General features: G+C 41.1%; 2 protein-coding genes across 2 annotated transcripts; both read left to right on the top strand.

Annotated features, from left to right (window-relative positions):
* The first annotated feature begins 3,809 nt into the window (after positions 1 to 3,809).
* Positions 3,810 to 11,504, top strand: STRAP (serine/threonine kinase receptor associated protein). Its single transcript, XM_017823989.1, has 10 exons — positions 3,810 to 4,000; positions 5,064 to 5,199; positions 5,940 to 6,021; positions 6,282 to 6,354; positions 7,037 to 7,133; positions 8,077 to 8,214; positions 8,746 to 8,882; positions 9,595 to 9,744; positions 10,263 to 10,328; positions 10,660 to 11,504. Exons 1-10 carry the CDS (start codon positions 3,889 to 3,891, stop codon positions 10,725 to 10,727), a joined length of 1,059 nt encoding a protein of 352 aa, XP_017679478.1. The 5' UTR covers positions 3,810 to 3,888; the 3' UTR covers positions 10,728 to 11,504.
* Positions 11,505 to 13,923: 2,419 nt separating this feature from the next.
* Positions 13,924 to 67,207, top strand: DERA (deoxyribose-phosphate aldolase). The gene is made up of 9 exons (XM_017823983.1): positions 13,924 to 14,011; positions 23,538 to 23,635; positions 27,050 to 27,197; positions 27,874 to 27,969; positions 29,842 to 29,976; positions 37,241 to 37,369; positions 59,635 to 59,747; positions 63,268 to 63,417; positions 64,814 to 67,207. Exons 1-9 carry the CDS (start codon positions 13,981 to 13,983, stop codon positions 64,868 to 64,870), a joined length of 957 nt encoding a protein of 318 aa, XP_017679472.1. The 5' UTR covers positions 13,924 to 13,980; the 3' UTR covers positions 64,871 to 67,207.
* Positions 67,208 to 71,471: the final 4,264 nt, after the last annotated feature.

The following is a 71,471-nucleotide window of genomic DNA, read 5'->3' as shown; positions in this document are numbered from 1 at the left end:
ACAAACTTCTCATTCCACTTGCAGTGGAATTGCTATGTCCTGTCTCTGTATTAAAGATGCAAGAAAAAACATAGATAGGTTTATTTTCAGTATTATATCTGTATGCCCTTAGTTATATTTCCCAAAGAATAATAAAGGTCTTCTCTGCTTTGCAGAATTTCAGTTTAAGAAGTTGTATCCTCTGTATCACTCACTGCTAAGTTCAGACTCTTAAGTGCCTGATGCCTACTCTTCTGGACCAGCCACGTCCACGTAGGAATGGAAACACCTCCAGTGCTGTGCTGGTTTAAAGGTAAACCAGCAGGGGAAATGAACCCAACTCCAAAGAGAGATTATAAGTCAGAATAACAATTTAATAAAATAGTACAATAAATACGATTATACAGACAAACAATTGGTTTTAACCCACAAGACCCAAATGTATAACCCAGTACCCTGGGGCATGAACAGAATGGTGTTTGTTGGGCCCCCTGAGTCCAAAGGAAAAGGAGAGGGAATAAACCTGTTGGTGAGAGTGCTGTTGCAGTCTGGTTGAGAGTTGTGGTTGCAGTCTGGTTGAAAAAGTGGTGGTTGCAATCTGGTTGAGAGTGGTGGTCACAGTCCTTCTCTGGATCCCAGGAGTGGCTAAAAAAGTTCCAAGACTCCAAGTTTATATATATCCTCCAGTTCAGGCAGGAATGCCCAGTACCTCCCTCAGGGCGGGGAGTTCCACAATGGGTGTGAGGAGCATCCTCCTGTCTCTTAACACCCAGTTTATAGCCTGAGGAGTCAGGCTGCTCTGGGCAGATGGTGTAAATGCTCTCTGATAACAGTTTCTGGGAAATGGCATGGAAGGCTATAGAATACACAGTTTTGGGTTACACCCATCCAGTGATGAACTGGTCCCAGCTGTTCTAACTAGGACAAGTGCAGAAGGCAAAAATCAGTTTCTGGAAGCTGCTGCAGGGGAGCTGGTGGATGGGAAATGAGGCCTGAGAGGCTGTGTGGCTGGGGCTGGTGGGCAAGTATCAGGATTTAACTGGGAATCAATCAAGTACCTACTGCTGGAAGCAGATACAGTCACTGTGTGGGATTGGTGCTCACACAATCATCTACGTGCTTGCACTGAGCCCATCTACCAGCAGAATTATAACTTTTATAAAACTGGGCAGTGGCTGATAACAATCAATACACAGGTTTCTACCCAGTACAGTTATTGTCCTCAGCAGGATGAGGCCCAAAGTCTGCCTTGGTCCCACAGTAGATATCAAAAGCCCATTTTAAGGATCTGTCTTTAGTGACACCTGTCATGTTCCTTACTAGAATTTTCATGTTCCTGCAACATGTGAAAAACTTAATACATAATAGTACCCAACAGTTCTGCTTGGCCTAGTGGGATTTCTAATGTCTATATTTTATAGGTTTCATATCTCCATGATTTTTCTCCTTTTTTGATTTTCAGTTTACTGTCAAATTGGAAATATTTTTGCCTTTCTCTGCCTGTTATAGATTTTGTGTCTTCCTAAGTGGATGTCATGTTGTTGCTTTGTGCAGGTGAAAAATCATGCTCCATTTAATAGAGGACAAAATCAATCAAAGCTACGAAATCATTACAAATAAACCTCCCTAAACACAATATTCCTCTTCTTTCCATTCCTCAACCTTGAATTTTAAGCAGGTAATTTAAATTGACTGTTTTTATCTGTCCTGACCACAGGATCTCTTTTTTCTCACTCAAAAAGTTAATAAGATCATTTACCAGAGGAGTTTTTTTAAAGTGTAAACCCAAACAGCATTTCTAACAAGGAGACATAACCCCATGTTTAGATAAGGTTTTGAAAAATGTAAATGTAAAAGTAATAAATCTTGGTTTAGTCCTATTTCAAATACAATTTGGATCTCTACTTATCTTTCTCCCCAGTTGCTGCCCCATTCCTATAAATGTACTTTTTGCTGTGCAATGACTCTACTCACAATCAAAACAGATCTACAGGTAGGAACGAAGGAAAAAATATGGAGACTAGAACAAATAGAGAACATACAGGTAAGGTTTAGTACACTAAGACTAATATACCATGACATTTTGGAAACGCTGCTATAATATAAAGTATAAAAAATGCACTGAAGAAAAATATTTTATACATTAAGCTCTCAAAGTATTCACAAGGGTGGGATAAAATACAATAAAAAAATTCCTCAGTCACAGTTTTGTCACGAGAAACACACATTTCGGGAATTCTATTTAAATATAACTTTTAATGTTAAAAGCTTTTGGAGATGCATCTGAATTTCCCATGATTTTAATCTGTGGTCTGAGACTTAAGAGATTCAGCTACAGGCCCGTGTCAAAGTACAGTAAGAGACTGGTATCACTGTTAGGAAAAAATTCAGAAAATCTTAAAGACACTGTAAAGGTCTATGTGGTAATCTGGCTCTGTGTGGAAAAACTGGAAATGTCAGTTACAGCATTAGTACAAGAAATTACACAATCGTGAGGAGTTACTTTTGAGAACTCTTGGGTGGTAAATGAAATACTAGAAGAAAGTGAAAAGTGGTGCCTATTTAAATAGAGAAGCTGTGAAAGATAACTGTGAAGTTATCCTAAACTTCAATTATCCGTTAATGATTTAAATGCTTTTCCTAATTGTAACACTTAAAAGGAGATGAGTAACTGTCAGTAAAATTCTGGTTTTAGCCTGTTTTAACAGAAACACCACTCGCCTCGTCTTTATGGCTGGTGACACATCTTCAAATGCCATCCTTCAGACGCTTCTGAGGGCAAGTTCAGACACCACCATCAGCTTGCCTCCCTTCTCTTTTATGCCAACCCAGCTGGGTGCTGCAATGTGTCCCCAAAATCCTTACATCCCTTCAGTGTTTTCCCATCACCTTCCTGGCTGAAAAGGCCTATCGGACCCCGCAGTGAGCCGGGAGAGGAGCCGGCCCTACAGAAAGAGCCGGGCTGCTTAGAACAAGCAGCAGTCACAAGTATTGAAGCCATGTTGCTGAGAACACAGCTGTGATGGGCAGGGCACGTCTCCAGGATGAAGGACCAACCACCGCCTCCCTAAGATCCTGCTCTATGGTGAACCTGCCACTGGCTGCCGCAAGAGAGGAGCCCCGAAGAGAAGATACAAGGACTCCCTGAAACAACATCTCAGCCTTGGCCATACTGATCAACATAACTGGTCTACTCTGGCCTCCAGTTGGGAGGTCTGGAGACACACCATCTATAGCGCTGCTGATGCCTTTGAGAACGCCCGCAGGGTCACTCTTGAGGAGAAAAGACAACGCAGAAAGAATCGTGTCTTGCAGAATATACCATCTAAGGAGTCTTTCTGCTGTGCCTTTTGCAGTCGGATATGTCTATCTCCTATTGGCCTCATAAGCCACCAGCGTGCTTGTAATAAGTGTGGATAGAGCCTTCCTTAATCTTCGTTCGCAAAGCCCAGCCATGATGATCATTTGCTGCCCGTTTGGGAAGCGAGCGGAGGAGCACCACGGGGGCACAAAGAACTCATTGGGACAGAGCTGGACACGGGGAGGTGGGCAGGGCAGGGCAGGAACTGGAACCGATTTACGCGTAACATCAACGACTGAAAAGCCAGTGCGAGGCTTCTAGTCACAACAGAGGAGCACTGAGGCGCCCCGCACTCAGCCCTAGGGTGGGCTGCCAATGAACGGGACGGCAAACACGCTGTTTTTCCCGCAGGAAGCGGGACGACGGAAGGAATTACGGCTCGCCCACAGGCGGGATTTCCCATCCCTCTCGGCGAGGCCGCGCCCCGGCCGTGACGCGCGTCCGCCTGGAAGCGCTTCCTGCCCGTCACTTCCCGCGCCGCCGCCGCCGCTCCCGCCGGGCCGGACCCGACCCGTGTCCCTGCCCAGCCCCGCACCCCCGGCCCCGCCATGGCCATGAGGCAGACCCCGCTCACCTGCTCCGGGCACACCCGGCCCGTGGTGGACCTGGCCTTTAGCGGCGTCACCCCCTACGGATATTTCCTGATCAGCGCCTGCAAGGGTGAGGCGGGACGGGCCGCTTTGTCCGGCGGGGCCCGGCGGGCAGGGGGGAGAGCCCCGGGGTGGGTTCGGGGGAGCCCCGGGGTGGGTTCGGGGGAGCCCCGGGGTGGGTTCGGGAGAGCCCCGGGGTGGGTTCGGGGGAGCCCCGCTGCTCGCAGGCCGCGCATCGCCGGCCCGGGGGGCTGTGCCTGGGGGGGGCCCTGTCCATGACACAGGTCGGGAGCTGTGGAATGACGGCGGGAGCGCGCGGCTGGTGTTCGTGCTGCTTCCATGGCCGGGTTATCCCGGGGGGTGTCGGAGCCCCGCGTGCGGGAGCCCGGCCGGGATCCGAGCTGCTGAGGGGGTGGGAAGCGTCCACAGGGGTTTATTGGTTAAACTTCCCGTTTCTACCGTCTGTGCCCACGGGCTGTGGGTCCAAAGTGAGCTCCCGTGTGGCCAGGGCAGCTGCCTTGCTGCGCTCAGAGTGATGAGAACTCTCTTAGTGTGTGAATAGCACTGCCTCTTCATACATATATTTATTAATCTTATGTATGCACGAATTTTAAAGGACATTCCTTTCTGCCTTGAAGTGCTTCCAGCTGATCCTGCACTCTTTGATAGCCCCCAGAAAAAAAAATGATAGGAAATGCTTTCTATTACTTCATTTTTATCTCTCTGTTTAAATATATCTCATTGCAAACATGAGGCTGTGCCTGCATACAGGCAGCCTGATAATATTGTTCCAAAGTAAAAAAAACAAATCTGTCCTGACTGAAGAAAACTTTAGTAAAAATAAAACTCGAACATTCCCTTCTATCTTAACACAAACCCAAAGAAAACTTTAGTCAGAAAACTTTTATTTCATTTGCATAAGTATTTGAATGTGTATACTGTTCAGATGCATGCAGCAAGTACAGCTGCACAGCTAAGCTATTTAGCTGAGCTCTTTTACAAGGAATGGCTTCATAAAATAATGAGGTATTTCCACGTGCTGGTGCAAGGGAATATTAAAAAAAAAAAACCAAAACCACCCCAGTTTTCTTCTTTTACCACGTTACCTGAATGTTGGTTTTGTTTCTGTGAAGATGGCAAGCCTATGCTGCGTCAGGGAGACACAGGGGACTGGATTGGCACGTTTCTAGGCCATAAAGGTGCTGTTTGGGGTGCCACTTTGAACACAGATGCCACTAAAGCAGCAACAGCAGCAGCTGATTTTACAGCGTGAGTGATTAACTGTCTTTGTGGTCTGTATTTTGATTTTAGTCTGTAGTGCTCTTTGGTGACATGATGTAGCTGTACCTAATTACTGGTTCATTTTTTTCCTTTAGTAATTATTAGCTTATTTTTGGCTAGCCAAATTAAAATCTAGACTTTTAGCATCTTGAAAGCAGCTACAGTTAATTCCAACATGATGAACAACTGTGATTGCTTCTTGATATGCTTAATTACTGTACTGCTTTGCTAGAATAACTTTTCTATGCAGCTCTAATTTCTGGCACTGTAGTTAGAGTAGAGTTGAAAGAGTGATTTTACTTTGTTTCTAGCAGTTAGCCTCTTTTTATTATAAGAAAATTCTAGTGAATAATTTCTTTGATGTTTATAGTGGTGTTTGTGCTGTTTGCAGTATAAATTAATATTTGGCAAGTTGGGTCTTGCTAGTAAAAGGCAATCTCTATTATTAGAGTTGCAGAGAAGAACTACTCTTAAAACTAAAATGCTCATTAGTCTTCATGGTCCTGAAGAAGAGGATAAAGGAAAGTTATGGGTTAGTCCAAAAAAAGCTTTAGTAAAAACATATAATGTATTCTTGTTGAATAACTGAGTTATAACTTATAAGAATGTAACACTTGTGATAAAATGTTATAACGGCATCAGGAAATATTGCTTACAAACTCATGTGACTGTCCAAGTTCATTTGTCCTGGTGCTTCTAAAATATGAATGTTTCCTCTTGCTGTTTAGCAAAGTGTGGGATGCTGTGTCAGGCGATGAACTCATCACATTGGCTCACAAACACATTGTCAAAAGTGTGGATTTTACACAGGTATGAGAAACCTTTATACCTTTATACACCAGGAAAGTAAGCCTTTGAGTATGTTCTGCTGTTAGTAACTTTTCTGCTTTTTACATGTGTATCTCAACAGGCAGATAATTAACATACCACTGCTCGTTTTTAAGATTGTAGATTAAATGCAGTAAGGGTATTAGAAGCTGTCTGAGAGAAAGAACTGTTATTTTAACTCACAGATGAAGGCTGGTATTTTGAATCAAAATAGAGTTGACTCTCTGTAACTTCTGTTTCAGGATAGCAATTATCTGTTAACAGGTGGACAAGATAAGCTCTTGCGTATCTATGACCTGAGCAAGCCAGAAGCAGGTGAGTCTGCTTTCAGAACTGATTCTTGTTTCTTTGGAGTTGAATACAAGTTCTGAAATTAAAAGAGTTATTTTCTGTTATGAGTCACAAAAGACAAAGTTGAGGATTGTTTTACAAGTGTAGTGTCTGTACCTTTTGCTACAGTAAGGTCATAGAATTATAGAATGGTTTGGGTTGGAGGGGTCCTTAAGATCATCTTGTCTCCAGCCCCCCTAGACCAGGTGGCTTAAAGCCCCATCCAGCCTGGCCTTGAACACTTCCAGGGATGGGTCATCCATAACTTAAAGTTTATCTATAATGGACTTCAAGCATAGCATGTTTCAATTCAATGCAGACTAATTAAAAATAAGTCTAAATAATTAAATTTCAGTCATCTGAAAGAAAAAAAAGACTCCACATATTTGTTTAAATTTGTGTTGATACTGAACTACTTAGGGTTGATATGAAGCTAGAGAACCTTGATGTTAACCTAGTGAAGTTTTTTAAAATTAGGCAATCAGATATCCAGTTTACAATTTATCCTTTTTCTGGAATAAGATCTACAGATAAAGTCACAAATGTTTGAAATAATTCTACAGTTTCTAGTAAATGGAAATCCATATAGTTTAAGAAAGCTCCCAAACTGCTGCATGACATTATTTCATCTTCTTATATTTATTCAAATATTTGGCTTTATTTTAAGAACCTGACGTTGTCAGTGGACATACTTCTGGCATTAAAAAGGCTTTATGGAGCAGTGATGACAAACAGATTCTTTCAGCTGATGATAAAACTGTCCGGTAAGAAGTTAACTTTCAGTTTTCTAAGAAGCTCAGTTTTATTTATTGTCATAACCTATGTGAGAATATAGTTACTTTTTTTTGTTGTTGCTTTAAGGATAATCCCAGATTATTATAGTTGCATGCAATGGGATAAAAGCCTCGGAAGAGTAACTGGAAACAGTGCACAGCTGACAGAAAAAGCCCTCTTTCTTTGCCATGCTGGTAAATTGAGTAGGCCTTAGTGTTTTTATAAGATGTCTCATCCAGTGATGGTTAAGTTTACTCTGTCTCCCGTTGGTAGGAGATGTGTTGAAACCAGATAAAACTGGGCCGCTGGGGAGATGAATTGACAAAGACCCTTCCTCAGACCGTGCTCTCCAGAAAGGGTGGAAGATGTGCCTAATGGCTTCCTCAGCTTTCTGGCTGATATGACCAGTGTCATCTCATGCCTAGCAGAGCCAGCTAATGAACAAAGATTCTTACTTACAGTAGAACAATTTAATTTCTGTTTAGGTAGCTCTTGGGCCACTAGATAGAAAACTATATTATCTTAAATGAATCTCTATACAGGTTGGCATTAGTACCTCTTGGTCTCGTGAGGTAAAAAGGCAGAATGGAATTTTCAAGCTTTGCTCCTAGAAAGATGTATTGCTTAGGAGATTTAAACCAAGATTTTTAATCTCCAAGAGAATCCTTGAGTAGTTAACTGGTGTGTGTACCATTGAATGTTGTTCATTAAACTGCAAATGTAAAATTATTTTAAAAAGGAGGTTTGTCTTAAGCTTGGCCTAGGTGACAATGCAGATAATGCCACTGAAAATCTGAAAGTACCTGTGGAATCAAATCCCCTTCTTCAGATGCCTTTTTTGATCCAGATCTTGCCATGGATGGGAGATGAAAATTGCTTGACTTGCTGAAGTAATCTGAGAGTCTTCTTTTTCCTTTTTGTTTCCCTTTAAAGCCTTTGGGACCGGAGTACCATGACTGAAGTGAAGTCACTAAATGTTGCCATGTCAGTGAGCAGCATGGAGTATGTTCCAGAAGGACAGATACTTGTGATAACCTATGGGAAGACTATTGCTTTTCATAGTGCAGAAACGTGAGTGCACAACACAGAGTTTTCACAGGTTGTGTAATGGGCTTGGTAACGGGGATGAAAACCGACAGTACAAGGCTAAAATCACCAAGCTGTCAGAACTGGCATCAGTGGACATCTTTTCTTGAATGCTTCTGCCTTAAAATAGTGAAACCTAACTGTCTGTAAGGTGCTAGGCTGTAAGGGTTTGGTGCCATTTTTTGTTTCACACTAGCTGTAATTGTGGTTAAATATGTTTAAGCCAGATTTCAATGCATTGCTTTTCAGAGAACTTATTTATACATCTTTATGATATCTTAAGAAAGAAGTTATATGCTTAAACATATTCCAGAAAGTAGTTCTGAATGTGTGAGCTTTTGTTTTGTTTATTCTAACTGGATGAGCATGGTTTTCGAGTATTAAAACTTGCTTCAGAAACTCTGGGGGGTTGTATTCTATTCTTCTGAAAAGCAGCTGAGATTAGTAAAATCACAGTTTCTTTGCTCTCAGGATTTCTTTTTAAATGAACTTTATTAACAAACTTTTCTCCCTCAGTCTAGAGCAGATTAAATCATTTGAAGCACCTGCTACAATCAATTCTGCATCACTTCATCCTGCAAAAGAATGTTTGGTTGCAGGCGGCGAAGATTTTAAACTCTATAAATATGACTATAATACAGGAGAAGAATTAGGTATGTTTGTCTTCTACAATCAAAAAGGAGTTATGAAATGGGTATCCATTAAATAATGACTAGTAAATGAAGCTGCTGTGCTCAGATAAGGTCTTAGCATAGCATGCTCTGCAAGAGGGTGAAAAGGTATATTACCAGTTTAAGCTTTTTTTCCTATCTCAGTATACCCAACATTATTCTTCTAGAACTAATTAAAACCTACATTCAGCAGCTCTTTGCACCTATTTAAAAAAAATACATGTTCAGTATTGCTTCTGTGTGTTAACTTGAGCATCATACTATAGCATTCATTAGATATGTCAGCTACCTTTATGAAAAATGTGGTACCTGTTGGCCAAATTTACTTGAAACAAAAAGCACGTTTCCAAGCTTTTTCATTGATCCTGTCCTTGTTTAAAATTATACGTGTGTGGAGTGAGTGGTTGAAGGAACAGAGCATGTGTATTTTGTGCTGCTGGCTTGCTTTGTAGTTTTGTCTAGAATAAACAAGCACCTTTTTCCTTGCAGTTAATGAAACATTCATATTTTACCTAAATTAGACATTGCTGAGATACCAATTCGTGGAAGCTTTGTTTTGTATCAGAAGCTAGTTACTGAGAAAGTGCCCTCTCATCAGTGGTTTTTTTCCCTCCTCTTCTGATCGGTTTGTACTTCATAATTTCAGTTGTTGGCTGAAATCTGAAATTTATGGTCTTGGTATGTTCTGTTATAGAATCTTACAAAGGGCACTTTGGTCCAATTCACTGTGTGAGATTTAGCCCTGACGGAGAGTTATATGCAAGTGGCTCTGAGGATGGTACACTAAGGCTGTGGCAGACAACAGTAGGAAAAACCTATGGTCTTTGGAAATGTGTAGTTCCTGGTAAGTGTGGGCTTGTTCCTGGTGAAACTTGGCTGCTCCATGGGTGCTTTTTAAATATCTATTATTAATGGTAAACAATTAATTTCTTGCAGCAACTGCTGTCTTCTGAGGGTTTCTATATCCACTCATATCTGATAGATTTAAGGATGTACCTTTGTAGCTGTAATGTAAGCAATTAACCCTGTAAGCTTTTTGTATATAGACACTTTGTGGATATTTAAGGAAATAGTCTGATGTATTTTTATGTGAATGAGCAAGAAACATGCAATACCACCTTCATAATTCTGAAAGGGATAATCTCTAGAAAGAAGTATGGGTGGTAGTTTTGTATTGTACTTTGGTTCTCTCAGCTTGGGGGGAGGGAAGCAATAACTGCAAGTGAGTTTCATTAATGGAATTGCTTCATTAATGGATGTCTCTTCTCAGCACTAAATTAAGTAGAAATTACTTTTTTATTATTATTAAGGTGAATGGGTGGAACTGAAGGTACTGACTATTTTTTTTCTTCTCCTCTACAGAAGAGGAGAATGCAGAAGCAGCAAAAGCAAGGGCCACCCTTCCAGGAACTGCAGAGGAGGAAATAGGTAATGCATTGAACTGTCAGCTTCCACTCAGCTAAGTGTTAAAAGATCAGTCAGGATGATAGCATACTTTGGTGTGGAAGAGGTAGTTTCCCTCGAGTATCTTCTGGCATTTTTCACTCTTTTCAAAAGGTGTTTCAATGCATTTTCCTGAAAATCACCACGTGGTAAGTGTCAGACTGGTGCCTGGAGCTGTGCAGGCTGAACAGATGGGGTTGAATAGCTGGATCAGCCTGAACGGGAAAACAAACTGAACTGGTCTTTAAGCCACCCATGCAACATTTCTTTGGTTTATATATCTAAGGTGAAGTTAAATAAAGTTCTTTTTATTTAGTTGCAGAAGAGATTGCCTCTGAAAACTCAGATACAGTGTACAGCTCAACTCCTGAAGTTAAGGCCTGATTACTGCAACTGTTACATGACACATGGACCTACAAGACTAAATCAAGTGAGCAGTGACAAACAGCAGCCTTCCAGAGTGAGCTCTCTACGTAAGGCAAAGATGGGCAGTAATTGATGAGAATGCGGTGGAACTGGCTAGGTGTTGTCTGTATGAGAACTGAGTATCCAAATAAAAACCCAAAAGACAAGCAGTAGAGTTTTGCTGTCTTTTTGGCATGACTGCCTACTGTCTTTTCAAAGAAGTGTGCAAGCCAAGATCCAATCTCTCCAATTTCAATTAGACTCATTGTAGTGTGCTTTCTTTATTATGGAGAAGAGATACAATGGCTTTTACCCCTTTTTTTTTTTTTTTTTTTAATTTCCTTGAAAGTTGGAAGAGTTGGCTGTAGTTGAAAAGAAGGGATTATGTACTTAAAAGTATTTGGTTCGGGTTTTGTTTCATTGTATGCTGCTTCTGAATGTTTAACTGTTTTCAGTTGTCTAAATAAAATGCCTCTCAAAACCCGTACGTCACTGTTGAGCATTGGGTTCGTGAAATGGAAAAGCAACCAAATTAATCACGTAATCCTTTCTAGCAGCTTGGTTTTGTACTATACAGAGGGAAAGCAAAAGAATGTTTTAGTGTTGGTACAGAGGGTGGCAAGTTCTTTGATCTGTAAGCTTTGTGTCTTTTTTTATTCTTTAAAGTTTGAATGTAAACGTGAGTCTCTAAAATGAAAAACAGCGAAAACTCCTAAATTAAATGTGCTGCCTGAAATATTTGGTTGTACATGAAAATCTCAGAAGTTGGCTGCGAATCTGTATAAAGCTTGGGTTTAGTCATCCAGACTGGATAAAAAAAGTTACTCTTTCAAGGTTACAAATCATATTTTCTTCATTAAAGAAAATAATTGCTGTTCTTCCACTTGTCATTTCCTTTAATGTTATGCTGAAAGTTTTACATAATGCACTCTGTATGGAAAGAAGAAAGTTATACAGAGGTATATTTATTCACACGCCTTTTTACATTTTAATATTCATACTTGTCCTTACTGTCCTTTTGGATTTTTTTTCCCAAGAGTACAGTAGTGCTGTCATCTTAGAAAACTGAAGCTTAACCTTTGAACATAAATTGAAACATAGGCAGTTCTACCTGAACATAAGAAAATACTTGTGAGGGCCAGTCAAACACTGGCAGAGGTTGTGAAGTCTCCATTCTTGAAGATACTGAAAACACAACTGGACATGGCCCTTGGGAGCCTCCTGCACCTGAACCTGCTTGGAGGGGTAGTTGACAGAGGTCCCTTCCAGCTTCACCTGTTGGGTGGGGAGGAAATAAGAACAAAGCACAAAGTGATACTGTAAATTATGATTTCTTAGTGCATCAGAGGTGTTAAGGTGCATTATTTTACAGACTCTGTTCCAAAATTAGTTTTGTAATTATCTGGATTTTATTTTAAAAACTAGCAACTTCCAACCCTCTGATTTACAGCTAATTGTCTCTGCCTTATTAATTCCACTAAGGCTTTTGAGGGCTCCCAGTCTAGTACTTCAGCCTAGAAACTTCCTTCTACAAGTTGAAGGATGTGTTTAAAACAAGAAATCAAAATGAAACAGAGCTATACTGAGACAGACCTAATATCTAATAATTGCTACCAAAACACTGCAAGAAATTAAAAAAACCCCAAAACAACCAAAGTACATGAAAGCTTGTAACTTCTGCACTGCTTTAATGTATTCTAAAGTACACAGTGCAAATGGTATATATTCCTTGTAGAGTGACTACTGTCTTTGAAGAGTTGCTTCTCAAAGCACACATGTAGTTTTGGTAGGGGAAACGCAAAAAAAGTGTCCTCGGTTTTCAGAGCTGTGACTCTGCTGCTTTACCTGATCCTGTTGTTTGTGGTTTCTTTGTTAGCACCGAGCAAGTAGGGCTGAAGCTGGAAGAAGTTTCATGTAAATGAGAGTATTAGGGCATGGTCTTAAGCTCTGCCAGGGGAGGTTTAGGTTGGATATTAGGAAGAAATTCTTTACAGAGAGGGTAATCAGGCACTGGAACGGGCTGCCCAGGGAAGGGGTGGATTCTCTGTCCCTGGAGGCTTTTAAGATCAGCCTGGATGTGCCACTTAGTGCCATGGTAACCACGGTGGTAGTGGATCTCGGAGGTCCTTTCCAACCTGGCTGCTTCTATGATTCTATGATTAACAATGTTTAATACTTCTTTTTCGTGCTAGTTTGTGTCCTTATAGCTCTGGGGAAAAAAAAAAAAAATTAAAGCCAAGAAGTTGTCAGTGGCTTTGTCATCGGACTTCTATTTTTGCAGGTGTCACTACAGGTGAGTAGTGACAGTACCTGAGTTTTACAGGTCAAGTTCATATGTGTGCATACATATGCATATGTGTGGCACTAGCTCTTCCCTGAAGATTCCACATGAAGGAACTGGAAAGTGGCTTGACTCGTGGCCACCGAAACGGGCAGGTTCGGCGTCATGTCATGTCATGGCTGGGCTTCATGAACGAAGATTAAGGAAGGCTCTATCCACATTTATTACAAGCACGCTGGTGGCTAATGAGGCCAATACGAGATAGACATATCCGACTGCAAAAGGCACAGCAGAAAGACTCCTTAGATGGTGTATTCTGCAAGACATGATTCTTTCTGCGTTGTCTTTTCTCCTCAAGAGTGACCCTGCGGGCATTCTCAAAGGAAACAGCAGCGCTATAGATGGTGTGTCTCCAGACCTCCCAACTGGAGGCCAGAGTAGACCAGTTATGTTGATCAATATGGCCAAGGCTGAGATGTTGTTTCAGGGAGTCCTTGTATCTTTTCTTCGGGGCTCCTCTTTTGTGGCAGCCGGTGGCAAGTTCACCATAAAGCAGGATCTTAGGGAGGCGGTGGTCCTTCATCCTGGAGACGTGCCCTGCCCAGCTCAGCTGTGTTCTCATGAGCATGGCCTCAATGCTTGTGACTGCTGCTTGTTCTAGAACAGACGTATTGGTCACATAACCTGGCCAGTGGATGTTCGGCGTTATGTATCACTAAGGGAATGGCATATCCATGTATCCATAAAGGAATGTCCCCGGAGCTCCCGCTGCCGAAGGGCCGTGCTGTCGCCCTGGGGAGGATGCTCGCTGGGTGAGCCCAGAGCTCCGGGCTCGGCGCCCACGTGGCGGTGGCGGAGAACACCCAAGGCCGGGCCGGACCCGCCGCCGCTTCCTGCCCGCGGGGCGGGGCCGAGCTCTGCCCGCCCCGCCCGGGTCGGCGGCGGAGAACCATGGCGGGGCGAAACCCGGGCACCGAGCTGGGTAAGGGTTCCCCGGGGGGACCTGCGGGGCTCTCGGGAGGGGCTCCCGGCGGCAGCCGCGGGGCGCGGGCGGGCGGGCGAGGGGGTGGCTGGAGGCGCCGGCCCACCTCGGTGTGTAGGAGCCGGGCTGCTGCACAGCCTTGTCTGTCCGAAAAAAACAAAACAGACCTACGAGTCCTGTAGGTCTTCTAAGGTATTCCAGTGGCGTGTAACCGGGAGGCCGGCAGGAGGCTGGTTTTCCCTTTGTTACTGGAGGTTGAACACAAGTTGAGGTCTCCCTGTGTCACACGGGACTTTGGCTGGAAGGGTTCCGAGCAGGGTGACAGGTTGTAGGGGCGGCCGGGGCTGCGGGGCTCCACAGCCCCCAGTCCTGTCACAAAGCTGGGCTTGGTCCTCTCTCACACACCTTGCTGGTTCTCACGGAGTAATCCTCCCTACTCTCCTTCTTCCCAAGGGATTCAAAACACTTGATGAGTTGGATTCATATTTGCAAATCTGAGACTTCACCTCTTCTTATCATTCCCCTTGTTGCTTGCTCTCTGAGGAGTGACAGGGATTTTCCAGGTGGTCTCCAAGCCCGAAAGTTGGCTCTGCCTCGGGTGAAGCAGAGAGCAGCCAAAAAAGGGTTTCTCTGGAGCAATTAGGAGAATTTCTCTTCTGCTCGTTTCTGGGAAAAGAAAAAGGGCTACAGCTTTCTCACTTCTCCACCCAGCAAAACACAGCTGCAGCAGTGGAATGAATTGAAGGGATGAGCCTTCCTACAGTCTGCCTTTAAGGTGTGATAATTTGGTCAGCGTGAGTAAGTGGACAGTTAAGTGGAGGAGATACAGGGGTGGCATCACGGAAGATGGGAAGCAAAGCTGGTGTGGGACAGGGATATCTGTAAGTGCGAGCAGAGTTCAGGAGGCACGTGGTGTCATGTGGCTGCACTCCTATCACGAGAACAAGCACAGGCGCGTTTTACGGAATTAACATGCAGTTTAAATTATTAACTTGTGGACAAGTGAGAGTCGACTGCGTTTTCATTCACTGAAATCATGGACGTGTTGCAACTCCTAAAAGTGAGCTGTCTGATTGCTCTCTGATGTGCTTGTTTGTGGGCTCTTTGTAGGGGGGGGGTGAGTTTCAGCCGTAGCCACCTGAACAGCATCTTTTTGCTGAAACAAACACGTTAATGACATAGTGACAAAACTTCTGTGTCTCTTAGGAAAACAAGCTAGCACTGAAGTTTGCAAATACACTCCAGTTATTTTAAACTAGGTGTGTTGCATGCTTTTTCTTACTGTAAACTCAGTCTTACAGTTAATTGTTGGTATGTGTGGGGAGTTCAGAAACTTGAATGTGAAGCCAGTTCAGTTCTTATCAAGCAGTCATCCTCCAAGAGGCATACACTCAAGGAAGATCCTACTGTCTAGTGGGAAATTATTGGAAGAGATGGGTAACCTCACTAACCGTTGGCTGGATCTTGCTGTGCAGCCACAGTCAAGGGAAAAGTGTTCAACGTGCAGCTGACCAGCACAACATAATCACTGGTTTTTTGCACCCAGTAAAATAATCTTTGAGTATATTCCAAATACTTTCTATAACTCTGTCTTCTCCTGTTAAGTAGCCCTTCCCTGCCTAAGAGGCAGAGTCAACTAATGCCCAAGATTATCAACAGAGAGCACAGAGCGATGGATGTCTTCAGGGCTGCACCATGTGGCCTCTTCCAGCTGCAGCTGATTTACCTGGAAAGGCCAGTGCCCTCAGATTATCAGCAGATACTTGTTGCCATCCCTTCTCAGTGATCTTTATTTAAACCAGTTGTGGTCAAAATGAGCTGAGTTGGATGCTTGGGACAGGTGTAGTAGGGGAATGGTGTGGTGGCCACATTTAAGTGGCAGCTTCTAGCAGCTGCTTTAAAGGGAGAACTGAATCTCCCTGCCATTTACTCTCCTGCTAAATACACATCTGAAATACAGCAATATTCTTAATACACCACTTAACATATCCTACTTAATGCTGTACCTTAGCTGGTAGCAGTATTCAAAAAGAATGTGTTAAACCCTTTATCTTTCGTGGTTGCTGACAATACACACTGCTGTGATAGAGGCACTTCAGTTTTTGAAGGTTTTTCAAACTTGTGGCAGCAGCTTTAACAGTAATTCAAGTGATTTGTCCTGTATCTCACACAGCATTTTGTAGGATTATAGTTTTCTAACAGGGACATCTAGTGGTAAAATATATTTTACTTAAAAATATATTATTTGAGTCCTTTTCTGTGTCTATTTCTGTGCTTGCTACATGTCATTATTTAAGCAGTAAATTTCTGATCCTGCCGTCAGAAAACATCTATTTGTTTATCAACAAGCCAAGCTCTTCAGAAATCATGGAATGCAGTGCTTTTCCATGTGTTTGGTTTTTTTTTTTTGTAAAATAAATATATTTTTGTAAAAGCCCTTAAATTCTTCCCTCCTTCCCATCACTGTGCATTTGTAGAAGAACGTGTTTGCTTGGGATAAAGAACAGGTATGTGTTCCACAGATGAAGACACTGATGTGCACAGTCAGAGGGTCACTAGCCTAATACACTGATACATTTGCCATCACAAAGTCGTGTAAAGAAGCCAGATAAAGAATTTTACAAGTTTTTCATTCCACGGGGACTGTTTATGGAGTCATTCTTTTGTACTGGGGTTCACCACGATGCCTGCAGGGCCTGAAAGGAGTCTGCCTCTCCTGCTCTGCTCACAAGGTTGCTCGGTTATAATAGTCCAGACGTCTCATGTTTTGTCATATTTCAGAGAACTATCAGATGCCACTTTTTAATGCCACTTCACAACAAAATAGTGAAACATGTCGATGAGTATCTGATTTATATGTGTAAGCTAGTACCATACTTCTTTGGTTTGGGGATGCAGACATATGGGTTTTCTGTTCCCTGCAGGTGCAGTTTTGATGGGACGACTTCAGAAGTCGTGGAAAAAGACATTTAGTAACCTTGATTAGGGGCAGAAAATGGCAAAATAGAAAGTTTAAAACCAGGCAGTGTTATCTTCTGTATTTATCATTTGTTATTCTGGTAAAAGGGTAAATGGCCTGACCAACCTAATTGCCTTCCACAGTAAAATGACTGGATATGTTGACAAGGGGAGAGCAGTGGATGTCATTTAATTCTACTTCAGCAAGGCTTTTTACACTGTCTTGCAGTATTTTGTATCCAAGTTGAGACATTTGGATGAACAGGTACTGAAATAGTTGAAAACCTGGTCTGCTGGTTGGGCTGAGAAGATGATGGTCAATACTCTGCTTTGGGGCTGGTACCAAGCAGGGCATTACAGGCATCTAGCCTGGGACTTGTCCTGTTTAACATTCTTTTCAGTGACTTTGAAGGGGCAGTGGCTTGTTTGCAAAAAGTTTGCATAAAGTTTGCAAGTGAGACTGAATTAGCCAGATTGTTTAGAGGGACCCAAACTGGCTGAGAAAATGGGTCAACAGATGTCCAGCAGGCCCAGAGACAGAGCCCTGCCCCGGGAAGGACAAGTCCCAGCAGCCACACGGGGCCTCCTGGGATGTTCCAGTGGGGACATGGACAGTAGTTCATGGGGAGAGAGGGACTGTCCCTTCTGCCCAGCACTTGTTAGAGCAGCCCTGGAAGACTGTGTCCAGTTTTCTTGCTTCCCAATAGGAAAAAGAGATTGATGACTTGTCACCCTTCAGCAGAGGGACACCACAGTGGGTCCAGGGCTGGAGCACTTGCCCTGTGAGGAAATGCTGATGGAGCTGGGTGGGTTCAGCCCGGGGAAGCAATGGCTTTTGGGGGTCCTGACAGCTGCCAGCTCATCCCTGCAGGGAGTGCATCTAGAAGGCAGAGCTGTGCTCTTCACAGCATTGCTTGATGAGATGAAGTAAGACAGCAGCCAGAGAAGTTCATACTGGATATAAGGAAAAACTTTTTCATACGGAAGAGTCCAGTGGTGGCACAGGTTGCCCAGAGAGGCTGTGCAGTCTGCATCTTTGAGGACACTCAAAACCTCATTGAGCAAAGCCCTCAGCAGCCTGAGCTCAGTGCTGATGCTGCATTGCACAGGAGTTTGGACAAGCGACCTTCAGAAACCTTCCAGCTCAAATTATTCTATATGTTTTTTTACCTCTGTGTGTGTATGTATGTCTGTGTATATATGTATATACATGTATGTCTGTGTATTCTGAGCAATGAGTAATTAGTTACTGTTGTTTTGCAATGTTCTTGGATCTAAAAAACCCAAAATCTATCTGTGTTGCTCAGACCCTCTAATTGAAGGGCCAGAAATACATTCATTATGTTTCAATTGATATTTTTAATTATAGCTGGTATTTCTGAGCCATTTACATGTGAGAGCTAGCCTGTTGGTAAGTGGCATTTAGATAATGAAGTGTTGCATCCCTTTCAAGACAGCATAATTCTGTTCTAATATATTAATAGCTGGTTTTAGCCTGTACTGTGGCTCTGGTTCTTCACTGTTCCTTTCTAACACCTTTTGAATCTGCTGGATAATTTTAGTCAAATTTGAAGGACAGGTAGATGTCTCTGAAATAAGTAAGGCGCTGGGTGGAGTGACCAAATTAGTCCCTCTGTTGAGAGAAAGGCAAGAACAGATCAGCATTTACGTGAATTTTCATCCTCTGTAGAGAGAAAGGCAAGCACAGATCAGCATTCACATGAATTTTCATTGCGAGTTGTTTGTTTGGGCTTTATGCAAGTAACAACATCCTGCTTTAGTCCATGGTTGTAGGACTATGTCAGGACAGCTGAGTTATTGGAGTGAGGAGAGGTCTCAAGCCCGGGAAGAAGAGAAGGAACAACAGGGGACTTGGATCTGCAGGAAACCAGGCCCCTATATCTGCAGCTTTCTTTCTGAGGAAAGACTTGTCAGTGTTTTTCAAAGTGCTTTGGAGGATACCAGGATCCACTGTGTGATTTCAGTAATGTCACAAGATAGTAGAGCTGATTTCTAGTTCAGGGCTTGTTCTTTCATGTCCTGCATCGAGTATCTGAATGCAGATGGCTTTGGGGCTGAACTTCTTTCGTGTAAAGAAAAAAACATCCAAAATTATGGACCTGTTGGTCCATAGCAAGTGTCACTACGGAAAAATAATTAAAGCTTCTGCCTCCACGAAACTGAATAACCCCCAAACCTCTAAAAAGCTTACATGGTAAGACAACTGTAACAAGACCTGATCCTGAAGCCTTTTCTCTGTCTTCAGTGGCTTTGCTCAGCTCTGCATGGCCAGCTGGGGTCAGCCTGTGTCCAGCTGAATTACCTCGTCTTCCACTGCGGGTTCAGGACGCAGTTTCACTCGCTTCTCCAGAAATAACAGCTTTCATCACTTCCCTTACTCGTTTTATCCTGTCTTCATGGTAAGAGCAGGAGCACACATGCTGTTTCTGGCACAGAGAAGGAAATAATCAGTTGGGATGCAGCTTCTTTTGGGGACAGTGCTGCCTTAAAATGCTTGTGAAACTACTGCCTCAGGCATTTTTGAGCTTTCTGTTTCACCATCTGAAGGGATGCCATCGACACATTTTTTTTTAAAGCTTTTGGAAAGCTTAGTTGGTTTTATGAAGAATGTGTTAGGTACCTTAGATATTTATGTAATTATCCTAATGAAGTGTTTTTGTTTATTGTTTTCTGAGGAAATGCTTGGTATTTTTGGGTTTGTGTTCTTCAAAGAGAGGAGATGAATTTCCTGCTAAGAAATTGAATATGATTTCTTCAAATGTCTTCAGAGAAAAAAGTAAACTTGAAGAGTGATTACAGAATATTGGCTAATTAGCTGTAGTGTAACTGCTTTAATTACTTTTATCCCTGAAGCCACATGACTGTGCAGATGACTAGCAGATGACTTATTTAAAAAAAAAAAAAAGACGTGTTCACACTGCAAGGTTAATGAGCCTAATTAAATATAGTTTTCCTTAGCCAGATACTAAATCATAAAGCTTGGGGGAGTGAGGGAGGGCAAGAATCCAAAGGCAGTCAGTTCTATTTCAAATAATGGTTTTATTCTGATTTTTAATGGGAAAAAAAATTGCTGGAATTGTGATTGGTTTTGCTGAATAGAGATACTTACATCTAAAGATTTGATGAGACCTCACATGGCAAACTTTGAAAGTCTATTTTGAGACGATTACACTGAGACATATTTGTTTTCACTTGCCCATTGCTTTAATTAATGTAGAAATGGGCTTGAATAAAAGGTCTGTGTTAGATGGAAGTCTCCATCTGCTGCTGCATATTACCAGAACCTTTGTCCTTCCTTGTGCTGTGCAATTTTTATGACACCATTTTATTTCCTGTAGTAGGCCGCACACTGTCTCGCATTAGGCTGTACAAAAAGGATGGAGTTCTGATTTTGTAAAATTATTTAATGGTTTTTTTTATCTTTTCTGCCTTTGCTGTGCGCAGTGGTTAGAGATCCCACATTCAGAAAAATACTTGGAGGTCCAAATTCTATGATCTTTCAAGGAAACTTGTGTCTCGGGCACCAAAATTAGATATTAGACGTCACTGAGTTGCCATGTGTGAGTTACCTTCGTGGCTAGCCTTGACTTACTGAACACAGAAGGAAAAATGTGTTACACAGTGAAAGGGGCTTAAGCCAATGAATTTCATCATATTTGCAAAGAACATTTGGTCAGCTATTGCTGATCAGCTGATATTTGGTAATTTTCACAGGTGACTTTGGTCAAAGCAAAAGTAGTAACTTATTTCACTTCTTCCACATCTTTTCTTCCACTGGTTTACTTTTTCTTTTTTTTTTTTTTTTTTCTTTTTTTTTTTCTTTCTCCAAATGGCACAATACTTTTTCCTTTAAGGTAATCTAGTGTGCAGTGCTCTGTGTTCTGAAAGGATTCCTCAGACCTTCTGAGTAGCTCAAAAGTCAGGTGGGGTAGATACAACACCTCTATGTGTGTTTCTACCCAATCCAGCACGTGATGAATCCTGAATCCTCTGCAAATAATGACTAATGCAGAGTTAACCTCATGGGGGAGATTTATGTTCTTTCATTTAAATTTTCATCTCAAACTTGAATTTTCCCTATGCAGCAGACTGGACACTGCCTTCATATTCTCCCAAACTCTTCTACAGAAGGCTGGAATTTTTTATAAACTAATTGTTAGTTGTATTTATTGGTTGTCTTTAGTAATGTAGAAAGAACAGGCTAACTGAAAGGATCCTTATAGAGAATGAGAAGCGGATTTTCTTCATCTAAACTTTTTTCTTTGATTTTATCACATTTTCCCAAGGGACCGAAAGGTTACTGTGCACCCAGTAGGGCTCCAAAGCTATAACAATAAATGGTATTATGATTAAATGATACTACCTAAGTACTTGGCACATAGTAGGAGAATCATAACACAGAGTTTGTGTTTCCTACTTTTATGTATGTATTCATTTATTTATGTATGTATGCATTTATTTATTTCTTTATTTATTTTGTTGGTTGGTTAGTTGTGCTTTCCTCCCTCATGGACTTTGTCAGTATTCCCTGTAGTGGCCCCATGGGAAGTGGTGTGTGGGCACTGCAGGAACTTCAAGCTTAAGGCAACTGCAGGGGATGCAGAGGTTTTGCTAGTCTATGTTTCAGCTGCCTGTATAGTTTGCATTTATTGATAGGCAAAAAGGAGGAAAATTCCAGCCACAGCTTTTGTAGCAATAGCTTTTCTCACCTGCTTTGCACATGTCAGCTGAGCTTCCTGCTTTTGGGGCAGAATGGATCAGCCTGTAGCTTTGAAAACACAGAGAAGTAACAAAGAGTTGTTTGCAGAGTTGCAAACCACTCCTTTTCCTTGTTCCTATGCAGTGGGTCTGATGCTAAATTCTAAAGAAATCCATAAATTCTTTAGGATTCCTTTGAAATTCCGTCATTGATTTACTTTTTCTGCTTTTAGCCAACATTTTGACCTTGTAGACACCACTCATTAATATCTTGCATGTAGTAATAGGAAAGCGGTAGCACAGTAGCTTACTGTGCTCAGAACAAGATTTTATTTAGCTATTAATGCTCTTATTCTGCATTTCCAGTGAGTCATCTTTACCCTAAATTGGTTTCTCTGCGGCTTTTTGTAAGTCTAGGAAAATGAGCTTTTATTTACACATACTTTGGCTAGTTATATTAGTTTTCTACTTTTTTTTGGCTATTAAAGCTATCAAGGGTAAGATTTCTGTACCAAATTAGTGATTTTGGCTATCAGCTTTTTTTTTTTTAAGTTTTAAACCTTTTTTTAAATCAATATGCTCGAGGGAAATGCAAATTTAATGCGGTGGTAAAGAAGATTCATAGAGATAACATGCTCTTAATAAAGTCAGTCACCCAGAATTATTATCTCCTGGTATCTATGTCCATGTCCCTATTCTGACCTCAACTGATGATGATATTTGATGATTGATGGGGGTGATTTGCTGATGATTGGTGGTTAATGATTGTTGATGTTGTTTTCAGAGTATTTGCATGGAATGCTTCTATGATTAGTATTTAGAAAAAATATTTGTGTTTTGGGATATGAGAGATTTTAAAGATATTCCGATTTCTTTTTCCTGTGTACTCCCATGAGCAGTTTATGTATATTAATAATAAAAATTTACACTTTTGGTTTATCACACTAAGCAAAAATTTAAAGATTCAAGAGCCTGAAACCCTCAGTTCTCCTTTTTCAGTCAGTTACCCTTTGTTAGCCCTCATTAAGCAGAGTCCAGTACGTGGTTCTGCTAGTTTTAGACAGTATGTTGAGCATCTGCTTCTCTTTGGGTTATTGTTCATGGATACTGAACCTCACTGAAGTTGTGAGTTGTCTCCCTTCAGTGGGCACCTGAAGGAATTCACACGTTGAAGATGCTGCCCTGAGTCCTCCCAGGCACTTGGCAAGGTGAGCACTTCTAGGGCTGCTTCCAGAAGGGTGTGTTGCCCAGAATTCAGTACTTTTGGAAACCTGCAGTTAATCAGGCCCTAGTAGCAAATTCAGTAGCATTAGCTCCAGACAATAACAACCTAAATGCTTTGTTATGCCTGAGTTTGTTCAGGGTTTTTTTTGAGCGTGTGGGGTCCACCGTCTGTAAACAAAGGTTCAGGCACACAAAAAATGCTGTTGTGTCCTGGGACCCAGCAGACGAGCAAAGGGCTGAATAAGTGTTACTATTTATTCAGAATTAAGAAGTAAATCAGCAAGCAAAGGCAGAAGGCTGTTTTGTGGGTGGGTTTTTTTTTCATGCTGCATGTACTTAGTCCAGGACTGGCAACAGGATGTCTCTCATCAGTGCTAAGTTAATTCAGTCGTAATGGCAAACAGAACATGCTGTGTGAAACATCCAGTTCACAGATCATACTCTAACAGAAGTTAATGCTATTTTGGACTGGTGATAACTACACAAGTCCCTAAAAGGACATGAAAGCACAACATGCTCTTCAGAGGTTCCAAACCAAGCTACAACTTTCTTCTAAAGTACCACACCATGTATTATAAGAACACAGAAATAGGTAAGACTTTTTTTTGTTTGTTTTTCCTCACAGAACTTGGCTGGATCTCAAAAGTGTATGTGAATCGACCTGCAGTTGTGAGGCATGCAGAAGAAATTAAAAAATGGAAAACTTTGAAAGGTAATTGGCAAGTAAGTGCTCTTCTTATGCATTCTGTTCCTGTATTTTTAAAGCAGTCGCTCTCCCTCTCCAGGCTGTAATATTGAATTTTTTTCAAGATACATGTAAACTTAAAAGATGTGCTTGTCCATGTCTTATTTTAATAATTTGTATTTGATGATGATGGGATGGAATAAGGTGACGCATTTATCCAAACAAGTTAAAAACCTTATAACTCATGAGTGGCAAAACCGCAAATGGATTTAAGTCATCTTTATTCATGAGTGGATTAAATTGTATATTACTATCCCACCACATTTATTCTGTTTCCCAGACAGACTCCTCTGCATGCTGCCGTCTTATTTTTTTTAATTTTAGAGCTGTAAGATATGATCGTGGTCCCTGTCAAGTTTGACCTACCTGGATGATTTTTCTTTACTTAAACATTCCCAACGTGTGTGATTTCATTGCTTAACTAGTTTTTACCTAAAATTAAGAAAAAAATACTGACTGGCTGTGGCATTTGGAGGGGGGAAGGAGCCCACTAGTATTAGGGGGACTGACTTTTCAACTGCTGAGATAAGGTAAATGGTGGGTTATTTTCCACCTTACTATAAAATAAGTTCATGTAAAGCATCACTAGAGCCAGTGGTGCAAATGAACTTCTCTTCAGGGCTGACTTGAATTCATTGAATACACGTTTAGAGTGTCTTGGCAGTTACCCTCAACCTCTGCTGGTTGCTGCCCTCCTGGCAGAATTGACAGATACTGGCCTGGTGTGCATTTTGGTTTCTCCAGTTTATACATTACACAGAGCCACTCAGTCACCAGTGTAGGCTGATGTGTTCTGCAGTGCAGGACAGGTGAGGCACAGCCACGTGCTGGCTTCTGCCCCCTCAGTGGCAGGATGGGAAGTGCTGAGAGGGGAATGGCAAGCAGAACTGGCTGCAGGATGCTCTGAGTGGTTTGGCAGCAGCATTCGGCCAAGGGCGAGGTCTGGGAAATGCTGTGCAGCAGAGCTGGAGCAACCAGTGAGCTCCCAGCCCCTGGGTTGTAGCTGGTGTCCAAAAGACAGACTGATTCTTCATTCACCAAACAGCTGTTCTGCAGGAAGATTCATGGGATTCCTCCCCACTGCTCACTAAACAAGTGGTTTGTGTGCAGCAGTAACTGAAAACCTGGAAGCAGGAGGAAGGAGTCAGCGAAGGATGAGTCTTAACAGTGGGACATAATAGAACAAAGCAAGAATCATTTAATTACATTTAATTCTTGGAAAAAAATTGCTCAAAATAGTTGACATCCTGAGCCCAAGCGTGTTGTGCAGCCATTCTGGAGTGGCTGAAGCTGTGTTCACAATGAGCACAGATCTTGGGGATGACAGTTTGGGGATAAGTTGATGTAGCTGTAAGATCCTACTGGGAGGTGATAGAAAAAAAATCTTCCTGCCTCTTTTTCCGTCCTGAAAGTTTGTGCTTTGTGTGTTATGATTAAATAAAAAAAATGGACATAAACTGAGGAAAGTTGGACACCAGCTCAGCATTTCTTAAAAGTTTCTTGTGCACAAAAAAGTTACTTGATACCAAGGTAATCAGTCCAGTGGTTCTGAGTTGGGAAATAGTGTCAGGGAGAAAATCGAGAGGGTGTTTCATAATCTTGGTTATCCTCAGATACTGCAGCTGCAGTAGTGTAAAAAGAGAGTCTGATTTGACCACACTTACTGTACAGAGAGAGCCACAGGCTTTCAATACAAAGAATCATTTGGAAGAAAGGGATTTAGTGTCACTCCCACAACACAGCTGGAGGAAAAATATTTATTACTAACATTTCTCCACCCTCCTGTGTAGAAACATTGGTACTTCAGCAAGGTTTTACTTTGAAGAATGTCAGAAGCATCTCTCCTGTATTTGAACACTGTCATTGCAGGATAGTCATGTGCTATTTATTTCAGAGATGATTTTGAACCGTTGCGTGTTTGAATGTAAGGAGCATCACTGATTCGAATTCTGCAGCCCATTGCCCAAAATACACATTTGGAAAACCCTTTAAAAAACCCCCAAAGTTATTGGAACTCCCTGACTACATCTGTCTTGATCAGTTTATGATTCATGTCGTAAGAGATGAGACAAAAATTCCCTGGAACGAAGGATAAAAAAATCCAAGTAGAAGAAACACAAAACTATTTAAAGTGAAAAACCCCTTTGATGTATTAGAGGGTGAAAGGAGAAATCAGTTAGAAAGCAGTCAAGCTTAGACTGACAGAGGCCAGTGATGGTTCATTACTCTGTTGAGTCACCCCAAAGCAGGTTTCAGTGTCACATTTGCTGCAGGTGCCGAAAGGAGACTCCCATCAGCGAAGTGTGAAAGTTTTGTAGGCAGGCCAGCCATGGAAGATTTTCAGAGTAATACCTTCATGCAGAAACAAGCTTAGCTGCCTGCACTGACAAATCGTGTCACAGAGCAGAGCAATCAAAGAGGGGCTTTATGGACTTTGCTGTTGCAAACTCTCCCCTTGTACAAGTGCCCAGAAAGAGATGTCAGCTTTTAGTGAAGCCATCACTGTAAATGAGCATTTGCTGGAAGACCTTCAACAAATATTTCAAAATAATCTGTTAAGCTCAACTTTTGTTCAGCAAAAAAGCTCATAAAATTTTTAATTGTGCTTCTGTTCCATTCTTTGATTAATAACTATTTTAAAATTCTGTAGCATTTTCATATAAAGAGTGCTTTAGCCTTGTCACTTAGCTCTTGCTTTTGATTTTTAACTTTGCACCAAATAATTACAGAATTGTTTTTTATTCCTAATTCACACGAAAGAAAGTGGAAACATCTGGAGTCTAGACCCTAAGTTTGAAGAAGGTGGGGTTCTTAACCCCCCCAATTCCACATTTCACTCTCACAGCAGGATAAGCATGCAAGTGTGCAAATTGCTGATGTGTGAACTCCTCTGTGTGCTGTCGATTGCAAACCTGTGCTTCTCTTGAAGCATGTGTATAATTTCTTGTGCATACAACCCTTAAAAGATACAGACATACCGTGTAGCACAAGGCATATTATGGCAGTGAGGTATCTCACATAGGTGGTTTTTATCTTTGTCTTACAGAAACAAGATGCTTTTTTTTTTTTTCCGGATAAAAATGTCTGATTCTTACAGAGCCCCATTTGGTAGTTAGCTTTTGCACCAAAAATTGGAATTTGATCCTTTGGTTCTGAGAGGGGACTTTTGATTCCAAATCTTTTCTGTATCATTAGATACTGCTCAAGACATGAATAAATATCTGCCAACCCTGTCTATCATAAGCCATTATTAGTATATCCTCTGTCTTATCCTCTGTGTTTCCTCATTGTCAGAGTGAGCGCCAGGCTTCCGATTCCTGCATCTTCTGAGTCAGTTTGGCTTTGGAAGTTTAAGTGGAAATACTATCTTCCTTGTTTTGCTCCCTTTGTAGGCTGCTTGGCTGCTGAAAGCTGTCACCTGCATAGACCTCACCACTCTTTCAGGCGATGACACTCCTTCAAATGTTCAAAGACTGTGTTTTAAAGCAAAGCATCCTATCAGAGAGGATCTGCTCAAAGCCTTGGACATGCACGATAAGGGTATGGGAGCTTTTGTTGTGTGTATTTTGTCGAGAAAATGTCTGCATTTCCTCATTATTTTTCAGTTTTCAGAAATGGCTCTGGTCCACTGATTAAAGTCGTACGGTGTAGAACCAAAGGGGAACCAGGCCTCTGGTCTAAGCCATATACATAAAGTATCAAAGATTGTTCTCTTTTTTAAATTTGGATTTATGGTCTCTTCAGACAGTGGAAGTATTAAATATGAGGTCAATTATCTGAGACTTTTAGAGGATAGCATTTTAACTAGAAATGCAGTAGGACTTGCATTAACATAAAGACTGCTCAGTTGCTGCTGGCCTCAGTCTGGCTCAACAAGTAAGAACAGTTTGTCTTGCAGTAATTTGCTGATTAAGCATGTCTTAACTGTACATGTTGGCATTAAACTGTGAATCTGTCGATAAATATCTTGGAGTTCTAACTCCTGCTGATGTAGACTTGCTCCGAGGGTCAGGTGAAGGAACACGAGGGAGGAAACAATAGGGAGAATTACCTGAACTGTTTGAGCAATAGAACAGACATCCCTGGTGCAGGTGCTTAAGACCCTTGTGAGAATGCAGAAGGGGGAGATGAGAACAATGCACATGTGCTCATAATATGGAGTGCACTGGGGAAGGCAGAATTCTGTGTCTGAAAAACTGAACTGTGGCTTTTGCAGGAATTACTGTTGGAGCAGTTTGTGTATATCCTGCAAGAGTCACCGATGCTGTTAAGGCCCTAAAGGCTGCTGGTTGTAACATACCAGTAGCTTCAGGTAAGCTTTATTCAAAAATACACAGTTAAATATTTTGATGTTATAAAATATGTGGAAAAATCCAGAAGTTTGGGTTTGCTTCTGTGTCAGGGAGTAAGGTGAAAAAGTAACAGGTGGAAGGATGGGAATGGAGGGGAGGATTTTCTTCTGGTCTAATCTTTTGTTTTCTTTCAACTTCAAGCTTATCAGGAATGCCAAGTCTGTTTTGCTGGATGCTCTTCAAAAAAGTCTTTAAAATATATCAGTGTTTTCCTCGCCTGAATAGAAAAAATTGAGATAGTATGCTGGACAAGTATCAGTGTACACTTAGTAGATGAAGATGATGATGATAATAATAGGAGTTCTAATATAAAGCTTATTTTCTCTATCAGTTGTTTGGCTTTTAAGTGTAATCCTATCTCAAGTTTAACCATAGCCAGCAACTAAGCAACAGAGCTGCTCGCTCACACACCCCCTCCCAGGATGGGGAGGGAAGGAGAATTGGAAGGGTAAAAGTGAGAAAATCTGGGAGTTCAGATAAGAACAGTTTCATAATTCAAATAAAATACAATTAATAGTACTAATGGTAATAAATGCAATGAAAAGGAAAATAGCAACAAAAAAAAGAGAAAAAAACCACAAGTGAGACAAGTGACACAAACATAGAAGAGTTGCTCAGCACAAGCAGTAGCCCCCAGCCAAATTTAACCCTGATTTATATGCTGGATATGATGCCATGTGGAATGCATATCCCTTTGGGCAGTTGGGGTCTGCTGTCCTGCCTGTGTCTCCTCCCAGTTTTTTTGTGCACCCCCAGCCCACTCGCTGGTGGGGTGGGGTGAGAGGCAGAAAAGACCTTGACTCTGTGCAAGCCCTTCCTCAGCAGCAACCAAAACATCCTTGTAATACCAACACTGTTTCCAGAACAAATCCAAAACACAACCCCGTACCAGCTCCTGTGGGGATAACTCTATCCCAGCCCAAACCAGCTCATCCTAAATCTGTGCAGAGCTGAGGGCTGTTGACTGCTGGGCAGCCTACAGGTTCAGAGCCTTTACATACAACTCTCTGACAGTGCCAGCTCTTCTCCAGTCACCACACAGGAGAGACATGTCCTGAATCCACAATAAGCCAGAAGTAGAATCAAGGAATTATGCAGGTTGGAAGGGAGCTCTGGATGCCACCTGTTCCAACCTCTTGCTCAAAGCAGGGGCTAACTTTGAAGTTAGATTGGGTGTTTAAGGCTAAGACCCATGTTTTCTGGAGAATATTTTTTGTTGTTTCATTGTGTGTGGGAAAAATACATACTAAATGCATTTATATGTCAGAGAAAGACAATCTCTGAAAAAGCCATTGTTTTTTCCATTTCCAAAATTACCTTTGGGTTTTGTACTTAAACATCATAAACATAATCCTAAGTAGATCTCATTGAAAGCAATTTTTGCTGTATCGTGGTTTAGCTGTTAAACGATATTACTCTGATTTAACTTTAGATACTGCTTAAAAGAATTGGAGAGAATTAAAAATGTATGTATTACTTCATATCTGAGTTCACTTCTTGTTTGCTTAGTTCTGCTGGAGGCAATAGATATTTTGCTTTTTATGTAGGCTGCTCTGGAAAAATTTTAAGATGTGAAAGGTCTTTTCACAAGATGCACTTAGTGTCTTGCTGGACACTGGATTTTGAGGGTAGAGCTAATGCTTCTTGTGGGTGAAGAGGGGGTAGGATGAAGTGCCTTTAGATTTTTTTGAATCATGGTAGGCGTAAAAAACAGAATAACTTTCAAACTTTTTGGTGTATTAGAGGTATATGCAATCTTATGGTTATTTTATAAAACTTTAAAACATTTCTAAAACATTTCTTCCCTCTGCCTGCATCCTCTTTCACGCTAGTGGCTGCTGGGTTTCCATCTGGACAAACTCCTCTAGAAACCAAACTGGCTGAAATAAAGCTGGCTGTGGAATATGGTGCCAGAGAGATTGACATTGTCATTAGCAGGAGTCTGGTGCTGACTGGCCAGTGGGAAGGTGAGTCCCCACCCTTTGGCAAGGACCCTAAACCTCTCTATATGCACATGCTGTCTTTGTGTCTTCCCCAAATCACCACATCAGTCCTTGAAGAAAATGGTCCCTCCCCCAGTAGTCGTTGATAATCTGGGGCTCTGAGCTGAATAAAACCTATTTAACTAATTCTTGACAGAGGGTTGCATTTGTTTTTAAAAGAATGCTGTTGAAAGTCGTGTCAGGCTGGACATGCGGAATGTGCTTTGAAAATTCAGGTCTGTTCCTTCTGTGCCTTTAGAGGATTTTGTGTAAAGAGTTAAAAAACTAGCGAGTGAAAGCCTAATTATTTGAACAGTTTTGTAGAAAGCCCAAGGGGCTGTTAATGTAGACGATACCTTGTTAAATATACATGTTTCAATTCTTGACAAAAACATGTATTTTAGTTGTTTTCTTTCTCCTGAAAATTGAGGGTACAAATTGACTGTTCATATTATTATTGATGTTCTGGTGTCTGTAGACTACTACTAATTAGTAAGAACAATAATGCTGAAGATGGTTTTTACTCTAATTGCCTCCTTAATGTACTGTGAATGGTTTGCCTTAAGTGCTGACAGTGCTCCTATAACTAATCTCCACGTGAAGGTAAACACATCATTGTCTTGGAATGAATTTTCCATTTAGTTGTATAATGCAGTGCCATAATATCCTGGTTGGTTGGACGACTTCATAATGGACCCCTGGTATCTGAGTTTAGTTAAGGAAATACAGTCATCTTGCTAATAGATCATGTTTTCTGATTTTGGCCTTCCTTCAATTAGCAGTCAGAATTGAACCAAAAAATCCATGTTTCTGCATCTGTGTCTTCAGGGCTGATATCCTGGTTTCATTTGCTGTAATCTTTTGACCTCTTTTACAGTATTTACCATCTTCATCCTTCTGCTCTTAAATCTGTGCAGCTTTACAAACGTTTTGACTTCTGGAGGATGTGCATTGCTGCAGACGTTTGTTTCTTTCAGAGTGGCTATTTGTAAATTCAGGTATGGCCTCAGAAATTGCCGGAACATGGGGACTGGATGATTGAGAGGTTTTAAATAAGGCAGCGTGATGGACCAAGACCTTTACCAGCTGGCAGCAAGACTATGCATACACCTTCCTGTGCTGTATCTTTGTTAGGGTCTTCGCTATGGTCTACAAAGCAGATACCCCTCCAGGAGCTGCAGCCTGCTGAGGACACATATTAGTGTTCTTTGGGTACAAAGTGAGCTGGACAGTGATCTGTCACTAAGACTCAAAAAAGACCACTAAGCTGGAGTTGAGCAGAATTGCAGTTATGTCTGAAGAAACCCGTCTTGCAGCAATTTCTGACATGACTGTGGTTATCATGCTTCGGATTTCATGGAACAAACCACTGTTAAGTGCAAGTTGCACAGAGCAGAGATCAGTTATTTAGTACACAAAAGGCATGTGCAGGCTTGAGGGTCTGTTGCCTGGGATTACATGAAGGAGAACTCAGAGGAGGAATACAGGGCTAGATTCAAAGAGAGTTTGTATTGGTGACTGAAGTGAACTGGACATACATTGTTAGGTTTTCCTGTGTGGGAGATGAATAGGTTTTTGTGGTCACAAATTACAGGGTAGGAGTACACAGACATGGCAATGATGGATGTGATATAAAGCTGTCAGTTTACTAAATAAGTAAACTTTTAGTTTGGTATGCATATTCTTTTATCCAGAGCTGAAGTCATGATAAGGTTGAAAGCCATCCTGATTTTGGCAGCTGCTTGTATATTTTTTTTCACCTGGGAGCAGAATTCAAATTATTTCCAAATGTTTTCTCTAAGTTTGTTCATCAGTGTGAATCTATTTGTGACACACATTTACGTGGTCTTCGAAAAAAGCTACCTCAGGAAGAGAATTTAATTGCCATCCAGATAATGATGCCACAAGTTGAAAAATTACAATATCTGACCTTCCCATCCAGAAGAAAAACACCAAACCTCATTAGGTGATCTCAGTATTTCGGTGAAAATCTAGTCTTCTGACTACCTGTTTAGCTTTTAAGAGATGTATGTTATCTGTGTGAACATGCAGGTTTTCACCTCTGTCTAATGATTAGATATGATACTCAACGTGTATAAAGTACTTCTAAGAAATCTAGAAGGAGGGATGAAGAAGTCTTTTTAGGCTGAATTCCTATATTACATAAAATTGAGAAGTCTAGTGCTGTAACCATGCTTGTGTTCAAGGTGCTTCATCAATTAAAGCTGCCTCTAGTTATAACAGAACCTCTGCTTATGCTTATAACTCTAATAATATATTTTTCTGGGTATTTTCTCATGCTGCCAGTGTTCACAACTTCAGAAGTTATTGACAAAAATGTGTGTGGTAGAGTGCTTCATCTCACTGTTCATTTGTAGCTTTTCTTCTGGCCTGAGCAATAATTGAGGTCACCGTGATAGAATAGCGTTGCTTTGTGATTCTCTTCAAAGTCTTGTTTGGTTATTAAATATTTCAGTGTATGTCCAATTATGTCAAGTTATTTGAAAGCAGTTTTTGAATATTGCTGAAGCTCTTTATGAGCTTCATACTCAGATGGTATTTTCTACATCTTTGTGAAGTAATTGTTAAGATCTTTCTAATATTGCTGAATATGGAAGCAGCTTCATTGGACAGCTAAATTACATTGGAAAATAACATGAAATGAGATCTAAGTTTATGAATTTATGTACCTTTTACAACCTTGTAGCTTTTAAACTAATACTACTTTAAAGTAGTTTACTCAACCATTATCTTGTGTCACTTGACAAAGTATGGATTAAGCTTAAAAATCTCAATTTAGATACTTCCTTTAGGCATAGAATGTGGAGTCTTTATGTAAGGAGTGATCAAGTTGGCCAAAAAATTGTTGAAAGAAACTGGATTTTTTTATTAATTCTTTTTTTTCCCCTCTTATCAATATGTTGGATTTGCTGTACCTTCTGAAGTTGTCTGGGGTGCTGTAGAGTTACTTCTAATTCCACAGTTTTTAGGAAACACCTGGACACAGTACACTGTCAGTGGCTGTAACAGTATTGTTAATCCATCATTTGCTCTATGTCAATTGAATTTTCCTATTAGAAAAGGGGAAAAAACCAGCTATACTGTAACAAGTTTGAGTGTGGCTGCATCCATGAACTACATTAGATATAACCTCATGAAAACTACTTTTCAGTTCTGTTAATTCTGTGAGTTTAGAGGCTTTGTTTGGGGATTGATATCCCATTTTGTGCTACATGCTTTGTAAACAGCGCAGAGAAAATACACTCTCTGCTCTAGAGACTTGGAAAAGACCCCATGTTGTTCAGAAACATTATAGCTGGATTTAGTGTTTCTAGCTGTGCAGGCTGACTTGGGACCTTAAAGTCCAGTTGCACAATTTCTGTCTTACATTGTCAGCAGCAGCTCAGGCTCCTGAAGCCGAGCTCTGTTTCCAGTTCCATGTGAATCACTGGAGCCTGGAGTTGCACATATGTGGCTGAGAGCAGAACTGAGAGAGCTGCGTTGAGCTGATAGCCTTGTGCTTGTCATTTTGTTAACAAACCTGCCATTAACATGCCAGACAGAAGGGATTCCAGCTCATTTTCCAGTTTCCCATCACAATTACCTTGATCTTTTGGTCTAACAGAAATCAAAACATCTTCCCTCCTTGTCTCAATTTCTACCCTTAGCATCAGTCAATGTGACTGACTAGATAAAAACACCAAATAAATTGAATTTAAAAAAGAATTGGTTTTATCACCACCTTTTTGGAGAAGAGCTATTCCATAAAAAATTAAGCAGTGAGGTTTTTTTCCCCGTTAATATTTTCATTTCCTTTGTAGGAGATTTGGATTATCCACTTTATTTTATGATATTTAGGACTAATGTATTAGACCAAAGTAAAAGACCATCTAGAAAATCTAATGCAGATTATAGCCAGCAGAAATTGTCAAGGATGTTTGCTTGAGAAATGTGTAGGAGAAAGAATATTTTTTTTATAATGTATTTAATATCTGCTAAAATTCAATATAGTGTACAGAATATTTGCAATCTTAGGAAAACTACAAAAAAGACATCTTCCAACACTTAATGTTTTATAACAGTGAAATTAAAATCACAGCTATGAAAACATTTTTTTTCCTACAAAATCTGAATTTTTCTGACTTCTGTAAATGCATCCAGTAAAAGCAGATCTAAAGTTCATGAAAGCTGTCAGGTATCTTAAGTAAGTGCTGCAATTTAGAGGAGTTCTTATGTCACATCCATTTTAACAGCAAAGTCAGTAAAGCTACTACAGACTATATCAATGAGCATCTGCCTCCAGGTATATTCTATATAGGTTGACTTGCTTTGGGAGTTTTTTTGTGGGTTTGTTGAGTTTTGGGGTTTTTTTCCCTTGTGGTTAAGGTTTAGACCTCTTTTAGAATGGATAATGCTGGTGCTTTGTTCAAGATGCTACACACTATTGGCCACTTGCTTTGAGAGCTTTTGATTTTATTTTCTTTGTTTTTAGCAGTCAAAAGAAAACTCTCTTACAACCTCTTCTTGGTGGTCTTAGCTCACAGTTGAAAATATGCCTCTGGAGTTTACCAAAATCTTTGTACCACTATGGTAGCCAGAGAAACTGTGTCTGCTGTGTCCGTTGTTGGTGTTCTGCACATGTCACAGATATTCCCAGAATTGTATGGTCCAACTTTGATCCTGTTCCTGCCCAGCTTGGAGGAGCTGAATAGTTAAGTGATGGACTTCCTGGCAGCACAGACTGTCCCACAGGAAGCTCGGAACCCCTTGAAACACTGAGTACATTTTTAACTCCACCCATACTTTAGACATTTGCCAGGAAGTTTCAGGATAATCCCATCATTTGTGCCTTGATTTAAATCTGACTGAACACTGAAACTTCTCTTTTTATTTTCGAAAGGAGTAGTAGTTTTTGCACTTGTGTATCAAAGGAATTCTGGCTTGCACCAGGACTGGGGTGCTCTGGTTAATATTCTCCGTCCCAGCCATAGTTGCTTTTCTATTTGTGCTTTCACTGTGGGGCTGGAAACGTCCTATGAATGCCAGCTGATGCCTGCAATAATTGGTCTCTGAATAAAGAACAGCATTCCTTCCCTACACACCTGCCCCATTAAAGCATGCCCACTCTTCCACCACCTCAGCTCACCCGACAGACACGGCTGATTGAAGCTCCTCAGTTGCTCCTGTCCGTGGGATGACGAGAGCTGTCAGGCAGCGAGGCTGTTCCAACGAGCTTGACGCTAATTGCATGTAAAAGCACCTTCCAACTGTAGGCAGGGTGCTGTAGCTGCAGCACTAACTCCAGTGAACAACAGCTGTGAGGGTATAATTCCTTTTGCATGGAATCCAGCCTAAATGTACGTTTTGTTGATTTTATTTTGACATTTTTGGTGGCGTGTCTTGAAGGTGGAGAAAACTTTTCCTCTTGTTACCGAAACTAGAAGAACAAGAAAGCTGCTTTCTCTGGCTTTTCAAAAGCTTCAGGATAGAGTCACTTCACAAAAAGAGGTTGCGTTTGGATCTAACAGGAACGGGGTTATTAAATGCACAAAAAAATAGCACAGGTCCTTTGTGTTTCCTTTTTGAGTCTCGATTTGATGTAGGTTTCTGGAGCATCATCAATTGATCAATAAAACATGTTAGACTGCATGCTAGTACTGATTAATTCACACCTTTGGTACACAGTCAGAAACAAGGTGAAGCCTGGTGTCTATAAAGGGACTTGCTAAGTGCATTAGCCAGTTGTCTGCTAATGTGTGCAGTGTGTCTCAAGAGGGCCACCCTAGCAATTCCAGCCCTGGACACCTGATGTGCCAGTGGCATCAATCGGCTGCGGCAGCGTCGTGAGTGGAGGGAGGTCCAGCCATATATTTCCAGGTCTCACTGAAGGATTGAGGGGGAAAAAAAGAAGTCTTGCTGAAAAAAACTAGTCTTTATAGTCTGGACTGTTTTAGCAAGACTTATTTAAAGCTGTATTTTAGCCTTCTACCAAAGAAGTTTTTGATTATGTGCTTGAAAAAAGACTCTGTTGCGAAGGATCCCGTTTGCTTATTTTGCATCTTTTTTTTTTTAAAAAAAATTGAATTCCAGAAGTGGTGGCTGTACACTGGAAGAGCTGCTTTTCTCCCCACACAGGAGGACTCTTACACATTCCCAAGTGGCCAACTTCTGACAGCTGTGTTTCATTCATTTCTAGCTCTTTTCCTCTCCCTACATATAAACTTTTGTGGGAGCACTGGTGAATTTTACTGGAAAGGATGGGAGGGTTTCACTGTGCTCCCCATGTTGCATTACCTGACCGGGTTCACAAGTTCTGGCCTTTTTATAGTTGGTTATGTCCAAATTTATTCCAGTCCTTACTGAGTCTGTGAAAATACAAAACTGTTAGAAAGCCAAGCATGCCTCTTTGGCCATGACACTTTGTAAATCTGAAAGCAGGAGTTTGTGAGGCTGGTGGTCTGCTCTGGACAATGTCCCTGAACAGCCAAATGCTGGGCTGCCCTCCCGGTCACAGATCCGTGTGAATTTGCTGGTCCTTGAGGTGTGATCCCAGGCCTTGGCCTCCCCTCTGCAGGGATATTAGCACACTGTGTTGATTTTTTTCAGGAAATTCTTGTTTCTAAGAAGCTTAATGTGGGATTCAGATGCCTAAACACAGACATTGAGTTCCATAATCAGACTTCCCGAGCTGGTTCTATGGTGCTGGGGAGAACAGTAGGAAACTAAAGGGAGATGTGGATCATCCAGAAGTGGCAGCTGGAAGCCAAGGAGATATGTTGTGGCATCTCAGGTGGCACTAATGTTTGCAATCATATGACTTGGTCACACCTTTGGTGTCTTTTAAACGGAATACTTTGGCAAATGTGGGTGAAAGGGAGAGAGTGATGTATGTGGAAAAACGTAACCATCCCTGACTACTGATTCAATGTACTACCATATTTATTGCTGGAAAAGCTGGTTTAAAATCAATCTTTACTATCATAGCATTTTTTACTCCTGATGTGTTTGAGTATTTGGCATACAGTGCACATTTGTAGTTTTGAGAGAACTGGCATTAATAGCTATTAAGTAAATGCATGGCATTGTTAATTACCTCCAGTCACGTAATTTATTGAACTTGCAAAACTGAAGTTCTTGAGTGCTATGACTAATTATAAGATTGGAAAATTAATCCAGAAGTGGAAATTACAGCCACACTTGAAATGTCTCTCAGGCAACTTTGATCATTTTCCTATGCTTTTATCCACAGGTCTCTACGAGGAGATACGTCAGTGCCGTAAGGCCTGTGGAGAAGCTCACATGAAAACAATCCTGGCAACAGGTGAATTGGGGTCCCTTGCTAATGTCTACAAAGCCAGTATGATTGCTATGATGGCAGGTAAATATATGTGGTTTTCTTTTCAAGCTAAGAAAGTCTTTGCTATATTATTTATGATGCTTTAAAAATTCTAGTCGTGGAAGTTTAGTTTTGTCGAAAGTAGAAAAAAACTGTTGTGTAGCAATTACTGAAGTTGCAGGTGTAATGATGAAGTGTCACTTGTTTTGTATAACCTACAAAAACGGAATGAAATGTTAAATAACACTTAAAACTGCTGAATGACAGGATTTGTAGGAACAAGTAATATTTGTTGTCAAACATCTGATCCTTGGTATATTTAATAAAGACACATACATTTGGGGCAGATAGACTTATTGAGGCAGTTGTGGTGACCTACAGATATGATGTTGGGTGACGCCATGTCAGCTTATTTTAAATGCAGGGGGAACTTCCCTGTGAAGGTTGATGCTGACAGCTCTCATTTTTGGTTTGTGGTCACTTCTTCTGATCACCTCTGAGAGGTTTGGGAAACGAACTCTATGGGAAATGCAGTGAAGGGAAGAACATCACAGGCTCCAGCAGGCACTGAGATGGGCTAGTTTATAACTGGTTTTAACTGGCACACTCAAAAGCAGGGACTCTCACTACCAGCAGTTAATTGACACTTCAAAAGGTGTTGTCTTCCCTGTCTTTGAAAACTTGATTACATCAAACCTGATGCTCAGAGTCTGTCTGTCTTTTATTCTGAACCTTTCAGCTGAGAAACACGTTCCCATGAACAGGATAGAGTTTTTAGGGGCTATGTATACTTTGTAGGGGTTACCTTTTTGCACAGCTATAGCACCCAGATTTACAGCAGTATATTGTCTCTGCTGCTTTGGGGCTGTGCTGGTACAATTTTTCCTAGTTTACCCATGACTTTGGATCTGTGTTTTAATGCTATCTTTAAGATGCAAAACTGGGAATTTGCTTCTAGGCACTTGCTTTTTCCACCATGCTTGAAAGAGGGCTCTTCAAGTTCATTTCTGGAAGTTGAAAGATATACTAAGAACCCCTTGGGTTAATCTGTGTTTTAAACTTCCCCTCATTTTTGTGTTGATTTTTTTTTCTACTATAAACTCTTTGTACCAGGAATTCTTGTTGTAAAGCAAGTGTCTTGGCAGTATTTAAATATTCAACTTGCTGCTGACCTCACTGTCACCATACACAGTACTGTGCTTATCTGATTCAAATGGAATGGAAAGCGTTTGAGGCTTTTAATATGCTCAGCTACAATGTCAATTAGTATCATCAGACACAGAGGATCAGTACTATGCCACTAAATATTGCTTTTAATTAGAAGAGGTGTAAGAAATACACATTTCCTGTCATTTAAACTGATGTGCTAATCATTATGATCACTTCTCATAACATGGAGTAGTGAAAAATTCAGGTTATTTTACCATTTTCGGAATTTTTGCTGGTGTAGTTTTTTTGAAATACAGCAGATGGCTCTATTGTTAATGATTTTCCTTGCCTAGTTATTCATTTTACAACATACTTATCCATCTGAATATATGCAGTAATTTCCTTATTTCAGTCTCTTGCTTTTTCTTCGAGGGTAGGTGTAAAAATAAGAATTTATTGGTGCCCTACACACATGCATTGAGGGCCAGATTTTCAGACTCCAACTTGTCAGAGCTGGTGAGAACCTCAAATTCCAGTTGAATTTTGTTTGATTTGTATACTTGTAGCATTTGGAGCAAGTGGTTTGGCACAGTAGTTTTAAATCCTAGCTTTAGTATCCATTTAGTATCCATGTTTTTTTCAACTGGCGACGTGATTTAAAAGAAAGAAAAAAAAGCAGATGATCTTGTCAGGCCCTGGCAGGTTTTATCAAATATCAAGCAGTAACAATGCTCATAAACTTGACCCTAGTACTTAGTTTTATATGAGGAAATTAGTTACACAGTATAGTGAATTCAACTCCAAAACTGTCTTTAGAAGTTTTTCCTGCTCCTGTCCTTTACAGCCAAATTTGCTGCTCCTTCAGCTGTGCTGTTGGAAGTGCTTTTCATGCTGTGTTGTAAGCTGAGTTTTCAAAGTAATGCAGTTGCAAATTACTCCAGAAAAGGATGAACTAGTTTGCTGTGTGGCTTTGATTATTTCATTATTTGGCTTTTGCAATGTTGGGTTTTTTTGTAAATGGTCACAGCCTCAGTAATCTGGTTTACAGCCTTGCCTTACATGCAGTTGTATCAGTGCAACTGAGGACGTGGTGTGCAGTCCTCACACTGTTTTCACTTCACTATACATGATGTCAGCCTATCATGTAGGGAGCACAAAATCCTAGATGTTTATGTTGTCCTTGCCGAGCTCGCACACGTTTCACCCAGATTCTGAAGCACAAAGCCACTAGACATGTGGCAAAAAGTATGTAAAATATATGTATTTCCTGTGTGTCTCATTTGTGAGACTCGGAAGGCTGAGAGAGTAGCACAATACTGATTTATCAGTAGCTCTGTGGTTGAAAAGCTTGCCTGGGATAGGTGGGACTTGGTTTCTAGGACTGAGGTTCTTCTGCGACACAGAGATCAGTTTTACAGTGTGTTTGCTGTTAAGCATCTCAGTCCCTCCTAAGGTTGTTGTGCTTTGCACAAAGCAGTTAACTGAGCAGGGAGTACAACACAGATGTCTCCTTTCCCAGATAAGTTTCCAAAATTTTTATATAGTCTCCCTTGTGCTGGGTGAGGCATTATTGGCGTATGCTGGGGACCACAGCATGTTATGGTTGGTCTGATTCAGCTCTCAGGTGGGGGTTCAGTCACTGGATGTGCAGCCAGGCTACACAGGTCACTCACTTGGAAAGGGATGGTAAATGTTCAAAAAATGGGCACCTCCACATTGGTTGGGGTTTTAAAAGAACACTGAGGGCGGTGCTCGAACTGGGGAGATGTGCCCACGCACTTTGTGTTCAGAGGAGGTTGCACAGGGCACTTCCACAGGCAAACAGCTGCACTCTGCACCACAGCCCTGGCAGGACTTGTTGGAAGCCATCCCCTGCACACCAGGGAGTGAGGCGTGCAGATCCCAGCACTGCAGTGGAGGTGGAGGCCAGTTGTAGAAATGGTGCTTTGCACGACATGCCCGTGTATAGGATGTTAATCCTTGCACCTTCAAGAACTTGGGGAACAGTGTTGCTTCACAGTGAGATACGAGACTAATTTGCCTCTGTTTGAATCCATGGCTCTTGGCTCCTGTTGTCTCTGGAATAATTCTCCACAGCTACTTTTTCTTCATTTCTCATGAGGAGAAAGACATCAGAACGGGAGCAGGCACACAGTTAACTTAAATTCCTTTAACCGTACGATTACAGACTTGACTGACATGCAGTAAATTCTACTGGAATATTTAAGAACCTATTTCTGAGTGAAAGAGGCTGACAACCCTCTAAGGACAGTGACTCACCTGGCAAGAATAATCCTTGCAGTGCTAAGGAGGACATGATGGCAGGTAGCATTGCACATGAGTGGTTCCAGTCACTGCCAGAGGAGCTCATTGTTTTCAGAAAGATGACCGAGACAAACTCTTGGTATTGATTTCAGGGAATTTTTGGTCATTGATTTTTAACATCCACTGCCATTTCTTGAGCTCCTTGAAGTCCTGATGGTGGTTTGAGTACATGACTTTCTTGAGAAAACTGACTGCATTTTTTACTCTGCTTTGGGACAATGAGTAAACCAATTAGTGGTTTTCACTGCCTGGTATATACCTGTGTGAGTCACGGCCATTTCTGTAGGACACATTCAAGTCTGTGTCTTTGTATTCTCTTGGAATAAACAGTCCTAAGGAACACAAATGGGAGTGCCTGACTCCCCCATGATAGAGGTAACTATTCTCTCTCCATCATGGTGTCTTTAAGCAGTTCTTGTACACGCTATGAGAGGTAGGCCATTTTTAACTTTTATTTTTTGACATAAAACATGAGAAACTGCCAAGCAAACCAGAGAAGGAAGGGAAAGATGAACTTGAAGTGGGAAAGGAGCACTTCAGTAAAGTTGTTGATGACTTAATTGCATATTTCAGTCATATATTAGGTTTTTTATTCTGGAAGCCCACATTTTAACCATGTTACCTAATTACAAAGTCTTTATTGTTCTGTATAACAATTCATATTCATTAAGGTGGAGGAAGTGATTAAGTACTTTAAAAGTGAAAACTTCATCTATGTCATTTTGACAACTGCTCTTGATAGAACAGCTCCTTTTGCATCACGCTTTGGGAAGCTAAGGGAGCACAGCAGTGACGTGGAAGATGTTTGTTTCCATTATATATATCTATATATCTAAATAAGTACCTGTGTAAAGATCAGAAAGGAGTGATATATGTTCTTTTGCAGCTTTAGTAATGTGTGGGGTTTAAACAATTTTTTCATAGGCCATTAAGCAGTTAGTCAAATAAATTTTATGTTTAGATACTGACTAATGTAAACACTGAATTTAGAAAGGGAAGGAATTAGTGCTAAAACAAAGTAACTTCTAAAGCCTCTAGCACAAACCCCCCTGTAAATAGTAGCAGAAGATGGCTGAGGCAATAAGATGATAGTCTAGAAGAGGAAAATTAAAACACATTAAATGTATGAGCAGAATTTTTTTTAGATCCTTCGATGCTGTTTATTCCAAAGTGAACAGAAATACTATAGCCAAACAATGAAGAAAATCTTTTGTGTTGCAGTTCACAGGTGAGCAGAGATGTTTTGGAACATCACCAAATAATGCCTGGCTACACAAAGCTTTTACTTCATCTCTAAATAAGGTTTTTATACTCTGAATAACATTAGGGAAGACAAATTGTAAGTTACCAATAGCTGTTCTTGTTCTGAGCACTGCCTTGCAAAGATTTCTTTTGAGCAGGGCTCTGTGGTGTGGCTGTAAACACGCTAGCACTCATCCAAGTGCAAGGGATGACCTTCCTACTGCTGGATGTGGACCACCATGATCCAAAACTTCTGCCAAGCAAGTGTTTCATGCAAAATGAAAGAGGCAAAGGAAACCAAACTAGCAAAATTGACTGAAAAGCTAGGGGTGCTTTGCACAAATGCAGCTAATGTAGGAAACAAGACTACTGAATAAGTAATAATACTTGGCACTTAGATAGCACTTTATGTCTTCAAAGCACACGCCGACATTAACAGAATAAATCTTACAATTGCCTTGTGAAGTACGAGACAAAGATAATAACAGACAAGTCAGAAGTCAAACTGAGATCAGTCCTGAGTTCCTGGCTTTAAATCTTGTGCTCAACCCAAAAGACCGGGGTCCCCTCAGTAGCATGTGGGTTGTATTATATATTGATTTAATTATGTGTCTACAACTTCAGGTGTAATTTGATACCAAGTCAGACAGCTATTAGAGCCCAGAGCGTTTCCAAAGGAAAGGCAAGCCAAGGGAGGAGGCTTGGTAACACATATAAAACAAGATTTCAATTTGTGTCTTGTTTTATGTGTCTGAAATACAAACAAGTGTACTGAGTTTACAGTGTACACTTTATGCTGTAAAAGGTCCATCAGAAATCAGGGGCAATATGTGTCTGTCATCTAAAAGCATCTCCTTTGTACAGAGGTGAACTGCCTCTGAATGCTTTTGAGTGTGGCAGATGATATTAAGCTCTGGTCTGCAAGTCCAGTATAAGGCTGGGAGCAAATCTGTGAGTCTTTACTGAAAGTGTGGGAAGAGGACTTACCACTGACTACTGACTCAGGCTTTCTCAGCTGTGGTCTGGTGGCCATTTCCTCTCCCTCCAGCCAAGCAGGAGTCAGAGTGAATTGTGAGGGGTTTGCTGGCTGTTCCAGCTTGACTGCACTCACTGGCTGGGGAAGACAGGTGTTGAAATGCAGCATATTCTTGCATCTCACTGCTTGTCTTCAGAGAACAAAGCACAGTGTAGAGAGAGTTCTCCCTCCTGCGTCATCAAATGGTGGCAAATAGTCCCAATTTTCTTTGGCTGTGATCTTCTGGCAGTACAGATTAGATCTAGTGTGGGCATGAGCACATTTCAGAATTTCTATCAGTTCACTGAGGCTGCATAAAATGATGTTTATGTCAGGTCTCTTCTGTTTGCGTGTGTGCAGACAGTACCTCATTTGTCCAAAGATCTGCTCATTCCTTTAGAATTTTTAGACAAATTTGACCTTGCAGATAAATTCAGCATTTTGCACCACGCAGATGGAGCATTGTATGTCTTGAATATGTAGAAGTGGTGGCAGTTGGGCACTTTAAGAGGTTTATCAGCACAGTAATTAATGCTATGGAATTATATTGGAAGTTGGTCACTTTCCTGCTACAGCAGATGTCCTTCATTCTGCACAGTCTGTGGTTGTTCTGCGTGTTCAAAACTCTGGTTAACACCACTGAAAGTTTAGTGCAAGGATTGAGCACAAAACCCCCTGTGCAAAACCAAGATGCACAGCAAGTTAGTGACAAGTCTGTCTCAAAGTTCTGAATGTTATGCACTACCAAAGTTTTTGAATTAGGAGTTAGATCAATAGATGGATGGTCTTTTAAAATATATTCAATGTAAAAGAGGTCGGCACAGGAACGAGTGACTTCATTTGTTCTGGTACAGAGTGGGGAGAAATAAAAAAGCCAGTAATATAAAAATGCAGATAACTGCATGTTCAGTAAGGCACTACAAGGATGCTCCCTTAAATGAGATAATTGCCTACAAGCTTGACAGTGAAACTGCAGCTAATCACTAGAAATAATGTGGGAGTGATAGATAATCTCAGAGTCGAAAAGTTCTAACAATGCAATCACAATATCCTCATGTTTGAATTACTGGTGAGAGTCCATACAAAGACTAGTAACACAAAAAAAAATGTGGGTCTTGAGTAAAGCAGACCTAAAATTCTGACTGGAACTCAGTGATATATGTGTAGGGAATCAGAAGTGAAGGAATGGAAAGTGGCTGAGAAATGCTAGGGCAGGCTCTAATAAAAAGTCTTTCCAGTAGAGTCAACAGAACCCTGCATGGGTAAGTGGAGACAGAAGTAATACATAAGAGAAACAGAGATGCTGGGGGAAAAATAAAGTTACAGAGATCTGTGAAGGGAGAACAGAGTTAGAGTGTATACAGTAAAACCTCATTTGCTGGCGGTTTGTTAAGCTGGAAATCCACACGTGCATGCAGTGCCATGTTTTGTTACACATTTATTTATGTGCTTTCTGGACTGTGTGGCTGCCTATACAGCCATATCTGGGGGGAGACTTATCTGGGGACATTCATATTTGTCATAACAGGATGCCTGGCAACTCAGTTTGCTAATTTTGTGAAAGGTCTGTTCTATTGATGGGATTCTTCTGTAATCAGAAAATAGGAATAGACACCCTCGAATGAAGTCAAAGAGGAAATACCAGAGTAAAACAGATGACTTGTCAGCTTTGTGCCTGTTTGCTTGATTTTGTGTTACCCACAACACCACTTGACTTTCTCCCTCCACCATCCCCACTTTTGAAAGAAGTGCTATTTCCAAACACTTCCCACTGGAAGAATACCAAGTCAGGAAGCCACCAAGAAGAGAGGTTTGTGGTAGCAGAATGACTTCTAATAAACATATCGTCACTTCTGACAACTATCTTGCCTCTCTGGTTTTCTGTGTGTAAAGTTAAGATTGCACATTTTATAGGACTTCTGTGAGGTTTAGTAAATTAAGATATAAACAGAAATATGTTCTTCTCATTAGAAGGTAGAAATTTCCCGTGCCTGTGCATGAAGATGGAATACTCTAGGTCACAACTGAAATTGAGAAAAAGAGCAAGAAAAAGCCCGGAAATTTTCTGGTGGGAGCAGCTGACCCTGATTTACTAGTACAGCCATCCCTGGGAGCAGCAGGGAGGTGGGAGCTGGCGCAGCTTGCTGTGGTACTCCAGGCTGATGGTATTGTGTGTGCCCTGCAGGAGACAGCAGCAGCAGAGGTCACCTCCCTTCAGCTGTTTTCATAGCACTCCACCCAAAACGTTCTTTTTTAATGAAGGAGTTTTGCTGTGATTCCCCTGTGCCTGTTCTGTTGTGGTTTGGTGTAGAGGGGCAGAAGTGTGGGAACTCCCCAGAAATCCCAGGCTTGTCCTTCTCTCTGAGGAAGAAGGTTTGATCTGCAGATTTCTGCTTTTTGACCTTTAAGAAATTGGCTATTTTTCATGCTTCAGCCTTTGGAAATCAGTTGTGAAATAGCAGGTTACAGTGAGTAGGCAAGTACTGACAGTGAAAGTTGAGAGGGGTCAACCTTGTGTTAGCAAACTGTCCCCAGTGCCTGGAATAGCACTTCACTTTTGCTGATATACAAGATCTTTCCAAAGCATGTTAATTAAGGAATATCTAAATGGTATACTTTCAATTTATAACAACTGATGCAGAGAGGTGAGAAAGCACCCCTGTTGCGTTAATTTTCTCCATGAATGAAACCTTGTTTCTATGTTAAATAATTTGTTAGAATTTGAGTTAAAACTTGTGAAGTTTCGTATCACCTCAGACTCAGAAATTGTTGCACAGTGAATAGTTCTAGTCAAACATGCCATCAAAATAACAGGGCTTCCTAGGAAAAAACTTTGCATCTGTGAAGCTCCAGTATTGAAGGTAATGGTTTGAGAGAATGCAATTTTAAAACATGGAAATATTATGTAAAATCAATAGATGTACAGGGTATTATTTATTTCTCTGATATTGCAGGTTGATTTTTTTATGCTGTCAGCAGCAGGTGTTAAATTCTACTAAACCAGTGAAAAATAGAAATAAATATTTAATTTACTGTATCTATCAATTATATAAAATTGGCTTATGAAATATTAAAGTATCTTTTAAGAGATTGCGAGTAGGAAAACTACTTAGAAAATCCAGTCCCTTATCAGAAACTTAATATAGATGTGGAAGTAAACTAAGCATGATTTTAGGGTTGTAGATCTGGGAATTTTTTTGTTGGTTTTTGGGGTATCAAGGCCCAGTGATCGTGCCTGCCTAATTTGAAGGTATGTGCTCATAGCAGCAGCACAGCAGCAATGTGGATTTAGACTTCTAAAGAGAAAGAAGTTGAATGGAAAAACACACTAGGAATATGTGATCTTGAACAGAGTTAGGTTATTTTAAAAAACTAAGGACACACATTTCAATTTCACCCTAAGGAACAGGAATACAGTAGAAAATAAAGAAGAATAACAAGAGATGAGCACAAACATAAGTAAAACACATAAAAGTTGGACAAAAATATGAAACAGGATGTTTTCCATAAGGAGGGTATGGATTGTTTCGTTACCTGGAATGTTAAAGCTGTATGTTAAAACACACTGAGATCAATATAAAGACATCCACTAACTTTTAACAAATCATGTCCTAGTGGTGCTGACACTGTATTTCAAAGTGTGGTGATCTCTTCCCCCAGGCAACTATCAGCAAGACAAGAGGGCATGGTCTTAAGCTCTGCCAGGGGAAGTTTATGTTGGATATTAGGAAGAAATTCTTTACAGAGAGGGTAATCAGGCATTGGAATGGGCTGCCCAGGGAAGGGGTGGATTCTCCATCCCTGGAGGTTTTTAAGGTGAGACTGGATGTGGCATCAAGTGCCATGGTCTGGTAACCACGGTGGTAGTGGATCAAGGGTTGGACTTGATGATCTCTGAGGTCCCTTCCAACCCAGCTGATTCTATGATTCTATGATTCTGTGAAGTGCAGAGAAACAGGCTGAACACCCAGGCTGACTGCTGGCTGCATGATGCTACAGGCACATTCTTCACTGAGCTAAACAGGACTGTTCAAATGCAAATGCATTTATGCTTGTGTTTGACATTGTTCCTTCCTAAGGGTTTAACCAGAATTCAAAAGGTCTTCTTAATAGACTTTGTCAGCCTATTTAAGTCATTTTCTCAAAGGAAAAGGTTTCTGTCAGAATATGACCATAGGATATAGCAATATTCTTCAGGAATGTGCTCACTTCAGTGACTTTTCCAGGTTGCCTCTGTGGTCGCTTGCAGTATTTTTGGTGAGTTGCACAAGGGTCTTGAACTTCCTTGGTAGGTACCTGGGTTACTTGGAGCTTGTCTCACAGCCATTCTGTGTTCCTCTGATTTGTGTTGCCAAAGCTCAAATTGCGTTGGGAAGATGTTGAAAGGAATGGAAGATAATCCCTTCTTTGGTACTATATTTTGGAATTTCATCCCCTGAGAAATCTTCCTGATGCATTTGGTTTGGGGGGGGGAGGGTGTTAATTCCTTTTCTGAAATTGTAGTTTTTTAAATTCAGCATCTCTCAGATAAGACAAATTCTGGTTTCTGACTATGCTTACTTGATAGTTACTGGAGACAATGGCTTTCCCAGAGCTCTCTGTAGTAGTTCTGCCTTTGAGAGATTTTTTTCAAAGACAAAGTTGACAGCAACTTCATGGCCTTCATGGCATGTCAATGGGGATTTGATGTCCATTTGTCGTTTGTACCTTTGATGCTTCTTCCCCACTAGCATTTGGGCTATAAAGTGATTTCCCTGCAGTGTGCAACTGTAGCTGATTTCTCAAGTTTAGTTCTCCCTAAATCGAAGATGTAGAAAAGATTCCTCCTTTGTGATGCCAGGACCTCTTCTTAAGTAAAACATCCTCTGCCCATCACCTCTGCAGTTATGTTGCAAATCCAGTGCCCAGTTTACCAACCTATCCCAAAGATCACAAGGGGCAAGTGTTGTAGTTTATCAAGAAGATCTGTCAATTCATCTCAAATGGACCAAAAAGGAAACAGGTGGTGATGTTCCATATTGCATGCATCAAATTAAACTTCAATTATGGAATACAAAATCGTGAATAATACATCTTCAAAGCCCTCCATCCTGCTGGTCCAGGCTAGTGAAGCTGAAGTGAACTCAAAGGAAGCACAAAGCCTTACTCATAAATGGAGCTTTGAAACTAAGCTGAGCCCCAGGATGAGAAAACAGCTTGGTGTGGGGTGTGATGGAAAGGGATGCCATGTTTTTCATGACTTCTAGTCCCTAGTTAGAGGAGGGGTAGCATTTTTCAGGTGGTGCTCTGTATATGGTGTATATACCATATACATGCCATTGATAGCTAAGTAGTTACTTTTATGTTATATTCAGGTACTGTGTTTGCAGCTGCTCTGGATGTAAGCAAATTCATGCTTGGTTGCCAGTTGCAGCACAGTTGCAGCTTCAAGGCAGACTCCTCTGGAACTTCAGCTGGATGGGCTGTTGTAAAGATGCTGTTTTCAGTGCTTTCCAGTGTCTGGGTTAGAATTACAGCTCACTTACCTTTAAATTAACTGTCTTCAGAGTGCACTGCAGAAATGCTGGTTTGTTGCTCAGAGGTAAAACAAAAAAAAGCTTAGTAAAATAAACAGAGCTACTCCAGGCTTTTGAACAGCTTGGCGAGTTCATTTGCAGAAACTTGGTTGTATCATGAAGTAAAAACTGAAGCCAGGAGAGAAACATAGGAAGAAAGTAATATTTTCTGCTGAAATGTTGAAGAGATTAAGTGAAAAAAAAAATAATGTTAGTGAGGGGTGGAAAGAAACTTTTAGGTTTGAAGTGTTCCTGTGCCTTTTTTACTGTCTTAAGAATGCAGTTTTGGAGTGAAACTTGGGGACATGCAGAGCACTTTGTCATCTATGTATGAAAGTGCTGCACAGGAGAACAAATAATTAGTAATTAGTAACACTGCTGCATTTTGTTACTCCTTCCTGTCTGATGTCTTGTTCGTAAAAGACAGAAGCAGGAGAGGTCTGAGGTTATTTGAGGGGAATTTTTAAATGGTGGAAGGCAAAGGGAAGGTAAGAAAAGAATCTGTTCAAGTCAGAAGAAGGCAACTAATTTGGCATTTGAGGTATAAGTGATGCATTCTGTATTATTCATGGCTGTGACACTGGTATGGCTTGTAGGTTTTCTAAGTTTTTGTTTGCTAAATTAGGTGGGACATCACATAAAGAATAAAGTAGTGAAACATAGAAAGATTTAGATCATCATGATCATACAAAGCTTGCAGACTCCTTTCCACAAAATGTGGATAGCTACAACACTGATTTTTATGTTAATTTACTAGTGAATAATTTAAAAAGACCTGTTTATTTTTTAATAAAAAGGAAAGATATAAATTGGCTGAGTGTTCCTAATGTTACTTACAGCTGCCATTGAGCAGATGTTAGGGATTCTTAGTGGTATGCTAGACCAAAATAAGTTTTATGAATAAACAAACAATTTCTTTTTCTACCGCCTCTTTCAGGCTGATTCTCTCCCAAATTCACAATAAATGGTTTTTTAAAGTATTCTCATAAATAATTACCTTTCTTGTGGCACTTTTTTCTAGGGACTTGGATTTTAATTACAATGATGAACTGTTTTAATAAGTTGTTAAATAATTTTATCATTTTAGGACTTGAATCCATTTTCCATTTCTCTTTGACTTCGTTGGTTCCTGGGATTTTAATCCTTTTAATTCCTGCTAATTCACTTGATATTGCACTTTCACTCCCCCTTATAAATTCACATTGGAAAAGTAAACAGCATGCCAGCAACATCTTTTTCTTTTGAACTCTACACACGTACACCTACCTTAGCTTGCTGGTTATCAATGGTCTCCTGTTACTAGCAACCATTTTGTTTAACTCAGTCATTTTGATCACAGTAAGGATGAAATGATAGGTAATTAAATGGAGACAATGTGGTTTTGCTTTGGGCTAATGTCTGGGGGCCTTAGAGCACTCTGTGGAAGATGTGTAGCAAAGCAAATTCAGTGCTTAGTTGATAGATAAGGAATATGCAACACTGCTATACTCCACTTCAGAACACTGTTTTCCGGTGTAAATACTCATTAGATACCTTTCTGTGTGATTTGATGTAGAGAAATGCTGAATGCATAATTCCTAATAACTTTTTGCCCTTCGTGTCAGAAGCTCAGGATTAGGAAAGGAAAGCTGTAGACATGGTGGTCGTGCTTCCTGGCGTGGTGGTGGCACTGTCACTGCCACTGCAGTTTGGCAAGTGACAACTCAGTAACACACAGGTAATGTTTTGCTTAACCACCTCTATTTCTGGCCATATATAAGTGTGGATGAAAAAGTCATCGATACCAGAGTGAGGCTCTGAAATATCGCTACAAATTTTACATAGATGATTTTTTTTTCCTGTAAGAAAGACATAAAATGTACTGTCTCAATGAATAGTGACATTTAATAACTTGCCACTAAATACCTATGAGGATATATGCACATCTAACACAAAGAGAGTTTGATATTCAATTTCTTTCATTCTCGGTATTTCAGTAAAAAGAGTGGAATGTCAAAGTTCAAAATGATAATATATTTCTAGTGTACATTTTCAAAAATATAAACCCTGTATATAAAGTGTAGATTTGAAGATTGAAATATCATCTTCATTTTGCCAGCGGACTAACAGAATGAACATTTCTCTATCAGTCTCAATTATTTTTTAACCAAAACCCAGAGTTGTTTAATTAGATTGTTGGTACTTCTGGTTTGAGATGCTCACCATGATTGCAGTCTGTGATAAGATCAGCACACAGGCTGTTGACAAATGGAGGTGGAGAACAATGCCCCAGCATATTAAATACCTTTTTAAGAGTTGCTGCCTATTTCTGATGGTGCTTAAGGGTCTTTTTGATTTCCTTCGTTTCTTAAAGTAGTGCTTACGCCAGAAAAGTCTAACTGAATTTATCAGCAACACACCTTCATAAGTCATCCCTTTGAAATAAAATTGTTAGTTTTGCTATGTAAGCATTGTTAATAATGCAGTGGGAGTTAAAAAAAAAGATTTCTTAAAAAAACCCCAGAAGTGTGTCTTTTCCTGACCCCCAGCAGAGAGGTGCCTTCTGCTTGGAGTGTGGCTGCACAGTCAGGGGGTTTGGTTGGTTCTTTTTTGAAGGGAACTGGCAAGCTTTTCGGTATTCAGGCTACCCAAAGCATTTGCTAGAAGCATTATAAAACAACCCTACTGACAGTGGTGAGAGCACCTGTCTGTACCTGGAAGTTACACGTGGGCTTTTGCCAGGTGTCAAATTAGCAAGGCGGAGAAAGAAAAAGGAGAAACTGAGGGGCAAAAACTGGGAAGCAGGAGCAGTGAGTAAGACTAGTGCTTTTTAAAAACAACCATAGCTTGCCCTTGTCCTTATGCTGTTGGTGTGTAGGTGAGGCCTTCCAAGGTCTTATCCCTTATCTTATCCCTTTAGATATTTGTTGCATCAGGAGTACACCTGCACCCAGGAAGCCCGTGGTAGGCTCTACGTGTTTGCAGCTTGATTATATTCGGGACTTCGGAGTATCATAAAAAATGAGCTAAAAATGCCGAACATTTTCCGTGATTACTGGAAGTGGAGTATTCATCCCTCTATGCAAGCCTTCGAGTAGTCTGTTCTACCTGATTTGTAAAAGCCAGGTGGAAACAAACACAGCACAGATGAGTCTGGTGAGATCTGGTATCTTATATTTTTTGGTTTTCGGGCAAAGCCAAAAGTCAAAACATTGACAGTTCCAAGTGCTCAAGGAAATGCCTTTGATACTGGAAATCCCCCTAGTGCTAAAGCCTCCACCTGTGCCAGCTACCTTTTATTGTAGGGAACAGTGTGGAAGAGAGGCTGATGCTGGCTGTTTGTCCTCTGCATTACAAAGAGGCTGGATGCTGGACAAATTCTGACTGTGGCATTAAGACATGACTTTTAAATTTTAAAAATCAATCCTGCCTCTCTCTGTGTTAGAGTAAGAACAGAATCTTAAACTGCTTTTAACATGAGGTGTTGAAAAACACTCAAAATGACATTGAAGTGTCATGATTTTGGCTGTATTATGTATGGTGGGGTTTTTTTAAATCTTTAAAATTCATAGCACCTTCTTGATAAAGTAGACTGATTTTCTACTTGCTTTATTCAGTGTGGAATATTTCCAAATTGATTTTAAACAGCTATTTTTTCAATTTGAGTAATTTTGTTACAAGCTAATAGACAATGCGTAAGCATACCGGCATTTTAATGTTAACATATTTGTTTCAAAGCTGTTATCAACGTTAAAAAGCACAAAAGCTAAATGTGGTTGCTAAAACATGGGATGCAATATGCCATGTAGTGCTGTGATTCTAAACCTTCATGCATATTTATTATTTTCTTCCAAATTGCAATGCTATTACTGGTAGATATATCAGCGTTTTAGACTCAGTCTGTAATATGTCATGTAGTGGACAACATTTTGAGAGGCTGAGATGTATTGATCCACAACTGAGAATGCCAAGAGGGAAAAAGCCTGACCTAGACCAGTGCTGTTTTAATTATATCGCGGTTTGAGATAGTTTATCATTGTTTAGATTAGTTTAAGTGTAACAAGTAAGTGATGCAATGCATTTCAGTGTTTGTAAAGGAAACTTAAAGGGTGAGATTTTAAAATCAAGTCCAGTTTCTGCCACAGAATTTTGCTTTTTCAGCCAGCCCAGCAGGCAGACATGGCCCAGTGCTGAGAACCCGAGTGCCTGCATCTAGTCTGAGAGGCCAACCCTTATGTTGCTTCATAAAGCAACAACCTCCTTTTGCAGCAACCTGTGTGTTACTGGTAAAGCCACGAGAATGAATGTCATGGTTCCTTCTCAAACACCCAGCGTGCTTTTAGCTGCTGTGTGTGGGACACTGACACTCTGCCAAAGCATGGAAAGTCACCTTCCCCCCTCTTAGCCCCTGGCCATATCCATATCCTTGCACAGAGACAATGTGTTATTATAAAAAACCTGTAGCTTTTTTAATGTAAATGACGACTTCTGGACGTGAGGACAATCTGCAGAATTCAGCCATCACTATCTTTGCAGCAGAATGAGAACAAGGTTTGGAAAGATGCCTTTTTTAAAGGTAGTTGCTGTGTAATTGTGGGGATGATGGTGATGGCAATGAGAGGGAGCAGGTCTGCTGCTCTGTGCCTCCATACACGCTGCAGAGCACTTCCACTAGTGTTCAGGCAGGTGCTGCAGCTACTCTTACCAGTAGCACACTCTCCATGCTTTTTTTCACTTTTTCGTGGTTCTTCTGCTCCCCCCCCTTACTCTTCAGGTATTTTGGTGGTTGGTGGAACAGCCACATCTTAAAGCTTATGGAAACCAATAGGCTTCTATCTCCATGTACCACTTCTGCTACTCCCTTCACCCTGTTCACTCCTCTCTCCACTGGATAAAATATCCGTGGCTGCCTGCTTGTTTTGTCATCACTGTGTGCTGGAGGAGATCATGGGTTTGGGAATCTGGGGCCAGAGCTGTGCCACCAGCAGTGCCTTCTGCCTTGGGTGCTCTGTGCTGCGCTCTCAAGCTGAGCCTGTCTTAGAGATGAGATTTGTACTGATGCCTCTCGTCTTTCGTGTCTTGCTCAAAATCAGGAGGAGCAAAAAGTAGCCCACAGCATAGTCTGTAAAGGAAAAGAGCATTTTGAGGGGATAAGCTGAGAGAACGGTGTGTTTTTTCTCAGTGATGGTAGTAAGGTTAGGATTAGGTGTTGGGAGGCATTGGTTTGGTTCTTCTTTCTGCCTTTGGCTCGTCATGTGTCATTAGGCAAACTGCTTAACCAGCTCCAGTAATGCCATCTGCAAAAAGAAGTGAGGTTAATATAGGTAATACACTGTAAAGTTCTTGAGCATGGTAACATGGTGCATCATTTTAAAGAAGAAAAATGAGATTGTGGTAAAGAAACATGAAACTTAGCAAGCAGATAACAATACAGGAATTCCTTAAACTTCCTTGTTGTCCCACTAGTCACTCTTGGGCAGATACACTGCTGCTTTCTCTTTGGAGAGGAAGAGGAATGGCAGTTCCAGCAGCCTGAACTGCTCCTGCACCCTGGCATCCCCCAGCACTGCTTCTGCATGGCAATATGGGAAGGTGACTTGGGAGCATGTTTCCTTCTGTGCTTCAGTGTGACCCAAAGCCAAGTGCCACCATTGACAGGAATTCCAGCTGTGGTCTTTGGACCTGGAGCACATGTCAATTATTTCTCTTCTCTTTCTCCATACCACATAGGGATTGGATTGGAAGGAATGCTCTAAAAATAGCAAGTGCCTAAGCTGTGTAGCTGAGCAACAGAAGGTGGTATGGCTCTTCCTGTTGAACCATCTAAAGAAACACATTTTAAATGAACACACAAGAAACTAATACTAATTAAGTAATAGTATTCTGTGGAGACCTGTGGTAGACACTATAAGAGTGCATTAGCAAGCTATGCATAATTCAGCGATGCTGAATCCTTTCAGACATCATCTACAGGGAATTTTGCATAAGTATGGACTTAATAATTTGTCCCTTTGTGTGCATGAATAAGTGTTCCTAAGGGCATCATTTGGCCTGCAGAACCCCTATCACCAGAGGTGGTGTAGAAGAAAGGAAGCATCCATGCTGAGTCTTGAAAACCACCAAGCTGAGATGATATGATGGGTCTAAAGGTTGTCTTATTTGTAAACAGACGTTATATGTGGAGCCTTATGATGGGATTTTTTTTTTTTTTCCCCTCAGGCACTTTTTTGAAAAGAATTGCAAAAAACGGGCAGTTCACAACAGACCAAGTTATAAACTAGCATTTTTCAAAATGGTAGCTGAGATACAGGCGTGTGAAAACATGCATAGGCACCTAACTGAGTGGTCTGGCACCGTAGTCTCATGTGATGGAGCTAAAGCTGCTTGACTTTTACTTGTAAAGTGAGTTGTAACAGCTTTGTATTCTCTTCTCCTCAATGGCAAAGTTAAGCAAGCAGGGAATGTATTTTATCTTGCCACTGGAGTAGGATAAGGACATGTTAAGTGGACAATTACGATGACTCAAATGACAAGAATTAGCTACTACATTAGCCCTTTATATCTTGCCCTGCCTCTTATTTTCAGAGGGTTGATAACCTGGTCGCCCCTAGCCAGGCTAATTGTGTATGAATCTGAAGACCCTTAGTTTGGGTACTCATAAAATAGAAATGATACTTGCTAATGGGACTTTATGCACATTTGATACTGTGCTATTTTATCATTGCTACCTTGTCAGCAGAAACAGCAGGTGATTTTTCAGGTCCCCTCAGCAGCGTGCCTCTTTTTGCCATCAGTCCTAGGAACCTTGGAAGGGTGTGTGTTCGCCCTGTGTCACTGTATATTGCTATATCTGAGTTGCAGCAACCGAGATACATTTGTGCTCATTGCAAATACTTACAAAGTAACATGGCATAATTGTCCCTCTGCAAGCATCTCTGTCTAAACTGTTGTTTAAAACTGCCAAACACATCTTTGTTCTTTATTAAGACTAAGGCAACAACAAAAATTCTGTAGTTATCGGGAGATAATCATTCCCCAAGGGCATTTGGAACACTTCACAACCAAAAGGTTGTGATTACTCCACGATTGCTATACTGCTTATTATTCCTTATTGCTTAATTATGGAATCAGAGTGTGTTTCCTGGATGCCATCTAAATAAGATTCTCCACTTCTCATGCTCTGCTTCAGTGTTCTGTGGACTGGAAAGCTTTGTAGTGTTTCAAGATGATGCAGAGGAGAGCAATAGGGCAGGCCAGTTAGGGAAGCTCTTCTGACCTTTGGGAGACCAGGGCATTCAATCTGTACCCTGTCAAATCCTTGCTGAGAGACCTCAGGCAAGTCACTCAGCTTCTGAATGCCTCAGCTCTACACCTTTGTTCAGGTGCTACCATAAATGAGGCTGTGTATCTAGAGTAGAAATGATATAATGGACTTCATCCTGATCTCTCAATATGGATTCAGGCAGTGTGGTGTGAAGACCCTGACTTTCTTTTTGGTGTCTGCACATTCAGCCTGATTATTTTGAGTGGTATTTGGTGGAGTGCAGTGGCTGAGGGTCACTGTATGGGGGGTGAGAGTGCAAAGGAAGAGATTTAATGTCTTAAACCAACCAAGTTGACAACAGGGTTAAGACTGGTTGGCAGCCAAAAGGGTTGTCCAGCACTGGAACAGGCTGCCCAGGGAAGTGGTTGAGTCACCATCCCCAGAGCTGTTTAAAAGAGGTGTAGATATGGCACTTAGGAACATGGTTTATTGATGGACTTGGCAGTGTTAACAGTTAGACTGGATGAACTTTGAGGTTTTTTCCAACCTAAATGTTTCTGTGGGTCAATGAAAGCACTCCACCCGATTACACAAGACCCGTGACTGGAGCACAAGTGGTCTGGCTCCCAGCAGTGCTGAGAGCTCAGTTGCTCTTGACCAGAGTGAGTCTCTCAGACAGAGACCACAGCACTGTTCCCATTTCCTAGGGTTCCTTCAGATTTACATCAGGTGAAGGCAAGCTGCTGCAGTTGGTGCTTGCCAGGCTGTGGTGCTGTAATGCTGGTGGGTCACTGGGTTGGCAGCAAGCCCACCCGAAACAGGCCTGTGATGCTCCTGTGTTTCAAAAAGGCTTCGATGTCACCACTCTTTGCTGATTCAATGGGTCTTACATGACTTGCTGCCTTGAAAGGCAATGTACTGTTGTGGTTACACATTGAAAAAGAGTAGACAGTGTGTTTTTTTCCCGGGCTCACTGAGCCTAGAAATGTCCCCCAAATAACTCATTTTGTAAAATCTTTGATTTAATGCTTTGTTGAATCGTGTAACCTTACTCTAAGGAAGGGGAAAGCCATCCAGCATGTATTTTAGCCTTAGCCCTCGATTTTTTGAGTGTATACATTCAGAGGAAGATGAGAAGATGGATGATGAAACTCAGGTTTCTAAATCATCACCTAAATTTCCAGATGAAACTCCTGCTGAACTTCATTCCTTGGACTTGTTTTTGAAAACTTGAATAAGAAAGAGACTTAGTGAAACTCCCTTATTATTACAAGGTTGGCATAAAGTGTACTTAATGAGATGCCTTTTTTGGTAGCACTTGATTTTTAAATCCCCCTTTTCATTCCTGAAATCCAAACGTTAATAACACCTTTCATTGTGGCTCTCTCTGCTAGTGTGCATCTTCTGTCTTCTGCAAGAGGCTGCATGCAGTCCTGCTAGCAAGCTCTTGTGTCATAAAAAGAATTTGTTCAGGAAATAAAAATGTATTGTTTTCATTGTTAGAGGATGCTACCAAATTGGCTGTATGTTTGTCTAATAATCACATCTAGAACTGATTATTCTGGTAATAGCCTTAAGATATTATTTAAAAATAAATATATAAATGCACTACTTTTGTACTAATACTAGTTTTTAATCTCTTCTTGTTTCTATGAAGTCTGAATGAGATTTTCAAAATTGAATAATAATTTGATCCGTTAATCTTTTGAAGCTAGTAATTTTATTTTCCCCTCTTTGCAGTCTCTGAGGCTCGCAAATGAATAGAGCTTCATTACTGGAGTCTGCATTTAATAACCATTATCCATTATCTTGTAATTAAGACTCCCTGTAACGAATCATGAGGACAATGCAAAAATACATAGTACATTTCTTTAATGAACTGGAAAATGTTCATCTTGTTCTATTTAGTAATGAGTTGCTGAATAGTCGTTAAATCCACTGGAGAATAGAGCTAGATGGATTTTGAAGACTATCTTGAGTTTGTGGTTAATCTATTAGAATTAAAATTTCATCTTCTATTTTTATCAACAGCTGATTAGAAGTCATTCTGTTTGACCAAATTGATTAGAAGACCATATACAAGGGCAGCTGTTGTTTAATGAAAGTTTTTAATGAAACTGTACCATAGAGACTTGTAATTATAAGACTTATAAAAGCTTTGACTTACCTTATAGCAGAAAAAAAAGAAAAGTACTGCACTGAAGGACTTTAAGTGCTACATTTCAAAAGGGAAATTAAAAATATAATTTGGCAATGTTGAAGTTTCACTTCCACTGCTCCTTGTTTTAATGTGACTATCAGATGTCCGTCGTGTCTCTCTGGAAGGGAGTAGCTCTGAAATGTGTAACTCAGTTGTCTCTCCTGTGTGCTTCGTTCTTTGCAAAGCTCAATCATCTAGTAATTGCCTCTCTTGCACATTGCACATTCTGTGAAGTTAGAATGTTTTTCACAAATAACTGTTTTTCCTTAGAATGGAAATTGTCACAGGAGGGTGCGACTTAATCAGCAGTGGGCTGAGTTGGTGCCTTGTCAGGAAGCCCATAGAGAAAACCATGGTCTAACAAAACCCAAAGTTGGTGATGCCATTCTATTATGTTTAAATCACAGGACACAGAAGCATGCCTGGCTTTGTCTTAACTTCCCATCGGGCTGGGACCCAGCTGTGTGCCAGTCAGCTGTGTCCTCGGGAAGAAGGCTCTCCGGAGTGTGCTGCAGCACACTGTCAGAATGTAGCCTAGGCAACTCTTCAGTTTGAGCCAGGAGTGAAACTTCCCTTCCTTACTCTAGGGGATGTTGTAGAGGCATCATCACTCACATAAGAGGCAAAATGGACCCTAAGCCAAATTTGAAGTGGAAGCAGATGCAGTTCCAATTGACTTAAGTGGATGATGCACTACACAGTGTTTGAATTATCCCTCTTCTTCTCCCAATTACTTTTGATAATTAATGATCCCACAGTACACCTTTTCTAAGAAGTAGGTTCCTAGGGATGAAGTGTGTCCTAATGAAACGAAAGAAGTTTTATCACTGTATTGTGTCAATGCACAATCATACACTGCAAAGCACAATTTTTTTGGTAGTTTTTTAGCTTTTTGTTTTACTGTACTGCAGGATTCATTTTAAGCCAAAGCAGAGCAAGAATACACAAGAATGTTACTCAAGTATTAAGACAGGCAGTGGAGAATATTGTTCACAAGTGAGAAACCAGAAAAAAGTAAACTAAGGCTAACTTTTGTTCTTCGAATAATACACATTTTGACCTTGTTGCTGCATTGTGTCAGGCCATGGCTAAGTAGATGCAATGTAATTAAAAAAACTGATGAAAATAATTTCTGTTCAGAAAGATCCTTGTGGAAATACTAAAAGGTTGATTTATATGACAGATTTTTTCTGAGGAAATAATTTCCCTTGTCGTGATTAGTCAGACACATTCCTATTAATGTATAGGTACAGATATACTGAGTGTCTGTACAGGAACATGTATTATGTTGGACTGTCCTGAAGAGATTGTTGGTTTGATAGCTCGAGCAAATAATTAGGAGCTGGGATGTTCATTTAGCCTCTGGGATGTCTGACTTACTCTGAAACCATGTGGGTGTAATCCTCCTCCTCTGCCTCGACCAGAGCAAGGTTAGCACCCACACCACAGGGACGTACATGTAAAGGAATGCTTCATAATGGCTGTGAAGCAGGACGACATCTTTGGAGGGTGTGAGCTCTCTGTGTGCAGGGTGACTCTTGTTCTGAAGCTGCTCTAAAGCTTTTTACTTCCTTTCAGGTTCTGATTTTATAAAGACGTCTACAGGAAAGGAGGTGGAAAACGCAACCCTTCCAGTTGGAGTAGTCATGATGCGAGCCATTAAAGAATACTACTGGCAAACTGGCAACAAGGTAATTCTCACAATCTTTATAAAAATTAGCCAAACAAGCTCACTAAGGAGGAAGTAACAACATAATAGGATTTATTTGCTAATATTTGTATACTTTTTTTTTTTTAAATGCACTTTTGGATTTTCTCCCTTGAGTAACTGTTACTTCGTTCCCTGAAGGATCGTGCAATCTTAATGTGTTGCCTGCTGCATTTGAATTTGAATTTGGTTTCACCATTTAAAGTATTTAAATGGTCATCTCCATTAATAACAGGGCAAATCTCAAGCTAGTAGTGATTGGCCAACTCCCATAAACCTCAGCAGAGCTATACAAATTTAGAGCCATTGAGAGTCTGTCCGGTGTGCACAACTGTATTTTCTGACTTTGTTCTGGCAACTCAAGGGATAAATTTTGCTCTTTCCTCCCTAGCCAGAGAGGCTTTCCAAGGGAGATCCAGTTGTATCCTGTTGCCTGGGATGGAGGGAAGGAAGGAGGGACAGGGACTGGAAGAACATTAAGTCCTGGTACAGAAGGTTTATCTGTTAGGTCACTGTTGAGTGCTGTCACTAGAGAGAAGAAGCAGTGAGGAGCATATGGCAAAGATAGTGATGAACTGTTAAAGCATCGAGAAAGGAGGAGGTTAACAGGAGAGCTTAAGCCACCTCTCATCTCTCTTATCCACAGACAAGTGGGGGCTGCCAGTTAGATCTGGTGCTGGAGTTCAGCAGTGGGCTTTGTCCGCACCTTCAGATTCAGGGAAGGGAACCATGTCTCTAGCTGAGAGCCTCTCCCTGTTCCTGGGCTACCCTTCCTTCCTCTCCAGTTTATCCTTCTATGCCTTCTGCAGGTGGCCTTTCAAGGTACAATGTCAGGACACGGGGTGAGCAGTGGGATAGGGTCTGAAATGTCTTCAGGGCCTGTTGGAGCTTGAGGAGCGCGTGACAGCAGGTTAGATGTGTGTCCACCTGCTTGCTCTCTGTAGTCATCTAGGTGAGGCCAGCATGGATCCCTGGGCTGTCCTCACTCCTCCCTTCCCCAGTCTTCATCTCTCTCTGCCACACAACAACTTGAGCAGCTCTGACAGTCTTGTTTTTGTGGGAGCATTGTCACTGCACCAACGTGAGGCAGATGATCCCTGGGGCTGGGTGACTCACCTCGGCGCCAGTGCTGCTTGCATGAGCTGTGTGCCAGGAGTTGGGCTCTGCTGCATTAGCACAGCTTTGTACCTATAATTGGATATAAATGTTGAATTCACCTTTTGCTTTTAAAGGATGCATTCATGGCATAAAATGTGTTATTAAGAATAAGTGCTTATGTCTGTGTGCATGTGTATGTCAGTGAATTAGATGTAAACTGACTTTGTGTACTTTTATTAACTGAAGACAATATTATCAGTGACAAGAGATTTCTAAATGGTTTCTTTAACAAACTAATTTTGCTGCTGTAGGGATGCTTTCTAGCAAGGCGTTGCCTGGGAAAACCAGGTTAATACAGAAATTAAACTTCTTCAAGGAAAGGAGCAAGTTGCAGAGTAACATTTATTGACTGATAAGCTGTGGTGGTGATATGAAAAGTGTGCAATATAATGGGAAATAATCTTTTCCTGTCATTATTGAAGGACATACATAAATTGGTTTTTCTGTTGGGAAAACTCCCAATCCAGAAAAACTTATTACTTTTAATAATGTAAGGTGAAGAGAAAATTCTTGAGGAGATGAACTTATTAAGCAAAATAATGAAATGCTGTGAAACAGCAGGAAAGTGGTAGCTGGACTTTGTACTGCTCTTGAATTAAATTCCAAGCCCCCTTCCTTTTTGCGTTTTTATGGTAGTCAGATGTTCTGTTTGGAAAGCTGGTAAATGGAGGAGAAGACAGGCTTGTCTTTGTCAGCTTTTTTTTTTTTTTCAGAGAAAAGAGCTTTTAGACTTTGCTAAAAGGGGAAGGAATTCTGAATGATGTTTTTAATTCTCAACTTAATTTTACTTGGTTTTTGCCACGGATTACCTCGAAGAGCTGTAACATTTCTAGGAAGAAATCTAAAATTTGACTTTCATTAGAATTTCTCTTTCTGAGGGAAACCACATTCCAACTGTTTTAATTTATTATCTAGAAGATGCTTTTCCAGTTGCTGTGGTTTAAATTCCTTTTGGAAATCTAATGTTAAGAGATGGATGCATACACTCACATCTCTTTGTCCATCCACAAGACCACAGTCTTTGTGGTTTGGATTTATCAAGCTTTTCCTGCTGTTGTTCTTTTAATCTTATTCGAAATATGCCATTATCACAATGCTCTGGGGTGAGAGAGAAGGATTTATTCTGTGTTTGTTGGTCCTGAAATCACTGTATAAAGATTACCAAACACATTTAAAAACAGATACTTTTGGATTCTGCTATTTTATCCATAAGGTACAAAGAAATCCTCAATGCAATGAGGTTTCAGAAGCTTATATGTAAAAAGCAAACCAGTAATTCTTGCAGAAGGCAGAGGTTTATGGCAGAGGGAAACATAGGAAGAATTGCTGTGTTCCTCATATTGTTCTGATTTACTTTTTTTTTTTTTAATGCAGAAGCATTTTTTCCTAATTCTCCTTGTTTTCCAAGAGTTTAGTTAGCTGCTAAAGGCCAACATTTTAACTAATGCAGGTGTCAAAATTTTTGATAGCTGCGTATCACAAGCTGTGTCTCGGAACGAGGTGTGTTTAAATGGCACATGAAAGACTGGCATTAGGGGTATGTGCCAAGTCACCTCAGTGCTGGCTCTGCACAGCAGGTCCATCATGGGATTCAAGATGTGCTTTACCCCAAAGATGGGCTTTACTTGGCGTGTGTGCCTCTAGTACATGGCAGTTCACCTGACCAAATATGACAGATTTCTCACATCAAGTGACTGAAAGCGTATCCAGCGTGGGAGGGAAGTTGTGCAGTTCCTGTGATTTTTGATAAAGACAAACCTAATTTAATTCCCATTTGGAAAATTTTAGTCCAAATTAAACCTCTGATAGGTTTGAATGTACAGCCAAATTACATGTTACTCTGGTGCACAGGGTTTTTGTGAAGTACAGCCATCTCTCACTGCTGTCCACGAGTCAGCTGCCTCACATGCTTTAATTCAGCATCTTTAGTGTTATTGCACGTGTATTTGTTGTTATATATTTGGAATTAGATTGTGGCATGGGCAGTAGGTGATTGTGCAGATGTCCCAGGTCTGGGCTAAATCCCTTGGCCTGATATGTGCAGTAGGCAAAGTAGTCCCATTAGACCTCAAACTCAGCTCCTGAGAAAGTGCACAGGGTTCAGTAGTATTACTCCCTCAAAATGAAAATGTTATCTTTCACAGTGATGGCTGAGGCTTGATAGCTCTCAGTGCTAGAGCTTATCCTCTTTGCAGTCAGGTCCTTACTGGGTAGAGCTGTTACATACACCACAGACACTGTGAGACTGCAGGTGTACAAACACTGATTGCTCTTCCTGGTGTTGCTGATGAATGAAAATGAAAATGTGTATTGAACTTTTTTTTTTTTTTTTTCCCTGTATAAAGGTTGGATTTAAACCTGCCGGGGGCATTCGGACAGCCAAAGAAGCCATCACTTGGCTTATGCTGGTGAAGGAGGAGCTGGGAGTGGAATGGCTGACACCAGAGCTCTTTCGCCTGGGTGCCAGTAGTTTGCTGGGAGACATTGAGCAACAGGTTAGTTGTTGACAGCTTTCAACTTCTGGAGATAAAGTCAATCTTTCTAGATATGCTGGCTTGCTGACTTTGCAGAAGTAGAACGTACATCTGATTGATTATTAGTGACGTGTACTTCCAGCCCAGTATTTCTTTAAATATGGCCTGTCATCACAGACACCTGGGACTCTGATATTCCAGCAGCTGACCACTGTCTGTTTGCAATGCAGTGAGCAAAGACTTCCAGTTTGTACATGTATGGAGTCTTTTGCACTCCCAGCTGTTGCCAGTGCAGCTGACCCTCAAAATACCTCTCGGACCTTTTATGTCACCGTACCACAGCTGTTCACCATATATTTCCATGCTGTGGAGAAAGTTGCATCTCATCCAAATGCTGCTGATAGAGAAGCTTTTACATGTTGATTATTTCCTGAGAAAGAAGTTGCCAATGGGAAGAGGTGTTCTGACCTACCTACCCCTGACCTACATCACTAGCACAGGGTATCAACCCCGAAGGATGCAGCATAGCTGGGAACAGTGTAGTGTTGGAGGAACTACCAAAACATTAAGGCTTCTGAACTTCACTCCCATGTTCACTGAACCCAGAAGATAAGGTGATACCAGCTTTAACCAAGTAAAAGTTTGAGAGTCCTTGTGCCATTGATGCCGGGAAAACATGAGTTTTGAGGGAGGAGAAAAGCACCAGTCTGTTCCCTTTCCCCACCTTTCTAGCAACTGAAATACTGACATGTCTTTAGAAATATAGAACATCTGAGAGATGTCAGTTATATTCATGACTGTTGAAAACTCACTCCTGCAATGAGGATAATATTGGCTTGCTTCATTGCCAGACCTCCTCTGCCTCACTCTTGACCTAAAATTATGTTCCTGGTTATGACAAAGCAGCATGAGCTTTCTTGTTGCCACTGCCATTGCTGCTGAGTCTTAGGACACAGCCAGTGATTGTGTCACACGATTTCTTCTGATTTCTTAAGGGTTGTATCCTTTTATATGCCAGGGATTGCATGAATGCACCAGTTGTGACCAAAGCTCTGCTATACTATGCCATCTAAAAACATGGAAGATAATTCATGTTTGTTTTATATTCAATAAAACAAACACTGAAATCATCAAAATCAGGTGACAGATAAAAGCATTGGGTTCTGCCTGGCTCTTTTTGAAAAGCAATAAGAATCTTTCCTTTTTACCTTTTTTTTCCAAATACAGCAGCAAGAGCTGCTATAGTTCATATTCTACAAACAAATATATAAAGGTATATTACATCATATTTTATGCACACACACAAACAAATATCTATCATCTTCATCTGGCATGCCTTTAATTTGTTACTTCCTTGACACTTTCAGTTTTATAGTCATATATAATTCCATCATAAATTTTCCTTTTTTTCTTGCAGATTTTCTATCATGTGACTGGCTCTTATCCACTTCAGCATGAACTGGCAATGGCTTAGGCACAAAATCAGCTCAGGATTACTTTTACAAAAGAGGTCTTTAAGCAAACAGCATTGAGAAGTCTTCTGACAACCAAGTGCATATGATGGAATGAAAGGCCTAATTCTCCCTTCTTCATATTTTATAGTATTTAAAAATATGCTCAAGTCTGGTGGTTGTACTTGATCCAAAAGCAGGAAAAAAAATGGTATTTCTGAAATAGTTAAATAGTTAATACTTACAGATTTGCAAAGTTAATCTTCCAAAGTTCCTCAGACCAGGCTGAAAAAGCTTATTAATGGCAACACTGAAATACTATGAAAGAGATTTAGGTGGCCTGGTAACACTTTGCAGTCACAGAATATGAAGTATCTATGGAATGTTTCAGATTGCTAATTAAGAGCTACTGATCTTGAAATAGATTTCCATTCACCTCAGACAAAATCTTCTGGCACAAATGTGTTGCACTATTAATTGTTATGTTGATTCAGTTTCAAGCATTATAACTGGAAAAAAGAATGAAACTTGGCTAATACTGTCTTTTATAAAATGTCTTCTGTATCAAAAAAACCCACCTCTTTTTTATTTTTTGTATTTTTCCCCTCAAACTTGGGCACAGACATCCATATTTAGACCCTTGAATAAAAGTGGCTTGATTTCTAGAGCAGCTGAGTATCCACAGTTGCTCCTGAAGTTAATGGGAGCTCTGGGTGATCAGAACAACTGAAAATCAAGCAGTCTCTATATAGGTGCCTAACTATGCATTCAGGGGCCTATTTTTAGCCATTTCACTCTTAAAATTTTAGTCTAACTTGCTTAGAAGCTCCCATTCCTGTCTCCTGTCATTTTAAAACACATTCATGCAAATCTTTCCATTTTAATGTAGGGGGGTTTGACTGTCAGTTTGCAGGTGTCACTGCTGGCTAAACTTCAGCTTTGCCAGTCTAAAAGCAATTCTTTAATTTAAAAGGTGAATTGAATTGTGTCCTATATGGGGTTTAATGCTTTAATGTAAAAAGAAATGTACTTTTCTCAGAGCACATTAAGAATAATACTGAAATCATCAACACCTTTTGAACATCAGACTGGAGCTGGTGGATTCATTATATCAGGACTGCATTCTGCTCACTAACCAGAGTTGTACTAAAAACTTAATTATCTTATCGTCATGACTAGTCTCACTGACTTAAGTAGGTCTCATCATGGAAGTAAGAGTAGGAGGATTTTGCTGTAAATCAAGGTACAAGGTACATTTATTACAAAGAGATTTATTATAAAGAAATAACTCGGTTATTTATCTGGTTATGCCACCTGAATCACTAGTGTGCTACAAACCACCTTGGACAGATAGGAAAGCTGATTAGGGAAAAAAATCAGAGAAACAATATATAGAGAAAACAAAATCCTATATGCAATGCTCAGTACTAAAAATGGGCCTTAATTTCTCAGGAAGTAGTTCATCCGAGGCTCTCTGTCTTTTTCTGCTTTAGGTCTCTTCACAGAAAATGAGGCTGAGCTGTAACACTACTTTCATGTTTATTTTCCTGAAAAGTGGCCCTTTTTGCCATGGGTTTTCCTTCTGAGTGCACTGTCAGTCTCTTCAAGGAAAAATCCAGTGCCTGTTTGCATACTGAGAGGAAGATTCTGCTGCTCAGCTTTAAGAAATGCAGAGCCTGTTATTTGAGGTCAGGTCCCACCGGGTGCTTGCCAGGCTGACCCTCTGCCGTGCCCTCCCAGCAGCCACACACTGGATTTTGCTGCTGTTTAGCTGTATAAATGTTGGTGTGTGTTTCCATAGTCTCATATTAGAAAGTCATACTACTTACAAAGTATCCTGTTTTGTTGTTGGTTGACTTTTGGACATTTAGGGTGAAGACAGAAGATGCAAACTGTTTTCGGAGATGCTTTAGTTTCCAGGTGAAGGACTCTGTGTAGTTCCTTAAGATTAACAGAGGTCCAGCTTTGCCACCTCACTGGGTAAGGTGAGTCTCACCTCTGGGAACAACCTTATTGTCTCCACAGAAACTGTGTCGATTAGTGAAATTGCCCAGGAGGAATTCTGTGGAATCAGCCCCCCTTTGTTCTGATGTGCACATGGGCTGTTGCTGGTTACTTCACTTCAAAGGTTTGGCTTCCTGAGAAGTCAAAGAGAGCTGCTTCCCTTTTCCATGAACATTATAAACACACTGATGTTAAATACTGTGCAACTCCAGGCCAACCAGTGTTTTGGGAGAAGCTGGCTTGGAAAGTAATTTTATACATTTTTTTTCTGTTCAAACCTGTAATACTTTTTTGGAAAAAAAAGAAAAAAAGTAACAGACTCTGTAAACACATCCAAATAAAGATGATTCTGGTTTGGGAGTGGTTTTTTTTCAAGGAATAAGCAGAAGGCTCATTGTTTCAGAGCAACTGGTTGTCTTTGTTAACTCCTTGGTGACACAAGTGAGTTATATTCAGCCTGTGTCTGTTCCCCCAACATGACCCAGAGCCTTGTCTCTCACTCCTCCTCCTACAGAAGCTGCTGGTACCAGCCAGGTATTGGTCTGTTGACAGCCCTAAGCGATGTGAGGGCTTGAACCTGGGCCAAGGATCCCTTCAGGAGCAGCCGGAAACTGGCCTGGAGACAGACAACAAGGCACGTCCAGGGGCCCATCCAGGAGAGTTAACCAACAGCACAGGTCCAAGGTCCATTGCACAGGCAGGGCTGGAGACCAGCTGAGCTGGAGTGGGGCTCCTGGGCCCTGCTGTGCTTGCAAGAAGGCTGGGCAGAGCCACAAGCATCACTGGGCTTAAGCCAGTACTGAGCCTGTGAGAGAGCCAAACACAGGGGGGTGCAGGGACTGACATGTTCTGAGCTCAGGTCAGAGGCCGGCATCCCCAGGGTCCAGTTCTTGGTCCCCAGTTCCAGTTCCCCAATCCCTGTCCCCTCGTCCCCAGTCCCTGGTCCCCCAAGTCCCCAGTTTCTTGTCCTCAGTCCCAGGTCCCCAAACCCCAACCCTGGTCTCCTGCATCCAGGGACACCCCTAACCCTGGACCTCCTGCTCCGGGTGGACCAGTGAGGGGGCAGTTTGGGGTGAAGGTGGCACTCAGCACCATCCCCCTGTCCCCTCTCCGGGGCCAGCAGGGTGCAGACCCTGCTGGGGCAGGGGACACACATGTCCCCTGGCACAGGGACCATGGGGGGATGCTCAGGCCCCGCACAGGTCCCAGTCTTTGGGGGGTCCTGTACCCCAAAGGTCTCTCCCATCCTGGAGAAGGGATGGGTCCCGTAACTCAGGATCCCTGTCCCTGGGGGGCAATCCCCCATCCCAAAGGGCGTGGCAGGATCTGCATCCCCACCCACAGGGAGCTGGGAGTGCTCACGGTGGGGTCTCCTAGGCTTGCTGCCCTTCGCCTGCCTGGCCCTTCCACTGCCCCTCTCCTCCCTCTTTCCCAGATGTTTCCTGATGACCGTTTGCTGCTCTTTAGTTCCCGTGGTCAGCTGAGGTTTCTCGGGGCTGCTGCAGCTGGTTGTCAGCCCTGTAGGCAGCACGTGAAAGGCAGAGGGCCTGAGCTCAGCTGGGAGCTGTGGAGGGGGCGGCGCTCCGTTGCTGCACAGACTTTGGGAAAAGTTCAGATTTAGCACTGTGCTTCAGGCCATTAGAAAAGGAACAGGCAATTATGCACTCAACGTCTAAATATATTTCAGAGTATAACATATGTTTTGTGCAAGTCAGTCTTGTATACTAATTTATTATTTTTATAACACTTATTCATTTAGGATTTTAAATAGCTTCATTTTGTAGACGGCATTACTTTGAAAAGAAGAGAATAAATTCAAGAAGAAAGTCAAGTAGAAACTGCAAATCTAGAATATTCTGCATCAGCTTATTTACAAGGAGAGGGAATTGGGAGTGAGGGTAAGCTTTTTTCCTGGTTTGTAGGAAACAAAGATATTAAATAGTAATTATATGTGAAGTGCACATAGCAGCTGGGACAAGTAATACTTTGATATCTTTATTTCATCAGTCATATAAGTTCATTTTTTCATTTCCTTTGTGAAGCAGGGAACATACATTATATACCATAGCACATGCCACTGAGACAAAAAAACCTGATCTACTTTTAATTTTATTTTGCTCAGTTGGAACTTTGGCTTCCTGCCTCTCTGGGGGTGAAAAGCCCCACAAACAACAACAGCAAGTTTTATCCAAATCTTGGTGAGCTTTGCTGAAATTACCAGTGCTGATAGCTGCATGTTATGTATCGTGTGGGGTAGGGAGTAGAAGGAGAGAACTGCTTTTAATTAGATGTAACCTGCCCAGGAGAGAAAGAAAATCGTCCATCTGGTCAGTCCTTATTTAACAGGGCAACCAAAGAGAAGAGTATTCTTAATTTGCAAAGACACCATCGATAAAATGACCATTAGACTGTTTTTATTACAAATCCCAGAAAACCAGAATTGTGCTAAATTAAGGCACTGCAATGTGTAGAGATGATGATGATTTCCACCTTTAAGCACGATCAAAGCTTTCAGCTTTGGTCTCCATCTTTGCAAAGGGCCTGTCCGGCCTCAAGAAGAGATGACTGAGAGGAGATCTCCTCCATGTACTTCAGTATCTGAAGGGAAGATTTCAAGAGGATGGAACCAGGCTCTTCTAAGACTTAGAAAGGGGCATCAAGAAAGCTTGCAATCCTTCCACTCCTTAAAAGCAAGAGTGAGCAAATGTTCAGATCCCAACCAGATCTGTTATAGAGACCTTTCCTCTCTTTTAAGCACTTGACAGATCCTTCCCACTCCAAGAGGACCTACAGTAATCACTTACCAAGAGAAAGTTTAATATCCTGTAATGAAATTTAACATTGATGCAATGAAGACATACCAACAAGGTGCTCTAGCCATTCCTAATGAGTCTAGTGACTTTCAGTGTCTCTGTTTTAAGCTCTGGGGACATCTTGTGGATTGCTAATTCTTGGAAATTGCAGAAAATACGGTCTGAAAGCAAAGCTTTCTTGAGACATAAAAGTTTCAGATCTCTTCAGATCACAGGGAGTGTTTGAAAACACTGACTTGTAAAAGCATAAATCTAAAATTGCTTCTTTAGCTGAGATAAAAACAAAGGGCTTTTTAAAGAATGTTAACAAACTGAGGAAGCCATACTGGAGTTGACTACACTTGTTTTCTTCAAGTCTTGCTTTCTGTGTGGGGGGAATAGAGTAATCCCAGAATCACAGGATGGATAAGGTTGGAAGGGACCACAGTGGGTCATCTGGTGCAACCTTCCTACTGAAGCTGGGTCATCCCAGAGCACATGGCCCAGGATTGCATCTAGATGGTCCTTGAATATCTCCAGTGAGGGAGATTCCATAACTTCTCTGGGCAGTCTGTTCCAGTGCATGGTCACCCACATAGGAAAGTTCTTCCTCATGTTCAGGTGGAACTTCCTTTGCATCAGGAATCCTGTGCATCAGTTTCTGCCCATTTTCTCTTGTCCTTGTTTGGCACCACTGAGCAGAGCCTGGCTCCATCCTCTTGACACTCTCCCTTGGGATACTGATGGGCATTAATGAGATCCCCTCTCAGTCATCTCTTCTTGTGGCTGAACAGGCCCTTTGCATACTCAGCTGGTGGAGATCAGTGTCATCTCTATATAGTGCAGTGTCCTATAAAACCAAACCTTAAAGTGCCTGGAAAAATGAGGGAGTGCATCATAAGCTGATTCTTTTCATTTCAATAATAGCATGTGCTCTCTTTTTATTGAAAGGCTTAGATGAATTCTCACCTATTTACTAGGTGAGACAAGTGAACCAGCCAACCAGTTCCCTTCCTACATCTGGGTTGAGCCAGTGTCAAGGCTGGTTTGGTAATCCCATGGGTTAGGGGTCTGTCTCAACCTGGAGAGCAAGAGAGTGGAGGAGCCTGGAAAGCTTTACCAATGAGCCTACCAGCTGCATGAACCAGCCTGTGCTCTCACTGCCTGAGAGGTTGCCTGGGGCTGGAAGGTGCTAAAACTCTCTGTAGTGATTTCTGGTCCATCGAGAACTCTTTTTTTTCCCTACCCTAATGCTCAGACCTGAGCAACCAGCTTCTTAGGAGAAGCTGAAGAATGCATATGCTCCATGATTTAATTTAATTACATGTAAGATGATTAAGGATGTTATCTTCATTTCCAAGGGAAATGAAACATTCAGCCAGCATCATGTCAGAAGTCTGGCTGAAGGCTGGCACGTCTCAGCACTGGCTGCTTTCTGCTGCCTTCAGCAGAGTCTGGGGCTTTCTTCAAAGTACAGGCACCGGCTGACCCAGAGCGTGATTTCTTGCTCTGACTTATTTAAAGGCATGAATTGAAACAGAGCAAAGAACGACTATCTGGGCTCTGAACAAGAAGTGCTTTGTGTTCTAGTTAGCATGTATCTGTCCAATTCAAAAAAAAACCCCCATGAAATCCTTCACCCCATCTGATAGCAGCTGTAATGAGGCCTCTGGGAGGGCGGTGATGGGAAGATGTAGATAAAGGAAAAACAGAGGGGTAAAAAGAGAAGTTGTGAGAAGTAAGAGAGATCATCACCACTGCTGTTATTGCTTCACAGAAGTGTAATCTTTTGTGATCTCTTTGGAACAGGAGGTAAATAATAAAACAC

Source organism: Lepidothrix coronata, unplaced genomic scaffold, assembly GCF_001604755.1.
Source record: "Lepidothrix coronata isolate B3197 unplaced genomic scaffold, Lepidothrix_coronata-1.0 Scaffold107, whole genome shotgun sequence".
Classification (NCBI taxonomy): Eukaryota; Metazoa; Chordata; class Aves; order Passeriformes; family Pipridae; genus Lepidothrix; species Lepidothrix coronata.
This window is presented reverse-complemented; position numbering and strand designations above follow the sequence as displayed.

Coding starts and splice junctions, on each gene's coding strand:
- STRAP (XM_017823989.1), top strand. CDS start 3,889: ATGGCCATGAGGCAGACCCCGCTCACCTGCTCCGGGCACACCCGGCCC. Junction 8,883..9,594: donor TAATACAGGAGAAGAATTAG/GTATGTTTGTCT, acceptor GTTCTGTTATAG/AATCTTACAAAGGGCACTTT. Junction 9,745..10,262: donor TTGGAAATGTGTAGTTCCTG/GTAAGTGTGGGC, acceptor TCTCCTCTACAG/AAGAGGAGAATGCAGAAGCA.
- DERA (XM_017823983.1), top strand. CDS start 13,981: ATGGCGGGGCGAAACCCGGGCACCGAGCTGG. Junction 14,012..23,537: donor AAACCCGGGCACCGAGCTGG/GTAAGGGTTCCC, acceptor TTTTCCTCACAG/AACTTGGCTGGATCTCAAAA. Junction 27,970..29,841: donor TAACATACCAGTAGCTTCAG/GTAAGCTTTATT, acceptor CTTTCACGCTAG/TGGCTGCTGGGTTTCCATCT.